The 57,449-nt window shown below is 44.9% G+C and overlaps 3 protein-coding genes and 2 long non-coding RNA genes across 7 annotated transcripts; 2 read left to right on the top strand and 3 right to left on the bottom strand.

Annotated features, from left to right (window-relative positions):
* Positions 1–727: 727 nt before the first annotated feature.
* LOC112939075 (uncharacterized) lies at positions 728–1,823 on the bottom strand. Of its 2 annotated transcripts, none has more exons than XR_003242518.2 (2): positions 1,468–1,823; positions 728–1,232 (listed from the first exon to the last, which is right to left on the bottom strand). It is a non-coding gene; the product is annotated as an uncharacterized lncRNA (long non-coding RNA). The 2 variants fall into 2 exon arrangements; XR_010741573.1 differs by having other exon boundaries at positions 728–1,221.
* Positions 1,824–17,212: 15,389 nt separating this feature from the next.
* On the top strand, positions 17,213–19,907 carry LOC4338478 (CASP-like protein 4B4). Its single transcript, NM_001420373.1, has 3 exons — positions 17,213–17,561; positions 17,752–17,884; positions 19,393–19,907. The coding sequence occupies exons 1-3, from the start codon at positions 17,272–17,274 to the stop codon at positions 19,582–19,584; spliced, it is 615 nt and encodes a 204-aa protein (NP_001407302.1). The 5' UTR covers positions 17,213–17,271; the 3' UTR covers positions 19,585–19,907.
* A 4,444-nt stretch (positions 19,908–24,351) lies between these two features.
* On the top strand, positions 24,352–25,257 carry LOC4338477 (protein EARLY RESPONSIVE TO DEHYDRATION 15). Its single transcript, XM_015785086.3, has one exon. It carries the CDS (start codon positions 24,418–24,420, stop codon positions 24,937–24,939), a length of 522 nt encoding a protein of 173 aa, XP_015640572.1. The 5' UTR covers positions 24,352–24,417; the 3' UTR covers positions 24,940–25,257.
* Positions 25,258–39,027: 13,770 nt separating this feature from the next.
* LOC112938968 (uncharacterized) lies at positions 39,028–40,960 on the bottom strand. Of its 2 annotated transcripts, XR_010741274.1 has the most exons (3): positions 39,944–40,960; positions 39,765–39,887; positions 39,028–39,593 (listed from the first exon to the last, which is right to left on the bottom strand). It is a non-coding gene; the product is annotated as an uncharacterized lncRNA (long non-coding RNA). The 2 variants fall into 2 exon arrangements; XR_003242240.2 differs by lacking the exon at positions 39,944–40,960 and having other exon boundaries at positions 39,283–39,593; positions 39,765–39,915.
* A 10,321-nt stretch (positions 40,961–51,281) lies between these two features.
* Positions 51,282–53,760, bottom strand: LOC4338474 (probable WRKY transcription factor 26). The gene is made up of 5 exons (XM_015784892.3): positions 53,335–53,760; positions 53,057–53,221; positions 52,498–52,958; positions 52,222–52,398; positions 51,282–52,124 (listed from the first exon to the last, which is right to left on the bottom strand). Exons 1-5 carry the CDS (start codon positions 53,644–53,646, stop codon positions 51,776–51,778), a joined length of 1,464 nt encoding a protein of 487 aa, XP_015640378.1. The 5' UTR covers positions 53,647–53,760; the 3' UTR covers positions 51,282–51,775.
* Between the last annotated feature and the right edge of the window lie 3,689 nt (positions 53,761–57,449).

Raw genomic sequence — 57,449 nt, 5'->3', positions numbered from 1 at the left:
ATATTTTCTTTTGGATAAATTTTGTTCGGTTTCTTCACTATTCATCACAATAATAACCATATAGTTACTGGTCTTACCGTCGAGGGTATGGCAACACCTCTTTCTCCGATGAGATGTATCAATTCAGTATTCCAAATTGACCTCTAACCTGCAGCCCCAAGATTCGAGTGGTACAAGTCCTGATTAATCACTGGCTGGCAGCAGGGTTAGATCGACCCCGCTACCACTCGACGATAATTAAGTCCCTGATCATCCTGCATGCTACATGTAAGCGTTTTTTTTTTTTCTATTACACGTACGTGGCAACAATTTAACACGCCTTGTCTTTATTCTCGCGACTTGATCAATCAGTAGCCTTTTCTCGTTACATGGAAGCGCTTCTCATGATGATCGCCCAATGACATTTCCATTTCCTAAATCGAGGTAATTTTGTGTTATTACTTATCAGTAATTATACCAAGTACAGTTTAAAAAAGTTTACCGATTTGATCGGCATATGCCTGAGACTGAGAGGTATCGCGCTATGGCCCATACGTTAATTTGTACGCGCAGTGCACATATGCGGCCTGCTTAGAGAGATGGACCTGCAAATGCCCAGAGTCTGTAAGAGCACGTTAAAATTGGGATAAGTCTATTTTGTGTCCCTCATGCCTTGCCCTAGGTGGAATCGCATCCCTCAACCACAAAACCCAGTTTAACGCCTCCCTCATCTTCGAAAACCGGTGCAAATCAAATCATCGGGTGGTTTTTGTAAGCAGTTTTATTCTACATGATACTTATTAGGTGGCATTCCAGATTGAAAAAAAATTAAAAATGACAGTGGGCCCCACATGTCAGTCTCACTTTCTCCACCTCTATCCTTTTCTCTCTCTGGGGTCTCCCTCTTCTCCAAGGTCCAGGAACAGACCGATGCCCGCGAAGACGAGAGGGAGAGGTCGGTGGCAGCGGATCCGCCTTCCCGCGCCCCCACGCCTCTGCCTCCTATCCGCGGCGATGGAGCTCAGCCTCCGATTCCTATCCGGTTTTGCTCTAGCATTGGGCTCTGCCATGCTCCTCCTCGAGGCAGTCCTGTGTCGGCCATGCCTTCTGATGTGCCCGTGATGGTACTGCTCCCGTCGTGGCTACACCTCCGGTTTGTGTACGACGTCCTCACCGCTGCGGTCGTCACCGCGGACGCCGGGATGCTCCGAGCCGGAACCATGTCGACCGGGGCTTCCTCGCCTGAATCGTGGCTATCAGTGAAAACCCGGCAGCTTTAGCAAAAACCTGCAAGAGTTTGTATGCGAGAGAGATCGAACAAATAGGGGCACAAGTGTTTGATTCTACGCACATCAAAGCTCAACTTGCACAACTACACAAACGCAGCTGTGCACCCTAACTGAAAAATAGAAAGCAACGAAAAAACAGCGGAAGGAGATAAACTAAACATGCACAAGTTTATTAGCTAATAATAGTGGCGCTCTTCACCTCCGAGGACCAGCGCAAGCTCGACCGGCTCAGGACCGTCTACCGGCCACCAGCTCTACTCCAAGCTCATCAACGAGTGCGCCTTCATGCGCCGCACCATGGCCAACTGCCACTGCGGCGTCGGCTAGCTGCTTGAGGCGGAGGCCGAGCTCCACCACCGCAGATAGGAGGCGAAGGCCGAGGTGTGGGGGCGCAGGAAGGTGGATTAGCCGCCGCCGCCGCTGACCTCTCCCTCTCCTCCTCTTCGCGGGTATCGCCGGCCGACAGCCGTCAGTCTGTTCCTGGACCCCAGATAAGAAAGGGAGATGAGAGAGAGAGAGAAGGGCAGATGTGGAGAAAGTGAGACTACATGCGGGGCTCCTGTCATTTTTTTTCTATCTAAATGCCACCTAAGCGTCACGCAGGATAAAACTGCTTACAGAACCATCTGAGGAGTCGATTTGCACCGGATTTCGGAAATGGAGGTGGCGTTATACCCGATTTTGTGGTTAAAGGATGCGATTTGACCAAGGACAAGAGATGAGGAAGGTAAAATATACTATCCTTTTTTATTAGCCCAAAGCCCAAACTGCAAATAGTATTGCACTTTCGGCCCATGTTGAAAGCCTCGCTCATTTCCGTAATTCCGTTTGAATGCCAGGTCCTTGGATTGTTTCACCAAGAGGAACCCCAAGTTAATTTTGTGCAAGCTTGCCATGTACTTCCTTATCAGGTTATATTTATGGAAGAGTGTAAGCGGGCAGACACACAAATCCATTTATCTCTATCTCTGTCTTTACTATTATAAAAATTGAAGATGTTTTATCGTTATTTTAGTACGTCATCTGTATTTGAGTCAGTTTTTAAGTTCGTTCTCTTTTGGAAATACAGATCCGTGTTTGAGACGGATTTTAAGTCCGTTTGCTTTTGGAAATACAAAATAAGTAGTATAAGAAATTTCTTTTTAAAAAAAACTTGCATGCGAACTTGAGATGAAAGTTGGACTTCTAATTGCAGCTCATGATTTTCAAAAAAAAAAAAAATCCAAGCGAATTCCACAGTGAATTTCATCCTATCTAAGATTAAAATAGCATTTATCCATTGCAACACACGGGCATTATTTTTTAGTAATACAAATAAGCGGGGTAATTCAGTGGGTTACGTGTTTATTTGTATTATAAATGGGTTCGCGGGCCTTTCTGTTTGCGCCCTCATTTTTATGTATAAAATAAAATTGAATTATAGATATATATATGGGTCGGAGTGACACTAACGCAGGAATTTTACATAAATTATTAATTAAGCTTCCATCAAATTCGTTCAAAACTCCTCTGTTCAGTTAGGAAAGAAGGACAGAGCAAAGAAGCAAAGCTTCACCCGAATCAAATATCAATACGATCTAGTAAAAACTCAGAATAAAGTTCCAGCAAGTCTCATGTTTCAAAGAGGCAACTTTTCATAAGAAGTATAATACTTGAAAGTTATAGGCGAAACCCTCCTCCCCGTGTCGACCACACACAGGTGACTGGGGGCAAACCTTAGCCACCGTCTCCGCCACCCCCTTCATTCCTCTCTTCCGCCTCGCCGCCATCAGAACACTCCATTGGAAAACGAGTAGCGAGCTGGGATAGCGGCAGCGGGGCCAACCCCATCCCTCATGCGTCTAGGGGAGTCTGCATGGCAGTGCACAAAGCGAGGACGGTGTGACGTGACGGTGGTGGTGCAGCGACTAGATCTATGCACCCCCCTCTCCCGGGCGTATTTGGCCAGGAGTGGCGGGAGGCCCTCGCGTCTAGTAGCTTTGGGCAGGGGAGGCCTTCACGGCGATGGCAAGGAGGTGGCCATGGCTGGTGACGTGGGGAGGCTGTCGCGGGCGCCAGCAAGAAGGCTGCCATGGCCTGCGGCAGCGGGAGACTGACATGAGCGTCCGGTGCGGGGCGACGCAGTGAGGTTGGGGTGGTCAACGTGGGGGTTGACAGGTGACCAACGGTGGGATTGGCAACCAACAAGGGAGGCAGCTGTAGATGGCCAGCTGCACGACGACGACAAGTCTGTGTTACTTTCTTCGGGTGACGGCGTTGGCTGTGCTAGAAGGTGTGGGCTGGCCATTGGAGGGGTGCCAGTGCAGTAGAGCTACCGGCTGGTAGAGATTGTCTGGGGTTTGGAGCTCTAGAGTGGCGATGACGGGTACCGGAGTGCATGGGTGCTATAGGCGAAAGTCTAGGTCAAGGTTTCCTGAGCCGGCAATGACATCGGCTTCAGGTGCCTTGACCCTCCTTGGGGCGTTGTCTTGCAGTCACACTTCCCCTCCTTGGCAGAACTCTACAAGTGAAAATTCAGTCCAGTTGGATTGGCTACGGTGGCATCTAAGACGTCATGACCTCCCTGGAGGCATTGCCTAGGAGCAGGGGTGGAGCTAGAGTCATCATGGGGGTTCCCAGGGACCCGGTGAAAAATTTTTTGTAACTAAACATTACCAATTTTGACCATGTGTGCACCCCCTCAATATAAATTTAGGCACCAGTATCAAATTAAACTCGATATAAAGTAGAGTAAATTAAACAAGTGGCACCCCCTCTATTTTGTTCTAGCTCCGCCCCTACCTAGGAGGTCTCCGTTCCTCGTCGTTGCTGCCTTCTCTCAGTTTGGTCATCAGCAGTTCTAGGTTGCCCTCATCAGGTTGAAGTGAGGGATGAGTTAATCTCCATCTCTTTCGCCCTCTCTTTCTCCTCAACCCTTGTACGTGAGGATGATTCGAAGCCCATCGATGATCTTCTATGAGTCGTTGTTCGGCGGTGCGTTTGCAACTTCCTTTGTAGGTCTAGCGGTGACTGGTCACGCTTAGGAAGGGTTGGCTTGATGCTAGTTTCTTCTCCTGGGATATGCTAGGACCTAGGAGCTACTAGCTTGCGGTGGTGGTGTGCTTGTTTTTGTTTGTTTCCTAGCTACGATCTTCCATTCTACTGCTATGACATTTCGCACTGTTTTGCCCGGGTCGTTTAAAAAAAAAGTTGTAGGCAAGCTCCAAAAAATGATGCTTTGTTTGGAGCAAAACGAACCAACATCATATCAACCTAGCTAGCAAATAATGGGCGATAGCGCTAGCTAGGTTGTTCTTTTTTTCCTTTGCTTTTTTTATTTACCTAAGATTGGAATTATTCATTGCTTTTCGTGAGAGGCCTGTCAAAATAATACTATCTCCGATCCATGAAGTGATAAGTACAACCTAACCTAATCAGTACATGAGATTTGTTCTGCCTGATCAAAATAGTAAGGGTAGATGCTAGATGCTGGATGATCAACAGGACAATAGTAAGGTTAACTAAGGAATTAGCAGAGAAGCTAGGTGAGTATACCCAGCCTAACTAATGTGTGTTCGACTGTTTGTTGAACACCTTGTAAGGCACCTAGCAAGAGAGATGTTAGTAAAACAATATATTTAGATATTAAAATAATCCAAATCACTATCAAATCCAGATTATATTATCCTCATGTGACATTTTAACCGCTTTTGATAGTGGAGGGTGTGTAAAATACATATTTTCTTACTTGATGAAATGATGAGTGCTCTACGATCGAACCCTATAGTTGAGGGGGCGTAATATGGATAAATATCCAACACACTATAAAAAGAACGATTTTTTACTACACTTTGAATTTATTTTTACTGGCGGACGTAAAAACCTTGTTCATATAAATAAGAGTAAAGTGCACGGGTGATCCTTAAACTTAAACTTATAGAGAGTATCATTTAGGTCTCTAAACTCTCAAAATTCATATCTAAATCTCAGAACTTATCATAGTATCTAGGTCCCAAATCATCACAACCCCTTCAGATCCTATGTGGCACTGATGTGGCTTGCCACACGGACATGGCTTGGCATCATTTTGATTGACAAATGAGACCCATTTAAAAATTTTTCTTTTCTTTTTTTTTCTTCTCCTTCTTCTCTTTTTTTCCTCTCTTCTCCTTTCTCTGTGACCCGAGCAGAAGAAAGGAAAAAAAAAGAAGAATGAGAAGAAAAAGAAAAAGAAAAGAAGGAAAAAAGAGAAAAGGACACATCACATCCATGTGTCATGCCACATCAGCGCCACGTAGGATGCTAAAGGGGTTGTGTCAATTTGAGACCTAAATGATGCACTTTAACAAGTTTTAAGATCTGGATCTGTATTTTGAGAATTTGAGGACCTAGATGACAATACTCTAAAAATAATAAAAGTGCCTTAAGAAAACCACTTGCAAAAATACATCTATTTTTGCAAGCGATGCTTTTAAGATTTCGCTAGTAAAAATAAAAAAATTGACTTTTACTAGCGGGGTCTTAAGAGCCCGCTTGCAAAAATCGTGGGAGAGCATAAAATAGCATGCACGCACTCACCAACCAAGCTATGGAAATCATTTTTTTCCCTCCCTCTTCTTTTCCTCGGCTACCTCCCCCTCTCTCTCACCTAGATGAGATCTCGCCTCCCTAGATCCTACCCCTCCCTCACTTATATCTCTCTCTCGATTCGGCGGGCAGTGGTGAAGGGATGTAGCGGTGCTCAGCAGTGGGCGGTGCGGTGGAAGGGGTGACAACCTTAACGATGAGAATGACAGATGGTGCACGGGAGTAGCGGTAGAGCAGATCTGGCGCCAGCGGGCCTCGGGAGAGCGGATCCGCCACCATCGGGCCTCGGGAGCGGCGTTTCCATCACCGGCAGCCCTCGGGAGCTACGGTTCCTCCACTAGCCAGCCACGACCTTCCTCGCCGAGTCCGGCCTTCCTTCCTCGCCGACCTCCGCACGCCCTCCCGTCGGTGGGCCTCCGAATGGAGAATCCGTCAGTGATGAGTTGCATCGTGGTGGATTTGGCGCCAACAAGTCGCACAGACGTGCGAGCTCATTCACAGCGAGCAACGGGCAGATCCAGATGTCTGCTCAATAGTGGTGGTGAGGCCTTCGACCTGGCGGCGGCGAGCTGGTTCACGATGGATAGCGGGCAGATCCAGGCGGGATCTCTGAAAGTGCATTAATCCCTCTAGTGGGTTTTGGTGATTAATGACAAATGTGGTTAAGGGACTAATGAGTTCATTGAGTATCTTTCAGGTGCATTAGTCCAAGGTGTGGAAGATGGATGCTTGGAGACCCCCCAAAAGTATAAAATCAAAGCGAACCGGAACTCGAGAAGTGCATAGGATAGTTTATTTATTGCAATCGAGTTTTTAGGAAAAACCGTACTATTAAGAGGGGTTCCAGGTGATGCTCTGAGATATCTCAAGTGCTCTTAGTATGAACCAAGTGTCAAATTTCCCTAGGAGTCATTTTTGCAAATTTCCCTAGGAGTCATCAGGTCCGGAAGTTCCGGTCTGATGAAAGAAATTTTCCTAAGTGTTATCCAGAAGTTCCTGTCTTCCAGGTCCGGAACTTCCTGTCTAGTTTCTAGTTCAAAATTGTGAGTAACGGCTAGATGACGTCACCTAGCCGTTATACATATACAGCTCGTTTCCAGCTCGTTCCTTGGCCATTCCACTTTCACTTTTCAAACCTAGAGCTGTTGCTAGCTTCTCCCAAGTGTTTCTTGCCTCCTCCACTCAATCTAGAGTTTAATTCTTGTGAGAAAGAGAGATTGAGAGGGAGAGAAGAAGATTTGGAGATGTGTGAAGACTAGGATCTTGGGTGAGCACTTGGAATATCTCGTGGGCTGTCATCTCGGTGCTTATTACTCTTGGAGATGATCTCCTAGACGGTTAGGTGTCACCCGCGAGAATCCGTTGCATATTGTGGATGTCCCGGGTAAGTTTATGAAGGATCTCCTCTCCTCCGAAAGGGAACGAGGTAAGTGAATGAAGTTCTTGTGCTGAGATTCTAGAGGTTTTCCAAGTAGAGTAACCTACACTTGTGGCGGATTTCTAGAAGTAGGTTGAGTTGGATCTTGGTGGTCACTCAATTCTAGAAATTTGCCTAAGAGTGTTTGGGGTTGAAGGCTGTGGATTTCCTCTGGGGTTTTTGCACAAGTGAGGCAAGGGGTTAATCGAGACCCAACTCTTTGGAGCTCCTCAACGGAGAGTAGGATCGCAAGATCCGAACTTCGGGATAAAATCGCTCTTGTCTCTTTCTGTGATGTTTCTGTGGATGATTCTGTGATCTATCCTCTGCTTAGAATACCTGTGCACCTTCTTGTGAAGATTGGCTTAGTCTCCTGTTTCGAAATTTGAATTTCTTCTCTGTTCTGTTACCCGGAAGTTCCTGTCCTAGAACACCGGAAGTTCCGGGCCTGGAAGGCCAGAAGTTCCGGAGTTCCTTACCAGGAAGTTCCGGGTCTGTTTGAATTTTACCGCTGCGATTTGTTTTCAAGTTTTCATGGACAACCTATTCACCCCCCTCCCCCTTCTAGGCTTCATCAGCGCGTTCAATCTCCACGGCAGTGGCGAGGCCTTTGACCCAATGACGGTGATGCCGGCAAAGGCAAGGTCTTCAACGGCTGGCAGAGGAGACGCATTGGGAAAGCCATTTCTCTGGAAGTTTGTGCTAATTGATATGTTGATTTGTATTTTTGTGCTCATTGATATGTGGATTTGTATTGTGACATGTTCTTGTTCTTGGATTTGCTTTGCAATGTGGATTGGGAATGCAGGGCTGCTACATCTGAGTATTTTCATTTTTTTTCTTTCAAAACTTCTTTGCTGGCGGTCAGAGAGCAGATGCACTGCATATTTTCAACTCTTTTACCCAAAAATGAGCTTCACATGCGGCCGACTTAATACATACGGTAGCGAAAATTGATTGTCACTGCCGACCCACGTAACACAGCTGCCAGTGAAAATCGATTGTCTTTGGCGGCTAAATCTATCTATTACTCCATATACTAAAAGTCCATTAATCTTCCTAGAAACGCTCATAAGTCGCCATGTGGCACCCTACAAATGCTCCCACGCCTCTACATGGCTCTTTCATTTAATTGGTGGACCCAATATTTTTAATCATCAAATTATTATTTTTCACCATTATTAGAAGTATATCCAAGAAAACAAATATGTACATTCCCATCATCTTGGCACGTTTATACGAAACGTGCGCACCTATGTACGTACTTCCTCCCCATCCGATTCTCCCTGCTGTCCATCTCCTATTTTCTAGCTAACAATCAAATTATTAATTTTCACTGCTAGATTTATCTTGAGAAAATAAAATCTGTACATTCCTCTCGTCCTGACATGTTTACTACTTAAAAAAAATATGTACTCACCTCCCTCCCCATCCTACTCTCCCTTCTATTTTCAGGCTAACAACCAAATATATAGAAACAAATAATTAGATAGCTATATAATTCTCTTTTGATTTAAACCTTCCAAGTACCAGGCCCTGTGGTTGAGTAGGAATGATTTAGTTTTTAACAAATCACCATATACTTCATATATGCAGGTAATATTCAAGGTAACATATTGGCTCCGGTTTTGGACAAAGCTACAAAAGTGTGAAGAGGATGGTGAACTTATGAAGGATGCATGTCGCAAACTCGAGACGACGGTGATGCAACTCTTTGCAAACTATGGATGGAGATTCACGAATAGACTTGAATAAATGTGTACTCTTTATCTTGGTTTGCTTTTTATTTTGTTGAGTGTGTTTGATTACATTTGAACTACACTCTTTCTATGAATGATACTATGTAATAATTGTTTGTAGCTCTGTTGAGTCAAGGCCGGGATATAAATTCCATAATCTAAAAAAAGTACCTATCAACGTGAGTAAAAACTATGTTGTCATATTTTTCTATAAAAAACTATAATACATCACTTGGATATATATATATATATAATACCTAAGTAATTGAAAAAGTTTCATACTCATTTGAATTGGGTATATACTCAATTTCAACAATAGTGCCCGGGCACCATGGAGCACCAAACAAATTTACTATATATATAGTAAATTTACTATATATACAAATTTGTTTGGACACTCATATGGGGCACCATGGTGCCCGGGCACCATGGTATCTAATGCACAAAATTACTCAAATTTTTCAAAATTTTCAAATTGTGAGTATATACCTAGTTATAATAATTTGATTCATACCTATACTTATCAACAAAACAACTCAAATTTAACTTTATTTCACAATCCATGATTACATACCTAACTAATTATATGTATGGATGCTATATACCTAGAATCAAAATCTAACAAAAACAAGTTCAAATTCAGTTCAAACTTGCTTTAAACTAGTTAGTAAAGTAGTTAATGTTAATACCTAAGTAATTGAAAAAGTTTCATACTCATTTGAATTGGGTATATACTCAATTTCAACAATAGTGCCCGGGCACCATGGAGCACCAAACAAATTTACTATAGATATATATATATATATATATATATATATATATATATATATATATATATATATATATATATATAATTGTAGTGCCAAAACCATAGAAAAAAATATACATAGTAATTATCTAATTATTTACTGATATATTAATTAATATGATAATATAATATACATGAGATTATAATATATATAGCATTCTACAAGCGCTCTCATCTCCCCATGTGCCACTCTAGCGAATTATAGAAAATAACCAAACATCTAACTGTCGATTTTCACTAATATACGGTGGACCCATATTTTCTACCATCGGATTTACTTAAAAAAAAAAAGAGAAAGGCTCACACCGGATTTACTTAAAGAAACAGAAAGAAAGGCCCACACCACACCATATGTACGTAGTTACTTATGCACGTATAACGTATCATATATCGTCCCTACTCTCACCCTATAATACATGAGGGCGATGCCCTCCTATTTTCAAGCATTTTTCTTAATTAATATTGGAAAACATATTTTGTATTAAATTATTTTAAACAACTACACCATCTAAATAGATATTTTTTTGATCTGTGCACGACATGAGATTATTTGCAATAAAATTTAGAATTCAATACCCAAGTTAACTGCATTTAAGTAAAATAAATGTATTTCCTAGAGACTACCTATTGGTTCACTCGATACATTTTTAGAAAAATCACATAGATTTTTAAACTATATGATTGTCAACATTTAGCTTATATTGATAAATACAATACCCGACACATTTTCTAATAGATCTAAAATTATATCTATCTTTTAAAAATAGATAACTAAAGACTAGAACCTGTTGGAATATGTCTCAAGAAAAAAAAATCTCCGCCCCTCATCCTGCTGTACATATACCTCCTCTGACCCTCTCCCCTTCTATTTTTTAACTAACAACCTAATATTAAAAAAACATAGCTAAATGGTTTATAATTTCTAAATTTATATTTGATTTTTAATTTTTTTTGAACTATTGTTTTATTTACAAGTAATTAAATAATTCAATATCCATCATATTTTGTTTTTACTATATAAAAATTAAAATACTCCTTTGCGGGAAACTAAATGACAATGAAAAACTATAACAAATTAACAACATGTATTATTTCATATTAAATCAGTCTACAAAATAAAAACCAATTAAACACCCTTTAGAGCACACTTAAATCACCATATGTCACATTTTAAAATTATAAATATTTCTATTAAATCGATGTCCTGAAAATCAGAAATAATCTTAGAAATTTTGAGAAAAAAATTAAACCTATCATCATTGGTTTTAAGTTACATTATTTGGAGAAATTAGAAAAATAAATCGCATCTACCTCCTTGTCCCCCTCAAATGCGCGCAGACCACTTCCTATCCCATCCCTATTTTTGCGTAGGAGTAAACTAAAAGAGAAATAATCAATGTATTAAAATAACAATAATTTTTAAGCTGCACGTCTGATTTCTAAAAATATGGTTGCTCTGGTTATAATTAAACTAGGAATTTAAGATCGGTATCATTATAGTTTTCCTTTATACAAAATATGACATTCGACCACATTCAGTCCACGGCCCTATGCGCTTTGCATACCATCTAAATATGATTGAAATACCTTAAACAAATTGGCTGCATATATTACATCACTATACATCATTCTGCAAACATGTATAGCTAAATTAAATCAATAGTATCCAAACAAAAATTACAATGTGAATTATAAAACATTGTTTTATTGAGGAAGAACACCCTTGCCCTTTTACATGTCATTTGAATTGCTGTAAAAGAATTATGAAATAATCCAATACAGGTTGCATCATCATATGTTGTTTCTAAAACATGCATAGGTAAATTAGATATGCACTATCTAAGCAAATAGGACTAACTAGAATATGAAATCCAAACACCAATGCATAGAAAATCCAATGGCTTTAGTTAGAGAAAAAAAATCCAATTACTTCGTGAACTTTTGTAAAATGTGCTAAAATAATCTAAGCATGCTAAATGATCTTTCGTGTATCTGCTCTAAACTATGTTACCATCTAATTGACTTTAGATGGTGCTTAATGCACTTTTAGTGTATCATTGATGTATGTTCAAGCATGTTATAAGTTGTTCTGGCCTTCTAAGCATTCCGGGTAACTCCATTTATTTTCTTTGTGCATAGACCATTCAAAAGGTGAATCATCCCTATATATGAACATTAATCGTTTGCGAATATATTTTTGTTGTATATACATACTTGAATGATTAACTTTGGATATTTACGATATAACAAGACATGGAAATAGGACTAACTAAGCTTGACCAAAAATGTGATCACCACTATGATGAATCACAAGGCAACCTCCCTAGGTGCAATGACCACATCTCAACACGGTGACTAGGAGCTGCATGAAAACCGTTTGGCGGGGAAAAACGAACAGTGAATTTAACAATTCACTAGGTCTTACGTTTTCACCAACAGGGCCCAAAGCATTCAAAAAACAAAGAAAAAAACACCTTGCTTTTAATTTAATAATCATGTTTTCTTAACAAACTAGGTGTAGCTCCTTTTTAGATGATGACGAAGATTATAGATAATTGCTTATACATATTAATTAAATACGATATAGTATATAGCGTAGAGAAATTATCAAAATGATGCCAACGAAGAATATTTGTTGAGGAAATGTACTTCCAAAACATGGCAGAGGCTATCTAATAAATATGATATGTTTTCAAATGCAGCCCACGATACATGCCCGCGCAAATGCGCGGGCTACCTTACTAGTTATTGCTAGCGGTTTTCTCTGGCCTTCAGTCACATGAGGCTATTCTAGCCGCCAGCAAAGACTGATTTTAGCCACCAGAAAAAAAGATATTTTTTTAAGTAATCACAGCGCATAAACCATAACATTCGCCATGTGTGGTTACTCATCCTATCTTCCTATATAGTTAATACCCACTAAGAAGCATTTACTCCTATAAAACAAGACATGCAAGAAGCCACATCATCAACAATTTTAAGCCATTGAATCGCATTAGTATAGAGTTATCAGCCGTTGGATTAAGAAGTTATCTACTCATCCATCTAATTTAATCATTGATTACTCATCCATTCACCTCCCTTTAGCTCATAATCACGTGTGACATTTTTCTCCATTCTGCACATCCAAATCCTCAAAGATAATACTAATCTTTTTTTAAAATACAACTCCAATTATTACATAAGATGTGAGCTTTATTTTGTTATAAACAATTGGATAACATACAATAATTAGGTATCATTAATCCAAACTCATTTTTGAAACATGCTTGAGACAAAGCAGAGAAGTGCTACACTACCTAATTGTGTCGATATCCAGGCTGTGCATGAAAATAACTTTCATATATCATAACAATACACGATGATGTTTCAAAAAATAAAACATGAATTGTATTGTAATAACAGAAGCTATATATGAAGCCGCATTAGCATCTATTTTGTATATACAGAGAGTTGCATCTAATCATTTAAAACATTGATTTTATTCAATGATAAAACTAGCAAAACCTGCGGTATGGCGCGGGGTGCCAACTAGTTTTTCCCCGAGTGAAAGCCACTAGCTGTTCTCACCAACAAAAGGTACGACTTAAAAAGAAAATCAGTGACATGCCTGCGCTATCATGGAGCACAACATTGACAGTTACTTCAACATGTTTATCTCACGAGAGCGACGTGGTATGATCATTTAAACCATATCTATCTATACCTGTCAACTTTTGTTGTGATTGGAATTTGGAACATGCATGATTTATTAGGGATCAGCTGTCTTGCACGGTTTGTCTTCAGACCCGAATAAAGCCAGCAGCCTGTTAATGGAGGTAGCTTCAATATACTCATTCAAGTGGTTGCTTGGACGTCTTGACTTCAGCCAAAGACGTTTTTAGTGAAGAGCTGGAGCTTAGCATTAACAAGGCATTGATGATGATCTGGATCAGTTAGCTGGTGATGGTGGTGGCCGGTGGTCGTGGGTGAAAGCAATTGAGCAAAGAGCTGAAGAGCGGAGAGGAGAGCAGAGGTCTCACGGCCTCACAGGTGACATGGATCTTCTGTGGCCACTACGTTCCAGCTTGTCTATTTGGTGCGGGCATGCGGCTACACGAGAGAAAGAGAAAAAGCAAATGGCCACACATACAACTGGTGCTTACAAGCTTCGTCCGACTAGTTATTTAGTTGTTACTTGCCTAATCCTACATGGACAGAAGTTGGTCTGCATGGAGAGAAACTAGACGCACGATTGAAAGATGAGGCATGGTCGGATGCTGGTCGCCTAATAAAATAAAGTCGTACATATAATAGGAGACGAAGAAAAAACCTTCGACGTGAGGGATTCATTTGATTCCATTACTAGGAAGGTAGTCATTTATCGTTTGCTTATTGGTTTATCAATTACTTAAAGTTTGAATTTGAAGTCCTAATTAGGGTTTGAGATATATAGTACTTAATTTTCTCTTCCTACCTTTTTCTTGTTCATGTCTATTTTTGCCTAGTTTACCTAGTCGTATTTTTCCCCAAAAATTAAACTACTAAAAATAGGGATATAAAGGTTTACAAAAAATATTTTTGGTTAGCTAACTAGAGGCACTTGTTCTTTGTTGGCACTTGGGCTTTGGCTATATAGAAAAATTTTTGAAAATATACAATTTTTTTAACGAAATTGCAAGAATATACTAATTAGGGGAAGATTTGCGTAAATACACCGCCGTCGCACTTTGGTTAAGCGAGAGTGTGATATCGCATAATGGATTAGCAAAGGCGCCAGCGCTATCAGAGCGCTAATACATCGATCTCGCATTCCAAAAGTGCGAGAACGACTCGGTCTCGCACGATCGTAGAGCGATTTCGCGGCCGTTTGACGCGAACCCAGACCGGCGGGGCCCCAAGCAGTCTCGCGCTTTGACAGCGCGAGAGCGCGTCCCACCTGCTAATGGAATGCATGAGCCATGCACGTCCTGGCATATGTCCATCTATATGTGTGTTCAGCCATATATACATGCATGCTTGGCTAATGTGTATACGTGTACATGCATGAGCCAACAAGAAGATGATCTATTTGACGGCTATATATATATATGTGTGTATGCATATTCGTATATACGGCATGTTCACTTGTGGCCTTCATAGACACGATTCAGCGGCCGTATTCACTAACGATATGTACGTATTCGCCGGTATAGCCGGTATCCATTTTTGATTGAGCGATAGCAAAGCGCTCTCTCGCTTTGCCAGAGCGATACCGCGCGTCGGTCTCGCGCATTGGGACAGCGATACCGATATCGGTCTCGCGCTTTGCGCGTGCGAGACCGGCGGCCCACTTGCACCCGGTCGTTTCACCAATGTAGGTCCCACGACATGCTCGGTCTCGCGCGTTGGGATTATGAGACCGATTTCGCTCTTGCGCTTGCACACCGTGATACCGGCACGTTGTCGGTTCCTTCACATGGCGCTCTCGCTCTACGAAAGAGCGATATTCTAGCGGACTCGCTGTTTCCACAAGCGACGCCGCCAGCTCAAATGCACCCTCGCGAGTTAATAGTGTGATAGCGTGGCAGTATCGCATTTTGTTGTCGCGAACCTAGGTATCGCTCTTTCAAGCCACGATACCGACAGTATATTTGTGCAAATCATTCTCCATCTGGTATATTTTTGCAAAACAAATCCATAAACAGTATATTTTCAATTTTTGGTCTGGCTATATTCTCCATTCATCCTTGCCTTGGCAAACCATTTGCTTAGTTTACTTCATTTCGATGGCAAGGTATTGAAGGACGAGGCTAGCTATTTGTACTTTTGTAGGACCGTGACTATTTGGTTCTAGAGCCAAAGCTTGGTAACCAGTACTAAATGTTTAATTTGCTTTCATAATAAATATACCTTACATTTTAGAGTGACCCAACTAGAAAACAAGGTATAATTAACACGCCAACCTTGATACGTTAATTTTAAAATAATAATCAAATTGGAGGAACAAGCTTAATTGTTCAAAATTAAACAAATGAAGAAAATTGGCGTGGTTCGTGCCTTCTTTTTCCTGATACGAAACAAGAACAAGAATAAACAAATTTATTGAAAATCCTAGTAGAGATGATATCATAGAGGAGGACGCTATTCAAATTATCTATCATATATATTTCCATGCAAAAAATATTTATCATAGTTTTTAACTGATTTATCATATTATTAAGACAAGACTATATAAAATGAGCAGCCCCTTTTGCCTGGAGGACCTGGAAATTATCGTATAAACCAGAGAAAACAGGAAATAGTTTGCACCACTTAATCATGGCATATCTAGATTATATGTATTGTATTCCTGTAATGATAATAAAGATTTGAGTTTTGCAGATATCTTGCTCTCCTGAAGTGACCTAAATGGAGGACCTATGTTCATCTTTACTTATGTGAAACAATCTATTTTGTTTTCCGAGAATAACGTCGTCAAGCCACAATTTTATTTTGGCATATGTGATTATGTTAAGCTAATTTGAACACCCACAAGTTACGAAACAATGAGTGAACGGCCGACAACTCCATATTTGATATTTTCACAGTAAGTCCAAATTATGAAAACCTATCTTGTCGGCATAATTTGTATGACGTGTCCTATCACAACAAACTCATTTAAAAGAGAGACTTTTTCATCATATTTTCAAAAATAGCTACTTATATAAAAACGAATCGTCATTCGTCCTCCTCCACCATCCCTACTTTCCTAATGACGTAAAAAACCACCCAAATTAAAAAAAAATAGGTAAAACTAAACCCACAACCACAACCCATAAAACCATTTGTCCATATTTTTTTCAACCCGTCATGAAGCACAAGTGTATATAAAAGATATATTTTTTGAAAACATATATTCGAACGTGGAGCAGATACTACCTCCGTTGACGCCGTTAACTTTTAAATAAACGTTTGATAATTCGTCTTATTCATTTTTTTTACAAATATAAAAAATTTTAAGTCACGCTTAAAAAATATTTGACAATAAACCAAGTCACTCTAATATTTAAAAATATTAGTTATTTTTAATAACAAATAGTTTATACGTATCTTAAAAATCAATGACGTCATTTATTAAAAAACGAAGGGAGTAAATCACAGCAAAATATAATATGGGTGTGTTTAGTTCCTGAAAAAAGTTTGAAGTTTAAAGAAAGTTGGGAGTTTAGAAAAAAAAAGTTGAAAGTTTATATGTGTAGGAAAGTTTTTGATGTGATATGTTGTGATAGAAAGTTAGAAATAGGGGGAAAACTAAACACGGCCAGGTAAAGTAGCTAAAGAGAATGGCGTGATGGGTACTCCTCTTTCCACTTGGCACTTGGCAGGTGACCTGGCGCACACGCCGGCGTCGTAGAAGATCCCTCGGCCCTCGGCTCGCCTCATATAACTCTCGTGAGCTCCCCGGCAAGACGCCACCACCACCACAAAACCGATTCCCTACTCCGCGAATCCGTCCCCGAGAACGCGCGCGCCATGAGCGCCGCCGTAGCAGCCTCCTCGGGCGCCCCCGCCGCCGACGTCGAGAAGGGCGCCGCGGCCGCAGACGCCAACGTCGACGGCGGCGGCGCCCCGGCGGCGGCGGCGGCGTCGGGCGAGGGCGTGGTGAGCGCCGTGGTGCGGCGCTGGCGGCGGCAGGACCTCCTGGAGAAGTCCGGGTCGGCGCTCCGCGTCGCCGCGTGGGCCTTCTCCCTCCTCGCCTTCGTCGTCATGGGCGCCAACGACCACGGCGACTGGAGGCAGTTCGAGCACTACGAGGAGTACAGGTGAGCGAGCGAGCGAGCTCCCCTCTCCCGCCGCGCCATTGCCCCAAGTGCACTACCCATCCTTGATCCATTGATGGATGTCTCGCCGCCTCGGTCGTTGTGGTGCGGCGGCGGCGGCGACGGTGAATTGCTTGCGGCGGTGAACACATTTGACCGAACGGTTGGTGGGTGCTTTTTTCTCTTTGTGCAGGTACGTGGTCGCGATCGGGGTGCTCGCCTTCATCTACACGACGCTGCAGCTGGTGCGGCACGGCGTACGGCTCACCGGCGGCCAGGACCTGCAGGGCAAGGTCGCCGTACTCGTCGACTTCGCCGGAGATCAGGTCAGCGCCGCTCGCCGCACGCCTCGATTATGCGTTCCTCGGTTGCACTCTTCCTGCTGACCTCTGTTCAATTAATTGCCGTGACATCTATGCAATGCATCGAACATCTGTCGCATCATCTCGCCGTAGGAGATAAACTCAAATTTATTTAATCAATCAAAAGCATTAGCCACTTGCTTGTTTGCACAATAGGAAAACCGGATGGATACTTGGACACCGGAATGAAACTTAAATTTGTTTATCAATTATTCATCATTTGCAGAGTGTGGATTGCTCATTGGGATTCAGGTTTTATCTTTGGTGTTAAGTAAGGGAGCAATTCTTTAGTTAGGGTTTTGAGAATTAGCTCTGCTGTAGTGCTAATGCACAGCACGATCGTCCTGACAACTGTTCATGGGATGCAGTTGAGCAGAGAATTATAGCGCAAAGCTGTCATGTGCTGGCTGGAATTTTGATCCATTCCATAGGCTGATTGTTAATTAGTTGTCGTTGAAAGAGACATAATGAGTCCACATGGCATTTCCCGTAACAGTTCATTTCATACCTTACATACCTCTGCATAATAGAAGTTGTAGTACTAGGATTAGTAGTTCTCTTCCTACTAATGGTCTGATGAACATCAGCCAGCACAGATTTGTCTGGATCACAAATTGCACATTTCGATCCATATGGAAATGCAAGAAGCTGTTTGAGTCTGTTTCAAAAACCACTGACGAGCATTGAGATATTTAATTGCATGAGCCCTTGGTTTGATGATATGATATCAAGTCGATCTAAAATAATGTCAGAGTTTGTTTATGATTGATCTCATATGTTCGTGGTGACCACTGATCAGAGCTGTTTGCTTACGGAATTGAGGTTGTGGATAAAGACAAAATATGAAGTTGACAATGACCTGTATGTTATCCAAGTAGCTTCGCATCTAAGTTTCCTTCTGTCGAAATTCCAATTAAGCAAAATTAAAGACAAATGCTCTAGAGCCTTTGACTTGATAGCAGGCCGGCCATTTTAAACACTACCTGTAAGAATTAGATACGCTAAGCATGTGCATGATGGCAATACGAACCTCGGAGTATCTGAACATAATATACTATGTGCTTAATTAATTAATGTTGACAGTGACCTTTATACTATATTCGTATTTTAATAAATATTCCCTCAGTTTTAGATTCTAAAATGTTTTGCCTTTGGTCAAAGTCAAACTACTTAACTCTAAGTTTGACCAAGTTTATAGAAAAAAGTAACATAGTTAATTTTTAACACATGCTTAACCATTATCTTATTCAAAAGTTTTGAAAAAAATATATAATATATAAATTATGCTTAAAGTATTTTTAACGATAAAACAACCCACAACAAATGTATAATAATTAACTATTTTTGAAATAAAATAAATGATTAAACGTGTTGTGCATTATATATTAAAAAATGAAGCTAGTATATATACAATGCACGCTAAAACACTAATGTTTTATCGTGGTTTCGATACGCATATGGTGCTACTGCAGGTGACGGCGTACCTGCTGATGTCGGCGGTGTCGGCGGCGATCCCGATAACGAACAGGATGAGGGAAGGCGCGGACAACGTGTTCACCGACTCGTCGGCGGCGTCCATCAGCATGGCCTTCTTCGCCTTCCTCTGCCTCGCCCTCTCCGCCCTCGTCTCCGGCTTCAAGCTCGCCAAGCAGACCTACATCTGATCTGATGGGATCCATCCATGTCGATCGCCGTCGTCTGATCCTGTTATTTGTACAGCTAGTTGATTGTTGGTTTCTTCATAGTGGTGGTGATGATGTGGTATACTCGTGTGGTACATACGTACACGTACGGCTTTGTTTCTTGTTTATATTTGGGACTGGAATCGGCCGGTGGGGTTAATTTGCGTGTTTAGGGGAGGATATTGATCGATTCATTTCATTGGATGATTTGATTGTCTTGCATGTGTTTAATTAGGCGTATATATGTAATAGCAAACCGAATATTAAACTTGTACTTCATTATGTGATTATATACAACAAATTGGAGACGTCAGTGTGTGCGGTACTGTGGCCTGTGTGGGTCACACTCCCTCCCTCTCGCTCGCTCGCTGGTGCCAATTGAATATCTCTACATATGCAGATGCAGGTTACGCCACGTTTGGAATCCGGAAATGTTTTCATGTTTCCATGAACCGTTTACTATCAAATTTATGCGTATCATCCACACGGGCCTTTGTTTTTTTTTCTTTTAATCTCGTCCAGTGCCCTGTGTTAACAAAGGTGGGCCAAAAAACTATTTTTTTCCTCGCAAAAATAGTTTTTTTTCAATAAAGATATATAATGATGTCGACGTGGAAATGTGGAATTAACAACTTTTCTCATAGACGATGTAGGTCCCCGCTCTCGCCAAAATGGCCCGGCCCAAATGAGGATAGTTTGGGCCACACATTCAAGACTTTTCCTTGCTGGATTTTTTTTAACACATGCAGATAGGCAATCCAGAGAAGAAGAAAAAGAAAGTCCACCCCCAAACTATTTCACCAGATTACGTCATTTTGTTAGCGGAGAATAGGGATCTGGGTATGGGGATTGCTTGGTCCTATGCTAGCGGAGACAGGTAAGGGGCGCTATTTCAAGCTTTGGGTAGATGTGTCAGTCTGGTTCGAGAAGATCCGTCATTGTTTAAAGATAATACGAGTACATGTTTCAAGTGTAGAATTTGAATCCCGATGAATTGATTCCATAATAAGAAACATAGTAGTTGAACTACACTCATTTCACCTCTTTTTATTTCTTATTTTACACCGAGCTATTTAAAATTGGTTCGATTTACTCTGTGACAGTAATTATCTTTTTTAATCTATACATCATAGTTTGCAATAAAATTTGATAGAATTGATATATGCGTTACAATATATCTGTCAAACATTATTTTGAATTTTTTTTCCAATATTTCCTTTGATAATGATATCATCTATAATAAAAATCCCGCTTAAACCCAACTTGTATAAAGAGAAACGAGTGAACCTGTTAATAGTTTTGGTGCTTCTTTGCTACGTATAAAAATCATAATATAACTATTTTAAAATAAGCATTAAACGTGCTACTCATCTGTTTTTTTAGGGGGGGAGGATATTCTTACACATGGCTATTCATTTTGGTGTAGTTTATTTCTTAGTTTCGACATTCATGAACAACAATATGACCAAATCAGGTTAATAAAATGGTTTTGCAACCGTCACAGTATATATGGCCATTTAATTGTCGATACGGTCATTTTCCACGACACTTATATAAACCCGTACTGGTTACAGTAAACAATTTTACAATATTTGAGAAAGTAGCACTATATCATGTATCATGAGGTACCACTCACATCCAACCGTTTATTTGTTAGGGGCACAATTGGTATCAAGGCTGTAAGCAGTGCATGACTAGCCATCCTATTCATCTTTCCTCTACGTTAGCGCCACCCTCAAATCAACAGTTTCGGCGACATGCGCTAGCAGGGCCACCAACGTCGTCGACCTACTTCACTTATGCGAGCTCAAACTAAGTAATAACAACATACTCTATTTGATTAAGGGGCTCCTTTCACGCCCATGAGCGTCAGGAGGGGAAGTCACCCACACTTCCCCTGACTCTCCACATGTCCTTCCCGTCCACTCCCCCTGATTCCATTATGCACTCATCCTTTCCTCACATCCCCTCTCTATCAGTGCACGTGAGCGAGCAACGACGATGGCCTCTTGGCAAACCTCTTCCTCCTCCCCTGGCGTCCGGCGAACTGTTCCAATGGAGAAGAGGGGATGCCATCAAGCTACGGTGACGACGACACAAGTGGAGTGGGCGACGGTGATGACGACCGAACGGAGCGGGCAACGGCGACGGCCCTCCGGTAAGACCCTCCTCCTCCCTCCAGTAATAGATTAGCTCTTTCTCCACCGCCGCCACCAACCGTGCCACCGCTTGAAAGGCATCAACGTGCTGGTGTGGCCTTGTCCCGCTCACCTCCTCCCCTTCCGTGTCATCTTCACCTCGCTTTGCCTCGCTACCAACCCCATGGCTCCACCCGCCCCTTGTCCGCCATCCACTGCCGATCTGTCGCCGCCTAGGCCATCCCTCTAAATCCGATCACCCACTTCTCTCTCCCAGCACTGTCCTTCCCATCCCACCTCAAAACCCTAACCGTAACTCTAGCTTGTCACTACGCAATCCGAAACCACATGTGACTTCTCTTCCTAGCGCATGCTCTAATTAGGAATCTTGCTTGATCACTGGCTACGCAAAAAATAATTAGGAGCATTTCTACCTGGATAATAACACACTTATCATGTTGTTGCCGTCCATGGAGAATAAGCACATGAGTCAGCAGACTGCAGCCTTCGGAGTCTATAGCCATCATAGTCCAGACATGAGTGGGGGCAGAGGAGATGGTAGCTAGCGATGCTCGTGCACGAGAACGAGTGGAGGAGACGACAGGCAGCGACAGGTGGTGCTCAAGCGAAGCGGATGCAGCTATCGTGTCCATGTGCGCGTCGGAGAGGAGGAGATGGTAGCCAACGATGGCCGCTTGTGAGAAAAGTGGAGGAAACAACGGCAAGCGCCGGTGGCACTTAAGCGAAAGTGGATAAGGCAGCGGCAACTGTTGCATCCACGCTCTAGCGCGAGCAAAGGAGAAATAGTTATTGCAAAATTATAGATTTATCTTCTCACCATCAGAAATCAATCGGTACCTGCTCTTAGGGCACTCACAGTGCAGGACACTCATATGAGAGTTTCCGAGGTGCCACATAGGCTAAGACTACGGGTTTAAAATATGGGTTCTTCACAATTCAAGTGGTTCTAGGAGTAGCTTTAATTTTAGGGTAAATTGGAACCATGCCATTATAATTTTGCAAAGTTTGAGATATGTCATCGGTATCTCAATGACATGTAGGACCCACATGAGTCAATGACATGTGGGTCAGGATGGCATATCTTAAATTTTACAAAATTATAATGGCATGGTTCCAATTTTCCCTTAATTATTTTAAATTTCAGCCCCGGATACTTTTTGTTCCAATTCTTATTTTTTTTCCAATTTATTTAAAATTTACATTGGACACCCTGAAATACAGAAAACATATGAAATCCCCCTCCCCCCTCTCTCTCCCTTATCCCCTTCCTCACTCTCGGTTCCCACCATTCCATGGCGACGACCCTGCTTCTCTCCATCCACTCGCTGTTGGTGCACCACCCCTCCTCTCCTCCTCCCATGGTTGGCGGTCATCCTTCCTTGGCCGGCATGCTGACGAGCTCAGTAGCATGGAACGCAAGGACTATGAGCGAGAGACAACAAGGTCAGCGACGCGAGAGCAAGGGATGACTAGAGTTCGGTGACATGGATCTGGCGGTGGGACGAGGTCGAGGTCCTCTCCCTCTCCGGACCATATTGCTGCCGCCTCTCCCCTCTCTTAGGTGAAGACAAGGAAAAGAACAACGACAAATCGAGGCAAGTGATGGCTATCAGGAGGCGTGGGCCACGCGAGGTCCCCGGTGAGAACACTGTCGGTAGATTGGCAAGCTTCAGATCCGCCTTCAGGGTCGTCGCCGCTTCACTACCTCATCAGCATCCAATCTTTGCTTGGGTCGACGAGGTCTGCAGCGGCGTATAGCGCCCCGTCGACAACAACGGGCTCAGACAACTGCGACAGTGTAGGGGTGAAACAGTGTATATATATATATATATATAGAGAGAGAGAGAGATGATTACTCCCTCTGTCCCAAAATAAACACAGTGATGAGTTTTCATGTCTAACTTTAATAGTTTGTCTTATTTATTTTTTTAAAAAAAGCATAAGTCATGGATAAAGTAATATTCATGTTTTACAATTTAATAACAATAAAAATACTAACTATAGAATAATTTAAATAAGACGGATGATTAAAGTTTAATAGAGAAACTTATGATTGTGCTTATTTTGGGACAGATTGTGTGTTTAGTTCCTGAAAAAAATTGGAAGTTTGAAGAAAGTTGGAAGTTTGGAAAAAAAGTTAGAAGTTTATATGTGTAGGAAAGTTTTTGGATATGATGTGATGAAAAGTTGAAAGTTTGGAGTAGTTAGGGGTGAACTAAAAACAGCCGAAGTATCTTGTATAATTTGGTTGCTTGAATTTGCATCAAACACTTGCAAATGCGACTGCTACTGCTACAGCACCGCGGACCCAAATCCCAAAGTGTCAGGTCGGCCAGGGTGAGGCGTGAAGCCGCCACGCCAACGACTAGATAGACCGATAGGGATCTTTTGGAAAAGAAGGAAAACGTTAAAACAGCACACAATACCGTGGGCCTCTGCCCCTCGATCCATCCCCCCATCCACCCCGCCGCAACGGATAAGACCGACCGAAAAGACGACAGACACGTCACCCCCCCCTTCCCCTTCATCACCGGCGCACCGTACTAGTACTGCTCAGCTATATTACCATCTCTGTCATATCTCCTCCTCTATCCATATCCATATTTTCCCCTTTTCCATCCGCGAGCGAGGGAGTGAGTGAGCAATCGAGATCGAGATGGAGGTGGCGAGAGGCGGCGGGAAGCTGAACCCGTGGGCGGAGCCCTTCGTGCCGGCGGGCTGGTCGGCCACCTACTGGCGCTGCGGCGGCGTCGCTGCCGTGGAGCCGGCTGTGGCCGAGGTGGAGGACTTCTCCCCGGAGTGGTGGCGCCTCGTCGGCTCCTCCCCGGCCTTCCGCGACCGCTGGCTCCGGGACTACTCCGCGCTGGGCCTCCTCGACGACAACGACAACGGCGACGGCTACGACCTCGAGGGGTTCCTCCTCCCCGACGACCTCTTCTCCTCCACCCCTCATCTGGTGGGAGAACCGGCGGATGAGAAGGAGGGCAAGGGTTTCGGCGGCGCCGGGGGGAAGAAGGTGAAGGGCGGGTCCGCCGAGGTGGTGGCGTGGGGCATCGACAAGTGGTGGCGCGCGCACTCCTCGCCGCCGGAGGTGCCCAGGTACGCCGACAAGGCGCCCAGGAGGGTCGCCGCCGCCGCCGCTAGGGTCAACCCCCGCCCCATCCAGCAGCCGCGCTGAGCGTCCGTCTCCGCCGCCGCCCGCGTAATCATCCATCCATCCACCCATCTTGACAAACAAGCAGAAAAAAATTAGGGAAAAAAAGGTTTTGTTTTGTTATTTTCGATCTACTCCTAGCTTTTTTGCTAATCTCGTCGCGTCGTCATCGTCGTCAAGATCTGGGTTTTGGTCAGGATCTATGGAGCTGCGAGAGATCTCCCCTGTGTTGTGTACAGAATCATGTAAAAAAAATGCTGATGTAATAAAGATTGCAGCGAGAGATTTCGCAGCTGCTGCCTTGTAATTTCCGAGATATGGATACAGTTCCCCTTTCGTGTCTGAGCTGTGATTTTTCATTATCCGTTTGCCTTTCTGATTAGCACTAGCTTTGGTGCGATTTGCCACCCTCAGATAAGGAAGAGAGACTGAACTCTGAACAAGTGCAGCCTAGGGGGTATGACGGACAGAAGCCCAGACATTGTTCCTGTAAGGAAAAATTATACTTTTGACTCTACTCCTTTAACCATTAAAACCGATGCAAATTATATTCTTGGGCGGTTTTAAAAGCGGTTTTGGCAGAGGTGGTGTTGTTGACCAGTTTTCGTCCCGCGTGTCGTCGATGTGTCGCTTATCTGGCACTTTTAATAAAAAAAATTGTAGGACCGACATGTCATTAAAAAAAAGAAAATAGTGGGACCCACGGACATGTGGGCCGTCATCCTCACCTCTCCCCCGGTCCCCCCTCTCTCTCTTTCATCTTTTCCACTCCTCTCACCTTCCATCAGTAGAAGCGGGGCGGCACGACGTCAACGACACACGGGGGAGCTCGCCGGCCGTCCACGCTCGGGGGAGGAGCCCGCCGGCAGTCCCGCGAGCTCGCCGGCCGTCCGTGCGCAGGGGGAGGAGCTCACCGGCGTCCGCGCACGGGGGAGGAGCCCGCCGGCCGTCCGCCTGCCGGGTGAGGAGCTCACGGGCGTCCGTGCGCGGGGGAGGAGCTCGCTGGCCGTCCGCCTGCCGGGTGAGGAGCTCGTCGGCCGTCCATGCGCGGGGGAGGATGTTGGAAATATAGTCATTAATCGGCATATTTTAATCCAAGAAAATGAAACAATGATCATGGCATAAGCAGTGTAGCGTGATCTTAACATAACCAGTAGCATACTATGCGCATCATGAATGCCAGGAACAGGAACATACCAGTAACACGATAACATGCTAGAGGCATCATGTAGAACAGGAACAAAACATAGCGCACATAGTATAGCGCTAACAATGGGAACAGTAATAGCGCTAACAGCAGTAGCAGGAGGAGAAGATTATACCCCAAGAATGGCCCTCCGCTGGATGGTGAGGCAGAATTGCCTCCGTTGTTGTAGTCATTCACGGCACCTCCTCCTGGCGCACCAGCTCCGGATCCAGATCCAGCTCCTGTCGGCGACGGCGTACCACCTCTGCCAGCAGTGGCGGCAGCAACTCCAGACATGGCGATGAGCAGTCGTGCGGGAGGCACTCCCCAAAAACCTGATCACCCGCCTACCCGGTGCAGATCTCAGGCGAAGGTGTGGTTTCGGAGGCACTACTCCTTCCAATCTCTCGTGCGCGCAAGAGATCAGAAGCGGAGAAGCGAGAGCAACTCAGGCGCGGAGAAGGAGAAACTAACACCGGGAAAGAAGCGAAGAAGTCGGATCGGACTCGCGGCCTCCTTATCTATCAGGAGAAAGAACGTGGACGCGCTGTTGCGGAGGGAATCGTGGGAACGTGGGTTAGTGGCTGCAAAAGGATAGCGACGTGACGTACGCACGCCGCCAGCCACGCCTCGCCCTCGCCCACGGCCACGGCCCGGCCCGGCCCGGCGCGCGCGCGCGCGTGTGGCATTCCGACCCCCACCTCAACTGGTCAACAGGGAGCCTCTAATAACTCCCTATTTAGGTTGAGATATTTCTCGTTTAAATCCTGAGGTGGTATTATTATCCTCAACATTTATTATGGGCCTTTGAGATTTAATATTATAAATTGGGCCTAGCCCAATTATTCTAACAATCCCCACCAAATTTCAAGGCTCATAAGAAATGTTCCCAATGTTGTGCCTGTTTGATATACCAGGGTTTTGGTGGAGACTGTTAAGTTGAACTTCCACCTAGAAAATGAGCTACATCAGACCACAACTGAACAATGGACTATGCCTTGAATTGTAAGTTTTGTGTGATCAGGTTTCACTCAGAACCTTGACTGGTACTGGGCTGCCGTTCGCATCCCCTCTGTTTGGAGCATGTAAGTCAAACTCCAGGCCTTTCATGAGTATCTAGAGATTGCCCAAACCTCATAGACTGTGACTAGCAGTCGAACTCATATAGGTGTGTTCCTTCTGAGATGTTCTGCAGGTCAACATCTCTGCTTGGAAAAGCCACTCGAATCACATTAAGACATAAGCCATCCTACCATGCAGGAAAGAAGAGAAGCACATCATGAAAATGAGCCCTTTTCAAGGGTCTCTTCTCTCAGTCACACAATAGTTTGTTTCACCATCCAAATTCACGGGATCTCCGATCACAATGGACAGGTTTCCACTATTATGCAACCTTAGGTGGGTATCAAGCCCATTTCCCTCGATGCACTGTCTATCACATTACGTGGTAGCCCCTTGGTAAACTGATCTGCCAGATTTCTAGCCGTTTGGACATAGTCCAATGCTATCACTCCGGAGTTTTTCTGCTTTCTGACAGATTTCAGTCTTCTCTTGATGTGTCTAGATGACTTCATGTTGTCCTTTGAACTGTTCACTTTAATAATCACTGTTTGATTATCGCAGTTCATTAGGATAGCTGGCACTACTTTTTCAACCACCGGCAAATCCATCAGGAGTTCACGAAGCCACTCGGCCTCAACTGTCGCAGTATCTAGTGCTGTAAGTTCTGCTTCCATTGTTGACCTCGTTAAGATGGTCTGCTTGCAAGACTTCCAGGAAACAGCGCCACCTCCAAGTGTGAATGCATATTCACTTGTGGCTTTTATCTCATCAGCATCAGATATCCAGTTTGAGTCACTATACCCTTCTAATACTTTTGGATACCCGGTATAGTGAATTCCATAGCTCATAGTGCCCTTTAGATAGCGCATTACTCTTTTCAGAGCCTGCCAATGATCATCTTCCGGATTTGAGACAAACCGGCTCAGCTTGCTTACAGCAAATGAGATGTCAGGCCTCGTTGCGCTAGCCAAGTACATCAATGAACCAATGATTTGAGAGTATCTCAGTTGATCCCTTGCTATTCTTTGGTTTTTCCTTAATAGCACGCTGGGATCATAAGGAGTAGGAACTGGCTTGCAGTCACTATATCCAAAGCGACTCAAAACCTTGTCCACATAGTGGGATTACACAAGTGTAATCCCACCCTCATCTCCTCTTTGTAGTTTGATGTTAAGAATAACATCAGCCTCTCCCAAATCCTTCATTTCAAAACTCTTGGACAGATAGTCTTTGACCTCCTCAATCACATTAAGGCTGGTCCCAAAGATCAGTATGTCATCGACATATAAGCACAAGATCACCCCTTCTCCCCCACCATAGCGATAGTATACACATTTGTCAGCTTCGTTCACAACAAAGCCTGCAGATGTAAGCGTGGTGTCAAACTTCTCATGCCATTGCTTAGGTGCTTGCTTGAGGCCATACAAGGATTTCAATAGTTTACACATCATTCCCTCCTGACCTTCTAGTACATACCCGTCTGGTTGATCCATATAGATCTCCTCCTCCAGCTCTCCGTTTAGGAAAGCTGTCTTAACGTCCATCTGATGGACGAGAAGACCATGAGAGGCTGCCAGAGCAAGTAGTACTCGAATCGTGGTCAAGCGAGCAACTGGTGAGTATGTGTCGAAGAAGTCCTCGCCTTCCTTTTGGGTATAACCCTTGGCTACAAGCCTTACCTTGTACTTTTCGATTGTACCATCAGGCCTAAGCTTTTTCTTGAAAACCCATTTGCATCCTACGGGCTTGCACCCATATGGACACTCAACGACTTCCCAAGTACCATTAGACATAATCGAGTCCATTTCACTGCGTACTGCTTCCTTCCAGTAGTCAGCGTCAGGAGATGAATATGCCTCTTCTATGGTTCTTGGGGTGTCATCCACGAGGTATACAATGTAGTCATCTCCAAAGGATTTTGCAACCCTTTGTCTCTTACTCTTGCGAGTATCTACAATGTTGTCCTCCTCAGGATTTTCCTCAGGCGTTTGATCATCGTGTTCTATCGGTGCAAAGTGCTCATGGGGCATGACAGTTTCTTTACTAGAAGTGCTAGGTGTATATTTCATAGGAAATTCATTCTCAAAGAATGTAGCATCTCTGGACTCAAGAATTGTACCAGCATGCATGTCGGGTACTCCAGAGTTTACTATTAAGAATCTATAACCCACACTGTGGATAGCATAACCAAGAAACACACAATCAACAGTTTTTGGTCCAAGTTTCCGCTTTTTGGCTATAGGTACATTTACCTTGGCCAAACAGCCCCATGTTCGTAGGTATGAGAGATTTAATTTCTTCCTTTCCCATTCCTCGAATGGTGTTACTTCCTTATGCTTCATTGGAATTTTATTCAGGACATGACACGCAGTCAAAACTGCCTCACCCCACCATTCCTTGGAAAGCCCCGCAGTATCTAACATGGCATTCACCATCTCAGTTAGAGTACGGTTCTTTCTTTCGGCCACCCCATTTGATTGGGGTGAATAGGGAGGCGTCATCTCATGAATAATTCCAAACTCTTCGCAAAAGGATGCAAACTCATTGGAAAAATACTCCCCACCTCTATCAGACCTCAACCGTTTGATTTTCCTTTCAAGTTGGTTTTCTACCTCAGCTTTATAGATTTTAAAGTAATGCAATGCCTCATCCTTTGTTTTCAATAGATACACATAGCAAAATCTAGTGCAATCATCTATCAGTGTCATGAAATATTTCTTTCCCCCTTTAGTCAACACGCCGTTCATTTCGCACAAATCGGAATAAACAAGTTCTAGAGGTGCCAAATTCCTCGCCTCAGATGCCTTGTGAGGCTTGCGAGGTTGTTTCGATTGAACACAAGTATGGCACTTGGAACCTTTGACCAAAGTGAATTTTGGAATTAAACTCATGTTAGCTAAGCGCGTCATACAACCGAAATTCACATGACAGAGTCGCGAATGCCACATATTAGACTCATCATTCTCGCTAATATGGTTCACAGCATTATGATTATTACACATGTCATTCAAAGAAAAGCGGAACAAGCCTCCGCTGTCATAACCTTTTCCAACAAAAGTCCCATATTTAGATACGACAGATTTATTGGACTCAAACACAAGTCTAAAACCTTCTCTACACAATAGAGAGCCGCTAACTAGATTCTTCTTTATTGAAGGGACATGCTGCACGTTCTTCAGCTGCACGGTCTTTCCCGAAGTAAACTTCAGATCGACCGTACCAACACCATGAACAGCCGCAAGCGACCCGTTTCCCATCAACAAGGAGGAACCTCTCCCGACCTGATAAGAAGAAAACAGAGAAATGTCAGCACATACATGAATATTAGCACCAGTATCCACCCACCAATCAGGTGAATGAAAAACAGAGAGAACTGTAGGTAATATTTTACCATACCCCGATGTTCCTCCGCCCTCGCTAATGATCATGTTGGCAGACTTCCTGTCTTTGCGCTCAGGACAGTCCTTGGCCCAATGCCCAGACTTGCCACACACAAAGCAGTCTCCCTTTGCCTTTCCCTTGCCTTTCTTCTTAAAATTGGTTGCAGCCTTGGGTTTGACATCAGGCTTGACTTTCTTGTTGTTGTGGGATGCATGAGGGTTCTTCTGTACCATATTGGCACTAGAACCTCCCTCAACCTTTTTGCCCCGGACATCCTTTGCCCTCGCCTTCTCCTCAACACCCAAAGAGCCAATGAGATCAGGAACACTGAACTCTTGTCTCTTGTGCTTTAGAGAAGTGGCAAAGTCCGACTAAGAAGGTGGTAGTTTGGCAATAATACCACCCGCCACAAACTTGTCCGGCAACTCACAGTTGTTGTTCTCAAGTTCCTTAGCCAGCATCTGAATCTCATGAGCTTGTTCTACTACAGAACGGTCATCGACCATCTTGTAGTCATAGAACTGCTTCATGACATACAGCTCACTGCCGGCGTCAGAAACTCCGAACTTGGCCTCAAGTGCATCCCACATATCCTTCCCAGAAGGCATGTGCATGTACACGTCCACTATGTTGTCAGCGAGTACACTGATCAATGCTCCACGGAACAGGCAATCCGAAGCCTCGAACTTAGCCTCTTCCTCAGGAGAAAGAGGTGGTTCACTTCGTTTGCCCCGTGAAACATAGAAGCACTGCATCGCTGTCAACCACAATAGTGCACGTGCTTTCCATCTCTTATAGTTTGAACCATCAAAAGCATGTGGTTTCAGTGCAGCAGCAAAGCCAACTACCGAAAATGACCTATCAGGTTTTTGGATTGTTGGAAATATAGTCATTAATCGGCATATTTTAATCCAAGAAAATGAAACAATGATCATGGCATAAGCAGTGTAGGGCGATCTTAACATAACCAGTAGCATACTATGCGCATCATGAATGTCAGAAACAGGAACATACCAGTAACGCGATAACATGCTAGAGGCATCATGTAGAACAGGAACAAGAACATAGCGCACATAGTATAGCGCTAACAATGGGAACAGGAATAGCGCTAACAGCAGTAGCAGGAGGAGAAGATTATACCCCGAGAATGGCCCTCCGCTGGATGGTGAGGCAGAATTGCCTCCGTTGTTGTAGTCGTTCACGGCACCTCCTCCTGGCGCACCAGCTCTGGATCCAGATCCAGCTCCTGTCGGCGACGGCGTACCACCTCCGCCAGCAGTGGCGGCAGCAACTCCAGACATGGCGATGAGCAGTCGTGCGGGAGGCACTCCCCAAAAACCTGATCACCCGCCTACCCGGTGCAGATCTCAGGCGAAGGTGTGGTTTCGGAGGCACTACTCCTTCCAATCTCTCGTGCGCGCAAGAGATCAGAAGCGGGGAAGCGAGAGCAACTCAGGCGCGGAGAAGGAGAAACTAACACCGGGAAAGAAGCGAAGAAGTCGGATCGGACTCACGGCCTCCTTATCTATCAGGAGAAAGAACGTGGACGCGCTGTTGCGGAGGGAATCGTGGGAACGTGGGTTAGTGGCTGCAAAAGGATAGCGACGTGACGAACGCACGCCGCCCTCGCTCACGGCCACGGCCCGGCCCGGCGCGCGCGCGCGCGTGTGGCATTCCGACCCCCACCTCAACTGGTCAACAGGGAGCCTCTAATAACTCCCTATTTAGGTTGAGATATTTCTCGCTTAAATCCTGAGGTGGTATTATTATCCTCAACATTTATTATGGGCCTTTGAGATTTAATATTATAAATTGGGCCTAGCCCAATTATTCTAACAGAGGAGCCCGGTGGCCGTCCCGCGAGCTCGCCGGCGTCCGCGCGCGGGGGAGGAGCTCGCCTGCTGTCCGCGCGCCGGGGAGGAGCTCGCCAGCGTCGGTGCGCGGGTCTCGCCTGCCGTCCGCACGCCGAGGGAGGAGCTCGCCGGCCGTCCACACGCCTGGGGAGGAGCTCGCCGACCGTTCCGCGCGCGGGGGTGGAGCTCGTCGGCGTCTGCTCGCGGGGGTGGAGCTCGCCGGCCGTTCGCCTACCGGGGCAGGAGCTAGCCGTGCTTTAATTTGGGCATACGTATATTTCAATCGATCGATGCATATGCATGCTTGCATATGCTTTCACTGTTCTGGATATGGTTTCAGTCTTTCAGATAAGATAAGTCCTCCTCCCTCCCCTGCCTGTGGCTTCGGGGAGGAGCTCGTGCTTCGTGCTTCCGCCGGCTGATGGAAGGTGAGAGAGGAAAAAATGTGAGAGAGGGAGGGAGGGAGGGGGGAGATGATGATGAAATGTGGGGCCCACATGTGGTCCAACAATTTTTTTTTACGCTAATGCCACGTAAGCGACACGTCGACGACACGCGGGACAAAGATCGGGTCGACACCGTCACGTGGACACCATGTCAGTCAAAACCGCTTCCAAAACCACCCAGGGATATAGTTTGCATGGTTTTGATAGTTGGAGGAGAGATATACCCGGTTTTGTGGTTGGAGATCATGAATCATACTCGGGTCATAGTTGAGGGAGAAAGTATACTTTTTCCTTCCTGTAAAAGGGTGGAAGCCCAACATAGGCCATCATTGCTGATATGCTCGGTAGTTGTGGCCCAACCTGGCACTGCCCAACTGACAGAGCCCTTTGTTGATTCATGTTGGGTCGGCTGCAGGATGGAGCCCATTTATTTGTTAAGCCTCGATCATTTTAATTAAGCCGTGTTCTTCCCTTAGCAAGCTGAAGAACACAGCCGATCGGATCGCTAGTTGGCGCGTATGCACGCTGTCCATGGCGAGGCGCCTTAATGCCCCGCCGGGATGAAAACGGAGCGGTTTCCGTCCGCTCCGGAGAAAATCAAATACGGATAACTTTCGAAGCGAATATTTTAGATACGAGAAAAATAAATACGGATAGCTTCGAAGCGGATATTTTGGATACATATATTTTTTTCTGGATACAAATACGAATATAATATTGGGAGTAACGACGGATACGAATATCTGGTGAATCTGCTCCTTGGATTTCAGGAAACCCGTCTACTTAAACGCTTAAACGCTTCCAGTTATCTTGGTAAGAATATTATATCTGTACTTCCATAGCCAATAAGAAGGGAATCGAAAGTAGATAGGGACTCCCAGGATAGCCTGAGATCAAAACCTAAATGTGCCAGGGGTTGATCCCGCAACTCAGGGATGCAATCTGATTGATACGCTATTCGGATATTTACTGAATCTATAAGTCATACCCCATTTCTTTTCAACTTCGCGATCTTTTATATCGATTAGATTTAAATAGTAGTATATTTTTTAACACTAGTCTATACTGTTAATATTATTTAAAATTTTAAAATATTTTATAAATCATATCATATTTTATATAAAATGAGCTAATTATATATGATGATATTTGTTTGTGGTTTTTGTGTTTTAAGAAAAAAAATTGTTTTCATATTTGTGTCTGATCATATTCGATGCTTATTCGTATTTGTTTTCGTATCCAAGCTATTTGTATTCATTTTCGCATCCGACGAAAGATATGAAAATGAATATGGTAGTGAGCATTATCCGTCCGTATCTGCTCCATTTTCATCCCTACGCCACTACGCGCAACTCTAGCCGTCGTATCTCACTGTGTTGTCGGACTCCGATTTAGAAATTGCTTCGGGTCTTTAAGGCAGCTGAAATGTAAGCACTGATCACTGTAGCAATAAGAATAGGGGGCTTGGCATCATGATCAATTCCACCTCCATGTTTCAACTCCACTTCCATCTTGATCAGTTGCATCTTTGAATGAGATGCGCTTAATAGTGTAGTGCTCAATCTCCAGCACGCTCACCATTTCTTCTTAAAAAATATTTGGAGAGACTTATCTCCCTTCAAATCTCAAAAAACAGTTGCACCTTCGAAAAAAGAATTTCTAACCATAAATTTCAGAATTTAGAACAAGTACTAAAGTTTCAAATTTGAGAACAAATGCTAGTATGATTTTAGAATTTAGAACAAGCACTAGTACAGTCTCAGCTTTCAGAACAAGGGCAGGGAGGAAATCAATGTTGGAGGACAAATGTACTCTAGATAAATCGTCTCTACTAGGAAAGCAAAACTACTGAGTCAACAAATCATAGTTTTCAGTATTGCATTAGGGAGGTAAACATCAATTCTGAATTTTTGAGACATTGAATCCCCACATGTTCAAACTTCAAAGCATGGCACTTTTGGGTATTTTGTCTGCTCTTTTCCACAGTGAGGGAGCTAAAGCAAAGAATGGGAACCAGATAGAGAGATGCATAGGACAATGCTTGAATAATCTTAGATAATTGGAAGCCAGCTGAACTAGTGAGTTAACAATTTTAAGATATTCAGTGCTGCAACAGGAGGTAAAACCAAGTCTGAACATTCAGAGATCCAGCTCTCTGTGCATATTTATCTGAACTCTGTTCTTTCTGTTTCTGGGGTTTGATACCAAAGTTAATACTATGAATTTGGCACAATATATTCATTTTTGTCTCTTTTTCATGCTATATGTGTTTTTTGTATTCATGTTGGACTGCTCGGCATTATCCAGCCTAGCCCAGTACGTCAGCCAGACCTACCAAGCAACGCAGTGACTCGCGTGAACGATGCAGCCGCGAATGACCCCGGGCGCCACCCGGCCGTCTCACCGTCGACCACAGTAAGGTGAGCTGCTTCGCCAGCTACTCCCTTTCGCTTTGGCCCAAAGCCCCAAAGAGAGCCCGATTGCAACGCCAGCGCCGCCCTAATCAGTGCGCCGCGCGCGCTGTGTATGTGCACGATTGCAAGTGCCAAGGGCAGGCAGACCACCCCGGCATCTCTGGCCGCCGCAGCCAGGCAACACGCTATTGCTGGCGAGTTCTCGCTTGCTTTGACCCGACAACAGCCACGACCCGACGACCGCAACGGCGCAACCACACGCTCCGTCCCGACGCAGAAATCACAACAGAACACAACACACAAGACAAACGGTTTCTTTATCGGAATCAAGTATTGCAAGTTCAAGAACAAAGCAATGCTAATCTTTTTATCATTAGATAATAATGATTGAATGAATACATCAATGCCAATGATAAATAACATCTACGTCTACAACTAACAGGACCAACTAATTAGCTTCAGTTACATGTTCAACTACAACAATCACAAAGCCAAGCCGATCGATTTGAACAAAAATATTCGACTCGCTTAATCGCTTTGGCGCCCGCATCGATCGCGTCCACCCTTCTTCATGCCGATGGCGTCACTTGTTCTTCTTGCACAGGCGCTCGTGCAGCACCCCGCGACAATCCTCGTCGATCTTCTCCCGGACGGCGCCTGGCATCGGCACTCTCTCCGTCCACAATCCAGGGCCCTGGTACGCCTGCCGGCACAGCGTGTGGGCCACCGAGTTCCCCTCTCGATATATGTGCCGCACCTCGAACTCGGTGAAGCGGCGGAGCAGGGAGAGGATCTCGTCGTGCATGGCCGCCGGGATCCTCGTCTGCGTCTCCTCGCCGCGCAGCAGCTGGACCAGCACCAGGTCGTCGCCCTCCACGACGATCCGCTCCACGAAGCACTTCAACGCAAGCTTCAGTCCCTTGATCAGCGCGCGGGCCTCCACCACCCCGACGGTCCAGTGCTCCGTGGTCTCGGCGAAGGCCAGCACGACGCCGCCGTCGCAGCCGCGGATGACGCCGCCGATGCTCGCTCGCCGGGAGCCATCGTTAAACACGCTGCCGTCGAAGTTGAGTTTGCACCACCCAACCGGCGGCGGCGCCCACCTGATGCGCAGCCGGGTCGGATGGAACAGCGGCGAGGACGGGGACAGCGCCGTGGAGCAGCGGGGAGCAGCCGGCGGCGGCGGGAGAAAGAACGGAGGCGACGGGAGCAGGAGGGATGGAGGCGTGCAGTGGAGGAAAGCCATGGCACAGAATGCAGCGAGCGAACAGAGAGAATGATTTGCCGCCGACGAGCCGAGCGAGACGCTAGTTATCGTCGGCCGGTGGGTCGGGTTCGAAGCGGAGTCCGAGTCCGAGTTGGAGTCGACGATACCGCAGTGCGACTTCGAATCGAATTCGGAGACGACGCGACAGGGCGCGCGCTTTGTCGAATCGTCGTATGGGCCAAGTCACAGTCACGATCCGGCCCAGATAAAATAGACCCGCAAGTTGGACAAAATACAGATCGGCCCATGTAAAATAGGCAAGTCTGGCCCAAAAACAATGGAGCCCGCTCGTATCAGAAACAGGCCGGCCTAACACCTTTCTGGGCATCTGGCCCAAGGTACGAAGCGGCCTGGAGCCCGGGAGCGAACGTTGTTAGTAGGAATAAGTTCACCTGCTATCCCTCAACTTTACACTGAGTTTTTTTTTTACATCTCTTATCCTCACTACTAGAAATCTTCACCTATAAAGTATACAGCACCGTCTAATTTAGGTCCCATGGCAGTATAGATGTCTGGTTTCGCTAACGTCGTATCCTAGTCAGCACAAATAAAATAAAATAAAAATGTGGGGAGGCGACCGGCGGAGCATTCAAAAAATAAAATTACTTCTGACATGCTGACACATTCAAAAATCCAAAAATTACGGTCGAGTTTAGTTCCAAACTTTTTCTTCAAACTTCCAACTTTTCTATCACATCAAAACTTTCCTACACACACAAACTTCCAACTTTTCCGTCACATCCTTCCAATTTCAACCAAACTTCTAATTTTGACGTGAACTAAACACACTCTACTACTCTTTCTCACATGAGCATCTTTGGCTGTATTTAGTTTCCTTCAAACTTCCAAAAATTCCGTCACATCAAATGTTTGGACACATGCATGTAGCATTAAATGTGGACAAAAAGAAAAAATCAATTGCACAATTTGCATATAAATTACGAGATGAATCTTTTGAGCCTAATTACGCCATGATTTGACAATGTGGTGCTACGGTAAACATTTGCTAATGACGGATTAATTAGGCTTAATAAATTCGTCTCGCAGTTTACAGGCAGAATATGTAATTTGTTTTGTTATTAGTCTACGTTTAATACTTTAAATGTGTGTCCGTATATTTCAAAAAAAAAATTAGCTGTGGAACTAAACATGGTCTTTAATAGACAAGACATGGTAAAGAACATAAAAAAATAAACCATCAATTGAAATACAGTGCTAGACCAAAATCAGAACTAGAGCAAGTTCAGAATAGACAACTTAACTTCAGTCACTTGCCAATTTAAATTCAGTAAAATTAACTAGGGACAAATCAATTGTATTCAGGTTATACTTATAACTCGAAAAAGTTGAGAAATTGAACTATAGTACTCCATCTGAAAAAAAAATGTAATGATTCATGGACTGTTACTCTGAACCTGCTTGCCTGTCTCTGTAATCCAAGATAAACAAGGTAGCATGCCTGCTACTCTGAACTTTGTTGAGTCAGCTAGCATCAGGAACATTGGCAACTAACGATGACAACTTAACAACAGTAATATCAACTAGAGCAACAAATTATACTCAGATTATATTCATAACTTCAATCGCTCAGAACTTGAACAACATTACTCCTAAAAGTTAAGTACTCATTCTAACTAGAGTTTCAGCTTAACTTATGCACAAAATCTGTAACCACTGTAGCAACCAGACAATAACTCTAGCCTCATCCCGATCAGTTGCACCTTCTAGAAAACAAAATGGTTAATAATCAATTTCAGAACAAGTGCTAGTACAATTTCAGAATTTAGAACAAACTTTCAAATTTCAGAACAAGCACTGGTGCAGTCTCAGATTTCAGATTTAAGAATAGAGTTGCCATGATCAAATGACCAAAATTATGATAATTATCTCTAGAACCATGGAATCTATGACTTTGACTTTCAACACACCTTGTCATCGCTGAAAGGGCTAGTGTACGATGAGGATAAACAACAGCAAGATAATATAAAATTAGAGGCTTATAAGGTGACGGGCAAATGAAACTTGATTTGTAGGGCATCTCCATCCATGCAATATTACACTGATGCATCTTTGCTTTTGAAAAGAACAGCTGAGGGAACCATCTGCACACGATGCCAAACACTGTGCTTTCTATTTAGAAAAAAAATTGAACTTCAATTTCCTGGAGGACGAATTGTTGTTCCTCTGAATAAATCAATAAGCTTACACAAATCTTTTTGCATTAGCATCATAGATAAATTATAAAAAAAATCAAAAAATTAAGAGATCAAGAGGTGAATCTCTATCGCCTTGTCCCTTAAAAATTGATCGAAGTTGTGGTCTCTTGATACTACTGTACATACCAAATTTTGGATTCTACCACTTCTGCCAAATTTATTCATCAGTCAAACACTAGAAGAGATCACTTTTTACTCTTCCTGATGGGGCAGATTCTCACATGAACAATTCAGAACTGGACAACTTAACTTCAGTTACTTGCCAATTTCAATTCAATAAAATCAACTAGTGAAAACCAATTATATTCAGATTACATTCATAACTTGAAAGTTAAGAACTGGAACTACATTACTCCATCTGAAACTAAAGTGCTCAAACTGAATTATACAAATTCTTAAGTACTGTAGCAATTAGACAAAATTTGGTTAATTCATGTACTTGTAAAACTATCTATCTTTTAGGGAAAAGTATCTGTCTGAATATTCATTCATGTACTCCTTGTATAACTTTGTTTTGGAGAAAAATATCTGACCATTCATGGACTGGTACTATAAATTGCCAGCTTGCCTGCCTCTGTAAACCAAGATAAACAAGATAGGTAGCATGACTGCTACTCTGAAGTAGGGACAGTTTATTGGAAACAAACGGTGACAACTTCCTAGAACAGTAAAATCAAATAGAGAAAAACCAAATTATACTAATATATCCATAACTCCAAAAGTTGAGAACTTGAACTAACAATACTGCAGTACTCATTTTGAACTAGAGTTTCAGCTTAACTTCTGCACAAAATCTGTAACCACTGTAGCAATCAGACAATACCTCTAGCCTCATCTTGATCAGTTGCACCTTCTAGAAAACAAAATGGCTAACCATCAATTTCAGAACAAGTGCTAGTAAAATTTCATATTTTAGAACAAGCACTTGTACAGTCTCAGATTTCAGATTTAAGAATAAAAGATTCAGATTTCAGAACAAGTGCTAATACAATTTCATATTTCAAAACAAGGATCTAAGATATACCGTGTTCAAGAACAATGGAACCAGAAGAATTAGCAATTCCTCCCTCTCCTTGTTCATCTCCATGGGTTACTTCCACTGGCGCATCACCTTGTTCATCTCCAGCTATGACAGCAAAAAAGAAAACTAGAAAAGCAAGGTGGATTCAAATTCACTGCATAATCTATGCAACCCATGCTTACCTTCATTTCGATGGAGGAATAGTGGCACCATTGATGGTAAAACCAGCATGAAACTACAAGTATCTGCTCTAGTGCTGATCCAGTGCCCGTCTTGCTGTGCGCCACAGTGTCAGTTTGAGCAAACCTCTTTGCCACACCACGTTGAGTCTGGACGGCACCGAGCACGCTACCGCTGCAACCAGAGATCCCTCTGAGATGCTTCGACAGCTGATCCCTCTGCGCTCCCTTTAGCTTTTCGCCTTAGTAGCGCTATTGCAAAGCCAGCACCACCGTAATTGGCGCCCCTCGCTTTGTGTGAACGACTGCCAAGGGCAGACAAACCTAGCGCTGCGGCCTGACTTCACCGTAATCGCCGCACACTGAGTCGAGCCCCACTACGACACTGGAAGGCCGTTCATTCATAGGTCCCAAAACAGTGTCAAATGAATGAATAAGCACAGTATACTCGCTTAGGCAATACAGCAAACACCTCCCGTGCACCCAAACTCAATGGAGATGAGGACGCATCCCTAGATGGCAAGATGGTGCATGGGCAGAGAGGAGCAGAATGCGGCGACAGATAATTGGCCGGCGGCAAGAGCAGGAGCACGATCAAGGAAGAGATCGACGCAATAAACCAAGAAACAGAAGAGAGGAAAACCGCCGTGGTGGCATCTTTGCACGCCGCAGAGCCAACGCGCGGTCGCCACAAAATCCAATCCCCAACTGCTCTCACCTGACAACACCAAACACGACCGCATCCACGACAACCGCAACTCACACGCACAGCTCACAACACAGCACACCCCAAGGATGAAGGAGGAGGGAGACGAGTGTTCTGTTCTTGATCGATCCCCCCCTTGGTGTATGCGCTGCAGCCGAGCCGAGTGGGCCTAGGGCCAGCCCAGTAATCCGCATACAGGCCCAACTTCCATGGCAGCAAGATCCGAGAGAGCACACCACTGCATTGACAACGTCGACGACCACAAGCTCGCAGTCGCAGCTCACACGCACAAGTCACAGCAAGGAAAAGACCACACATTAAAAAAAAAAACTTGATTCTTTTATTTATTGTAAAATAAATGATTAAATACATCAGTGTTATAAATTAACAATTATCTATTCCTACAATGAATAATTAGCTTTACATCTATAATAATTACACTAATAATCGTACGACTACAAATCTATACAATAAACACAGAGGAGAGGACAAGTCTTCGACTTGATCAGCATCTCTGACTCGAATTGGCGCCCTTCTTGCTCTTCACTTCTACTTGTTCTTGCGGATGCGCTCGTGCACCACCCCTCGCCTATCATCATCCACCTTGTCCCAGACGGCCGCCGGCATCCCTCCTCCCCTCTGCGACCATATGCCCGGACACACGTACGCCTGCCGGCACAGTGTGTGGGCCACCGAGTTTCCCTCCCGGTAGATGTGCCGCACATCCACCTCGGCGAAGCATCGCAGAAGGTTGAGGATCTCCTCCTGCATCGCCGCCGGGATCCTCGTCTGCGTCTCCTCGCCGCGGATGAGCTGGACCAGCACCAGGTCGTCGCCCTCCACCACGAGCCGCTCGATGAAGCACGCCAGCGCGAACCTCAGGCCTCTGATCATAGCACGGGCCTCCACCACGCCGACGGTCCAGTGCTCCGTTGTCTCCGCGAAGGCGAGCACCACGCCGGCGTCGCTGTCGCGGATGACGCCGCCGATGCTCGCTCGCGGGGAGCCGTCGTTGAACACCGAGCCGTCAAAGTTCAGTTTGCACCACCCAGGCGGCGGCCGCGCCCACCGAACGATCACCCTGGACGGCCGGAACGGCGGCGAGGACGGGGAGAGCGGCGTGGAGCAGCGGGGAGCCGGCAGCAGCGACGGAAGGATCGACGGCGGCAAGAAAGCCGAACCGCCGCCGCCGTCATCAGCGACGCGGAGCCTCTCGCCGTCCACGAGCATCCCCTGCCCCTGCCAGAGCCCTCCGCCCTCGACGGTGCTCCTCTGCTTCTGCCGCTTGCCGTTCTTGGCCCACGCGTCCGCGAAGAAGGCGGCCTCGTCGCCCCGGCCGTGATCCGCGAGAAGCTTCGGCGGGGACAGCGGCGTGGAGGTGGAGCAGCGGGGAGACGGTGCTGGCGAGGGAACGATCGACGGCGACAGCGGCAAGAAGTGCGAGAAAGCCAATCCGCCGCCGCCGCGACCGTCATCAGGGACGCGGAGCCTCCCGCCGTCCACGCACATGCTCTGCCCCTCGACGGTGCTCCTCTGCCGCTTTCCCTTCGCGTTCTTGGCCTGCGCCTCCGCCAAGAAGAAGGCCTCGTCGCCGCGGCCGTGATCCGCGGCAAGATTCCGCGGCCGCGCGCTCAGGGGATCCGCCTCGAGCGGGAGGGGCTGGCCCTGGAGGCGCCGGAGCAGGTAGCCGCCGACGAGCTCGTCGTCGCTAGGATCAAGCTTGGGACCCGGGAGGAGCCCATCCGCGCCAGCCGCAGCCGCCGCCATCGCCATCCGATCGCCTGAGGATTTCTAGGGTTTAGGAGGAAAGGAAGCGAGGGCGCGTGGGTGAGAGGCTGAGAGGAGACGAGGGAAGTGTGCGTGTGGATCGTCTCAGCAATGCGGGATTTGAATTTATAGAGGCGATGACGTCAGCGCGACACAGCGTTGTCTGCACGCGTGCCCCGCGCGAGCTTCGGAGCAACGGTTGAGGGTTTAACGAAATGGGACTTAGATTTTGGAACTTGATTGGATTAGTTTCCAAATTCGACCAGAAATTTGAACTATAACTGATGCTATGTATTCTTGTTGCTCGTGGAGTCGTGGTGATTTTGAAAATGAAATGTGCAGCCTCGAGGTGCCAATTCATGAACTTCGGAAGGATTTTTACCCATATTCTGTTTGCTTCTGATTTCTGACGGCATTCAAACTGAAGGGGGAAAAGCAGATAGTATAGTTGATGGTTTTTTCCGTTTACAGGGTATGTCTGAAGAACATATAGATTTGATGATGAGAGGCACTTCATTTAGTTCAAAAATATGTTGAGATGTTGTGTATGATGAGAATAAGTTTCTTGCTCTCAGCATTGTGAGCAGCCTTCCGGTGTTTTACCCTTGTCCGGACCCTAATTTCACAGATGGAAATCATTCAGGGTCATCAGTATTCAGAGCAGTTCAGAAACTTTTTTGAAATATAGAGGGAAGCATATGCAGGCAATTTGCCGGTTCAGCTATTTCACTGCAAGGACATCTGACGGCCAAAAGGATAAGGAACTTCTGAAGTGCTATCCTAAAGTTCTGAAGGATTTTATCCACGGTGAGTAAACTTAGGTAGACTGAGGTAACTGAATGGGACGAAAACAGATTATTGCTTACCTCTGAAGATAATGAAATTGAAGGGTAATATATAGTTTCAAGAATATGTGTCGACATACGATAAAAATAGTTTTTCTTTTATGTTCTCAACATTGTCGGTAGCCTTCTGATATTATACCCTTGTCAGGACCCAAAATTCAGAATTGGAAAATGCTATGTGGAGCCTCGAGGTGCCAATTCATGAACTTCTGAAGGATTTTTACCTATGTCATGTTTACTTCAGAAGACAATCAGACTGAAGGGGAAAAGCAGAGTACATTTGGTTTAAATTTTTAACAGAGTATCTCATCAAGAATATATAGATTTGATCTTGACCATGTGTTCATTCAGTTTCATTAATATGTTGGGATGTTGTGTTCGATGAGAATAGGTTTCTCTTATCGATGGGGAATAATCCTGAAGGACACAGCATTAGTTCTGGAGGGAAAACAGAGTATTGTTTACTACTGAAAATCATGTAACTGAAGGTGAAAAACAGAGTACTGCATGTAGTATATGATTTTAATGAAACAGAGTACTTCTTAGAGAATATATAGATTTGATGTTAAGCATGTGTTCCTTCAATTTCGGAACATGTCAAGATTTTGTATTTGATAAGGATAGGTTTTCTTATTGTATTTGATAATGGCGATCAATGCACCGAAGTGGGTAATAAAAGGAATCGATAAGATCCGCCGTGGCTTCCTATGGGCGGGCAAGGCCTCAGTAAGCGGCAGTGCCTGCCGGGTTGCTTGGGCCTGGGTATGCTCTCCGAAGGAATATGGTGGGTTGGGCTTCTCCGACCTCGAGAGGATGGGGTTGGCACTGCGGTCGCGTTGGCTCTGGCAGCAGCTAACTTCTCCGGGAAAGCCCTGGCAGGGACTTAATATCCCAATCTCGCAAAAGGAACGCAACCTTGTCTCAATCTCTTTGGTGTGCTCGGTGGGAGACGGACACTCGGTGTTGTTCTAGGAAGATTGCTGGCTGAATGGCGCTTCCATTCGGTCGCTAGCACCGGCAGTCTTGGCGGCTGTCCCAAGCCGACTACGGAGCAAGCGCACGGTAGCGGATGCGCTGCAAGACAGGAGATGGATCCGAGATATCTCCATGGCGCTGGGGGTACAGGCGATCCTTGAGTACTTCAATCTATGGGACCTCCTTCGACCTGTGCAGCTGACGGAGGAGCCAGACAAGCTATCTTGGCGGTGGGAGAACTCGTGACAGTACTCCTCCCGTTCGGCCTATCGTGTCCTCTTCTTTGGAAGAACTCGCTTCCAACACGCGCCAATTTGGAAGTCCTTCGCGCCCCATTGATGCCGTTACTTCCTTTGGCTGGTCGCGTTGAACCGATGCTGGACGGTGGACCGCCCCCAAAGTCGCGGTTTGCCTCACCCAGACCGCTGCCCACTCTGTGATCAATGTGTCGAAACAATTGATCATCTCTTGGTCGCTTGCCCGGAATCGCAGCAACTTTGGTGGATCGCTCTTAGTGCTATCGGCCATGCCGAATGCCTTCCACTCAATGAGCATTCCTTCCATGTCTAGATGTGTGACAGCCGCAAGAAGATGATCAAGGATCATCGCCGAGGGTTCGACACCATCGCCACGCTGGTAGCTTGGACAATTTGGAAGAAAGAAACAATCGGGTCTTTAACCAAGAGAGCAGGACCTGGCCGGAGATTGCCAGGGCTATGTCAGGGGAAGCGGACCTTTGGCGGATGGCTAGGGCAGCCATATCGGCCATGGTAGTTCCTTCTTTGGTTGACATGTCGCCAAAATTTCTTAGGAGATTAGGATTTCTGTTTTTATTCCCCCTCCTGTACCATGTCCCCTTCTCTTTTAAACTGTTTGGCCCTCCTGTAAATACATTTATTCCTTCTTAATACAAAAATGCGCGTCTCGCGTATTCCAAAAAAAAAAGAAAAGGTTTTCTTGTTCTTAACCTTGTCAGGAGCCTTCGGAAAACAATGAAAACAGTGTGTTTACTGAAAGCAGGAGGAGAGGAAGGATTTGGCGCCGACACGATGGGGGAGCCTATTTATCGCCGGCAGGTCAGGTCAGGTTAGGTCTGATGCGGAGTCCGACTCCGACTTGAAGTTGTTGACCCAAAACCCTTGGGCCCACCCCAATCCAGCTAGACAGGCGAGCTACAGTATCGTGGCATACAACTGGGCCCACTATGTTCGGCCATAATTCACAACCAGCCCAACTAAAACGGGTGTGCTACCGTATCACGGCTTATTGATTGGACCGACCGTATATTCGGCCGGAATTCATGGCCAGCCCGACTAGAATGGGCCGCATAATTCACGGTCACGATCTGGCCCAGCGTAAGTAGAACGATACGTCAAGACAAAATACCGACCTAGCCCAACTAAATGAGCCCGCTCGTGGGCCGCCATTCGTTCTGACCCAAATAAGGTGGGCGAGCAATCCATGTTACTGTTTGGTATAAGTTCACTGAAGACCTCTCATCTTGATGTCAAGTTTGAATCACATCCCTAAATAGCAATATCAAAAATCTTGAGCCCTCAACTTCCACAACTGGGTTAAATTATGTCCTTCAGCAGTATAGATATCTGGTTTCACTGATGTGGTATGTTAACCTGGTCCAGTCATGCTGACTGTGCGCTTACACGACAAAAACAAAAGTGGGCCACACATGTCATCCTCCCTCTCCCCGTTCTTTTCTCCCTCCTCTCTCTCTCATCTTTCCCTTTTTCTCTACATCTCTCCAGCGAGAATTCGAGATAGTCCTCGCCTCACAGCTTGACGTCCCCGTCAACATTTAGCCGCCACCACCGCCACGTGGCTTCTCCTGTCCACCTCGACGCGAATCAAGAGCTCGACGACGGCGACATAGGTGGGGAAGTTGTGGCCTCGGGGGGGAGGGGGGCAAAAAGATTGCAACCACATACGAGATGAGCGAGGGGTACCAGGAGTTTGTCTCAACGGAGCCAGCGGCTATGGTGGAGGCGCGCGAGCAATCGAGGGGCGAGGAGACGGCGGCCAGCGTGCCCAACAACAGCGACAGAGGAGGCCCAGTAGTCAGTAGAGGCACACTTCGTCACCTACAAGGCGCCCACATGTCAAGCTCGCAGTAGTGGTGCCCTTCTCCCCGCCCAACTTGTCTCTCACCGACCACCACCCTTCTGCTCGTCGCTCGTAACGGATGGTGCCCGGCGAGGAGGGCAGCAAGCGACGTGCGACGCATCCTCCTTCCATGGTTGCCTCCCCTCTGAGGCGGAGATCAAGAGGGAGACCTTCCGGGAGAACCCACACCCCTCCATCATGTTCTAGAAGTTGTTCTCCAAGACACTAGCATCGTTAGGATCATCATCAATGGTGCCCGGACCACATGCGCCATGCTACTTGGTTCAGAGCATAAGCTAGTGATGCTTTCGGCTACTGGACCCCCAAGCAGCTTGGGTCTTCCTCCTCCCCGATGAATCGCTCCCACCCCGACAAGTACAAGTCTAGTTTGCCAACTACGTGTTAGAGTCACTTGTCACTATGAGGTCCGTACGAGCTTCCTCTATCCTATCTACGCTCTCGAGTCTTCTTTCTCCTCCCCTCTCTAGAGTTGCCGCTCTCTCTCCCTTGTCTCCCGGCCCCTCTTCCTCCTTGATTCCGGCAGTTTGCCGCCAGCGAGGGTTGGAGGAGGGGTCCGGCCACCTCCCCCTACTAGTATAGTGTGGTTAGGTCTGTTATTAGATCGTCAGGTGCTTCCTGTTGTCAGGGTTTGTCCCTAGTTGGTGCTTTTGCCGGCAAGTCTCCATGGGTGTCGGTGTGGTCGGCGGCAGCGATGGTTGGTGGCGGTGGAGGTGCGAGATCCGAAGATCAGTGGAAGAATCGACGGATGGAGATGGCTCCTTGTGGCGGCGTCGGCTGCAACTCCGTCTTCGGCCAGGAGGTCGCCGATCTGCTCCTAGCAACGACTGCAACAGCTTCTCGTGGCCTTCGTCGGCTGGATCTGTTGTCACTCGGAGCTCCCAGCTCATGGTGCATGATGATAGCCCGTCGGCGATGTGGCGGCGGTTTCTCTGGTGCCTGGACGAGAGCTTCCAATGCCAAGGTTCCATCAGTCAAGATTCATAGGATTTCACTTCCCCATCCATGTACGTCGATCCAAAAAGATAGCAGTTCGTTTGCCACCATTCGAGTTCTTCAGTGGGTTTGGGGACCTGGATTTGGGTTCCATCTTCCTATATGTTTCCGACTAGCTTGTTCCATGCAGGGTTTGTTGTTCGGCTTGAGCTCACGCTCCTCAGATTTAATGGCGAACTCCGTGGACATCTCTTGCTGAGCCTAGGGATGCTTACTCCAAAATCCACGGCTTAGTAGCAGACCTCTATTTTGTGCCGTCATCGTGGAGGCAACATGATGGGGATTACCGGTTTATCAAGCGTTGTGCACGCTGAAGGAGGCCCAAGGTCGCAATCGTCGCGACATTGCCACAGCTCCCTGTCGATGAGCACCTTCCCTGCTGCGTGGTTTCATTACGAAGATTGTGGCCTTAGTGCAGTTTCTTTGATAACGGATGGTTGTATGCTTTCTCTTTATCTGTTTGGCAATGTACTGGGATTTATTCCCATGAACTCTATTGTTTTATATTAATGAATGTTTAAGTTTCAAAAAAAAAACTATGAGGTCCGTACCAAGATGTACAACACTAACCCGAATGGATCCAAGGACTATCTCCAGGTCCTCCCTGATGGCCACCGCCGTGCGCCGCCTCCTACCCCTCCTCGCCAAGCACCATCTGCTACGGGTGATGAGGAGAAGGGCGGTGGTGGTGGAGACAGGAGGAACCACGCGACACTGACAAACTAGATGTCGGTAGGACGGCTCGAGAACCTCATGCTACCAGGCCGCGTTGAGCCTCCACCTCTAGCCCCTCATGGCCTCACCGCCCAACCGACATAAAGGATGGGAAGAGAGAGGGATAAGGAATGAATCATGTTATTTGAATGACATGTGGGTCCCACATTGGTTTTTGTTTTTTATTTTTTTCTATTGCCATGTCAGCCAAAACCATCCTTAATACTAGCTTGGGATTCAATTTAACCTGGTTTTATAAGATTAGGGATGCCTTATATCTAGTATCATGGTTTAGGCTGCGTTCGGAACGCTGTGTTCTCAACACAGGTTGTGCGCACGGAAAACGGAGCGGTCCATTAGCGCATGATTAATTAAGTATTTGCTATTTTTTTAAATAAATGGATCAATATGGTGTTTTTAAGCAACTTTCGTATAATTATTTTAAAAGAAACATACCATTTAGTAATTTGAAAAGTATGTGCGCGGAAAACGAGAATGTGTAGTTGGGAACTTAGGGTTCCGAACGCAGTGCGTTTCAAACTCGCCCTCAAAGTAAGGACTGTGAAGTGAACTTATTTACCGTTCAGGCCTAACAGAAACAGGCCGGCCTATTCACATTTCTGGGCTGCTAGCCCAATCTACGAACACCCTTTGCGGCCCAACTAGATCGAGATCTTGATTGGATCTGACCACGCGGTGGTCCGGAATTAGTTCTGGCCCATTATCTGATTGGGCCAGCCCAATAAGGCCTAAAAAAAGTGAGCGGGGACAATTAGGAAAGAGAGCCTCTAATATTATTATTACTCCATCCATTTCTAAATATTTGACGCCGTTGACCTTTTTAAATATGTTTGATCGTCCATCTTATTAAAAAATTTAAATAATTATTAATTATTTTCCTATCATTTGATTTATTGTTAAATATACTTATATGTATACATATAGTTTTACATATTTCACAAAAATTTGTAAATAAGATGAACAGTTAAACATGTACTTAAAAAATTAAATATTTAAAAACAGAGGAAGTATTATTTATTGAAAACAAAAAAAAAAGAAAGAGAGCAACTTGACCAACTCACTCACCAAAGTCCAAGTCCATTTTGCTTCTAGAAGTCAGAATTGACACAACGCTAATGGCCAGAAGGAAACCGGAACTTCTCTCTAGATCTCCTGTCCCATCAACGTGATATCTTTTTCAAAAAAACAAAATTATCTAAATTGCCTTTCTATGCTTACTGGCTATTGGAGTAGTACGTACTTTGCTGGATACTATTTTTTTTTCTTCTAGAAGAGGGTTAACGAACTAGGCGTAGCAGCTTCTCTTTTTGACCGGCCATTGCCAGCACAGGGGAGAAGAAAAATAGAAGTCTCAGGGTATGTAAAGTTTTTGAAGTATACGGACGCATATTTAAAGTATTAAACATAGATTAATAACAAAATAAATTATAGATTCCGTCTGTAAACTGAGAGACGAATTTATTAAGCCTAATTAATCCATTATTAGCAAATGTTTACTGTAGCATCATATTGTCAAATCATGGCGTAATTAGGCTCAAAATATTCGTCTCGCAATTTACATGCAAATTATGTAATTGTTTTTCTCATATTTAATACCACATACATGTATCTAAACATTTGATACGATGTTTTTAGCCAAAAAAAAAATTTTTTGGCCAAAACTATAGTAGTGCTAGTACTAGTCTACTGCTATCATCATCATCTCAAACTCAAAGACGACGCATTGACTTGCTGCTAGTAAATTTAAAAAGAAATTTAGTCTTGGAGATGAAGCAATGACAGGTCGAACACCCCACTGACCCCAATTACTACTGTGTATATCCTGTCAGTTTATTGGTCAGGATATAACGTACTCCAGCCGTTCAGTGCACGGTCATGCCGTTAGTCATCCCTGACGTCATAAAAATATTACGTACCCAAGCGACGTCTGAACGAACTAAACGTTTAATCAAATCGGCTGTTTCTTACGTGGAAACAGTGATCCAATAACCCCAATAATATACTTCCATAGTTTTGGAGCTAATCGCAAAAACAATCGCTCGAATTAATCTGAAAGCTACGCTGGCAACTGTGGCAGGTCAGTCCAGATCGAACTCTGTTTAGGCAGAAACTCAGGCTGCCCTTAAAAACTCCAAGGATCAGTTCAGTGCCCTTAATGGATAAATCAACGTCTGATTTCACTGTGAGACTTATATATACATGGATCGGTTCAACTTCCATAAAAGCTTTAAAAAGTCCCAAATTTCAAATGAGATCCATATGGTTTGGGAAAGATGGGCCTTTTTTTCCTGACCACTAAGACTAAAAAGTGTAAATGCTTAATCTAAAATTATTTCACCTGTTTTATAATACAAACCGGAAGACACTAGAGGTGCTCTCTTCAAATAGACATATAATATCACAGTTTACCTTTCGAATCGACACCTGAATCCTAACCCCTTAAAGTACAACTGTTTTTGCCAAAAAATTTTGAATAACTGATAATATTTTGTTCTAAATTACTATTTTAAAATAGAATTTTTGGAAACTCATTTAAAATTGCCTCAAAATATGATCATGTCAAAACCTCAAAATTCCACGGGTTTCGATCGCTTATCGTTAGAAACGTGAACCCTCTTAGTACTCACAAACACGTTAATATCTTCTTTTTCTCTTATAAAAAAAATGTTCTTTTCAGTGCAACGTACAGCTAGGTCGGCAAGCATCATCATCGTGGGTAGCTAGGACGCAATTTCGCACTCACAACTCAACTCAACTCAACTCATGCCTAATGTTTATCGCGTGCGTGTTCCCACTTGACCCCAGCCACCTTGCCACTTGGTCTTTTCATCCACTGAGCCATCTGATGTAGCTAGGGGACATTTTAATTAGTTAGGCGGCAATTAGCCAACTAATGTACGAACCCGCCCAGATTACTCGTTGTTGGATTAGCACGCATCACTGTCATCATCTCCTGCCCAACGCCTCAATAAACTAACTGATTAATATATTAATATAATTAATTATACTGGGTGAGAAACGAAGAAGATGCTACTACGCAACACGTCAACTTGGACGACGCGATAAGGTTTCCAGCAGGAGTAGTAGCAGAAGCTGCTCAACTACCACACCCCCATAATAATAAAAACAAAAATCGCAGCGTCACGTCACATAAATGAGAGCCACATGCCAAGACACTAAAAAAAAATCTCTCTCTTTTTTTTCCTCTTTCTCAGTTCGGTACAGATTGTAAAAACATCATGTATAGATATTTATACTACTAGTAATTCACACGAGTGGAATTTTAAGAAATGAAAAATTCATCAGTCTTATTTGACCTGTCTCTCAGCAGTTACAAAGGCACAAAACTACGTGTACATGTGCGTACGTACGCGTATCCCAAGTGTGGTGTATACGCGTGTACTGTTTCCGGTGTGGCCCACGTGGCAGTGGCCTGCAACGAATCAACAAATTGGATCTCACTCCCTAGCTAGCTACCACTACCACCTACTATACTGTATATGTATGCTACTACGTGTGTACGAGAGTATGTATGTGTGTATTGCCGTGTTGGGCAGGGCGTGCGAGCGTGTATACGTACGCTATACGGCCGTACGTATACGGCGAGGCGAAAATACGCCACGTGGCGAGCAGGGGGATGTGGGGCCCAGCTCAGCTCGGCTCGGCTCGGCTCGACTAGCAGAGGAGCGACTCGACGAACAGGTCGTCCCGCCGCTCGTCCTTGGTGCGCGGGAACGCGGCGCCGCCGGCGCCGGCGCCGTAGCCGCCGTAGAGGCCGGCGGGGTTGGGGAGCATCTCGAGGGTGTAGGGCCCCTGCTGGGCGGCGGCGACGGCCGACGGCCGGATCGCCCCCGACGTCGGCGGCGCCGGCGCCGGGGCGCGTCCGCCGCCGCCGCCGCGGCCGACCGGGACGTCGTGGTTGTGCTTGCCCTCGTAGGTGGTGATCACGGCGCGCGTGTCGTGCGACGCCCGCTCCACGTGCTTCCGCACCGGGCAGCCCACCGTCGTGCACTTGTAGTAGCTCCTGCGATTCAAGAACAGATTTGATTATTAGAGACGCAAGAACAGATATGATTAATCGACTAATCGACGGATTTTGATCAGCTTGATTGATTGATTACCTTGGGTTGGGGTTGCCCTTGACGACCTTCTGGCCGTACTTCCTCCACCGGAAGCCGTCGTCGAGGATGTCGATGTCGCTCAGCGTCTGCACCACAAGCCTCGGCTCGCGCACCGGCTTGCCGCCGGCGCCGCCGCCCATGCCGCCGGAGCTGCCCTCGTTGTCAGCATCCTCCTTCCTGAAAACCATGACATCCATGAGACCCAAGAAGAACACACGCACACGCATGGAGATATTACGCTTCGATTGCTGATTTGAGTGATGATGTGAGGCTTACCAGCGCTTGGCTTCGGGCTCGTCGCCCTCGCTGCGGTGCGATGCGTTGTCGGCCTCGTCGTCGCCGAACGTGACGGAGGAGTTCTCGGGCGTCGCGGCGGAGTACTGGTCCGCGCCCGCGCCGGGCGCCGCGAGGTCGTCGGCGCAGGCGGCGGCGGTGGCGCAGGAGGAGGCGTTGCGGCGGGTGGAGAGCGGCTTGGGGTGGTTGTGTGCGCCCTTGTAGACGATCTGGGTGATGCGGCCGTCGGCGAGCGAGCGCTCCACCTTCTTCTTCATGGAGCAGCCGTTGTAGGTGCACTTGTAGTAGCTCCTCGGGTTCTCGCTCCCCTTCACCTGCTTCTGCCCGTACTTCCTCCAGTTGTACCCGTCCTCCAGCTTGTTGTTCCCGCCGCCGCCGCTCTTGTTGCTCGACGCGGCGGCGGCGCCGTTCTTGCTCGACTCGACCACTTGCTGCTCTTGCTCCTGCTCCAGCACAAGCGTACATGAACCAAGGTGAGCTAGACTGTCAACAGTTTATTCAGCTTGGGTTGAGCTAGATGAGCTGAAGCATTTGTACGTACCTTGAAGGAAGGGAAAGAGGCCGGTTGCGCGGCCATGGCGTCGGAGTTGGTGTGGAAGGAGAAGTCGCCGCGGCTGTCATCTTGCTGAGAAGCGATGAGATCGGCGCTGGCCTTCCAGTCGTACCTCTGAGCCGGGATTGCACCGGTGGTCGGGGACGCCAAGATCTGAAAAGCACAAACACGCACAAACGCCATGGATCATCATCAGCACCACACTACACAGCAATTGCGCACTAAAGGTAGAAGAAGAAGATGAAGGTGTGTCACGCGGAACGCACATGGGAGGAGCTGAGGAGGACGGGGGAGTCGAGCAGCTCGGTGGGGCTGAGCCCCGGCGGGATGGCGAAGTAGGACGACGGCGACACCGGCGGCGGCGAGAGCGGCAGGCTCGGCGGCTGCGCGGACTTGAACTTGGGCACCCCGCCGCCCACCCTCGCTCCGCCTCTGGAGAACCCCCTCGGCGAGCGCTCCTCACCGCCGGCGCCGAGCAGGTCCCCACCGCCCCCCGACAGCAGCTCGGTGAACGACGTGATGAACGGCGGCGGCGTGAACGTGAACCCGTGGTCCAACCCCCCCGTCGAGGACGCCATGGCGAGCGTACCACAGCTCAGCCAGCAAGCAAGCGAGCTAGCGAAGCGAGGAGACCGTGACGAAGATGAGGAGGAGAGTGATCGGAGACGAGAACGAGACGACGAGACGGGAGTGGTGGATAGGCTCGTGTCGCGGCGGCTTAAGTAGCGGCTGCTCCGGTCAGTGGGGGCAGAAGCGTAAAGGCGAGGCACGTGTCTCTGACAGGTGGGGCGGAGTAGGTTGGGGTCCGGGTGTCAGTGGGAGAGGGAGGCTAATGTGAACGTGATGGTTTGGGGATGCTTCGGCGAAGGGGGTGAGGTCAAAGCTCGTGCGGTTTGACCGGTCAGACGAGGCGGCTGAGGCTCGCGCCGGGAGGTGAGAGGAGAGGGAGGGAGGCGACGACGTGTGGTTTCGGGGAAGGAGACGCCGGGGTGTGGGGCCCACCCGAGAGCGTCGCGTGTTCCCACGGCTTTCGAGTTTCAACTCGTACGTGTAGCTTGGGGTTTGGGTTTGGGTTGAGGGCGGACTAGTGGGCGTGTCGCTTCGAATGGACGGACGGATTGGGGATGGGGATTTGGGGGGGACAAAGACAAAAATGTGATTTTTTTTTGCTTTTTCCTTTTTATTGTTCGGTTTTTCATATGAAATATCCTTGTATTAATAAAATGGTTAACACTTCCCGTTCATTACGCTGTATATATACAGTGCTTCAACAACAGCACATCTTTGGAATTGTTGTGCGATAGGTATCGGAGCAATTATTCGAGAAGAAATCAGGAGAAATTTTAAAATCAAAAACTATAATTACTGGATGTATTTTCCATTACACGGAAGATATAGAACAATCTTCCACACTTCTACTTATGCGCACCACACTCTCATATAATATCTATCTATTATTTTCTTTGTTTTAAAGTATAACAATTTATAGGTTCTTCTTAAGGGTTTGTTTAGTTGGCAAAATTTTTTTGCCCTTGCGAGTTACATTAGATATACGGATACACATTTGTATTAAACGTAGTCTAATAACAAAACAAATTACAGATTTCGCTAGGAAACTGCAAAACAAATTTGTTAAGTCTAATTAATCTGTCATTAGCAAATGTTTACTGTAGCACCATATTGGTAAATCTTGGCGCAATTAGGTTTAAAAGATTCGTCTCGCAATTTACATGCAAACTGTGTAATTGATTTTTTTTTCACATTAATACTCCATGCATGTGTCCAAACATTCGATGTGATGGGTGAAAAGTTTTTGTTTTGGGAATTAAACAGCCCCTAAGTAGTAAGGTTGGATCAAAAGATTATTTTTGTTACTTCAGTTGTCAATTTTTGAATTTTGAATTGCTTACATTTCCTTTCTAGCATTTGATTGGATGTTAAATCATTGAAATGATGGGAATTAGTGCAGGAATATTTATATTGTTACATATATATTTAGTTGAAAAACAAGTATAGACGCTCATAACACGCGTACACCCTACCCTATAAGCGCTTTTGAAAGACTGGATCATCATATATTGATATTTGAATCTTGGAAATGCTTATATTTTAGAACAGATGAAATATATTATAAAAGATAGCTCGAAAATGGGCTTAGAAATTCTCACATTGAAGAAAAAAATATTGACGGTTTTAACGGTACAGATTGACTGATATTGTTCTATACCAGGTACAATATATATCTCTCAAAACAGAAGATAAGAGCTTTATACTGAATTCAATACTCCTTTTAGAATATATTGTATACAAATTACAATTGCATGCACAAGAGTTGTACAAGAAATTCAATTCCATTTTCAGTTTCTTATAGAAATCATACTTATATTTATAGAAATAAAATATAAGAGTTGCACATCAAATTCAATTCCACATTCATCTATGTAAAATTGCACGGGAAACCTTGTACTTAGGATATTTTTGCACGGGAATTTTTCAGTGTGCGGTAACTCGAAACATTTGAACAGAGTAGTTTTTTATGAACTGAAGTTGTGGTCTTTCTTTTGTTATGTGTGATGAATTTGTGTGATGTGGTGCAATGTGCCGATGTGGTTATGGAAAATGACATGCAACTCGGCGATCTTCGCTGCCGTACTGATCAGGCAATATGGACGGAATGCAAATGTGCCAAACTCCAAATTCGATCAGATTTGCATATATCAAATATTTCCTTTTTTTTTTATTCCTAACCGTAGTACAGTGTTTCTTCATTCTATCAGTTTTCTAGAGCTTGGTTTTTGTTGCTTTGCGGGTAACCGACGGATTTGGTCAAGTGATCTGGAGGACTATCATTTTTTAATTTCATCCTTTTGGTGGATCCTACGTGACTGATTAACGACTTAACAGCCTAACAGGCGGCTAACTATAAACTAGAGTAGCCGTACATATCATACGCAAAACAATTTAAACTCTGAATGTCTGACAGTGATGGACATCCCAACGCACTAGTACCAATTATATATTAATATCTATAATTACGTTGTCCACTCCTTATATAAATTTTTATTTTGAAAAAGATTATTATATTGTTTATTTGGAAAAAAAGTTTTCAAGACCACAACCTGATAAATTTCTCATAATATTTTTTTTCTGAAATCTATAAGAAACAATATTTTTATGAAAATACTTCAAAAAACTTCGAATTATAAATTTTATACACTAAATATAAATAATATTTTGACTAATTATTGATCAAATTTTACAATTAGTCTGGATTTTAAATCACAGCACACCTTAATGAAAACCTAGGGATTGAGTATAGCAAAAGAAAAGTTCGTTTTTAAGGTAATGAAAACTTTATTTCGAGATGAAAACTTGGCAAAAATCTAAATAGGAGAAAATATTTCGTGCAAAACAATATTCAGGGCTTGTTTAGTTCCCAAACAAAAATTTCACGCTGTCAAATCGAATGTTTTCACATGCATAGAGTATTAAATGTAGAAAAAAAACTAATTACACAGTTTGCCGGGAAATTGCGAGATGAATCTTTTAAGTCTATTTGCGCCATGATTTGATAATATGGTGCTACAGTAAACATTTACTAATGATAGATTAATTATGCTTAATAAATTCGTCTCGCAGTTTCCTGACGGAATTTATAATTTATTTTGTTATTAGACTATGTTTAATACTTTAAATATGTATGTATATCTGCGATGTGACATGCAAGGGTAAATTTTTTTTTGCCAACTAAACAAGCCCTCAATCGCAGGACGGAAGTATAATGTACAAGAGGAGGGTACATATCGACTATGCGTCAAGGACATTATATCGGTACTAATTTTAGGTGTTATAGTACTATCAACATAAGTATATGACAAACAATGTAAATAAGAGTGTCGTCGTTCGTTAAGCATGTGCAACGCCAAAGTACGGCCCTAAGTTTTCTAGAAGGAATATGGTACGGTGGTGCCATTTGTCATAATACATTATCTCATCACTTAAAAAATTGATCAACTCGCGTCCAATTAAAAGTTTACCGATTAATAAGCTCATAATCTTACTTGAAGAAGCTAGGCATACACATGTTATCATGTAAACATAATTAATACTGTCTTACTATATCTTACTTGGAAAAGATAGACAGGTCACTTCTTTTCGTTTCATATATATGCATGCTTCATGCGTGTATCTCCAATCTGCTGAGAAAATTGCCATGCAAAAACCTTAATTTGTCCGTTCATAAAAGCTAGAATACAAAACAGTTTATGCATATATGGCTAAAATATTCCCATTCTACTGGGGAGGAATGCGCGATATATATAGCCTAATCCTTATTAAATATTATTGATTCTTTTCTTAACTAAAAAAGTTACTGTGCAAA

Source organism: Oryza sativa, chromosome 5, assembly GCF_034140825.1.
Source record: "Oryza sativa Japonica Group chromosome 5, ASM3414082v1".
In the NCBI taxonomy this organism is placed as follows: Eukaryota; Viridiplantae; Streptophyta; class Magnoliopsida; order Poales; family Poaceae; genus Oryza; species Oryza sativa.
Note: the sequence above shows the minus strand (reverse complement) of the source record. Positions and strands in the feature narration are given on the sequence as shown.

Bases quoted from the DNA above. Each gene is read 5' to 3' on its own strand.
- LOC4338477 (XM_015785086.3), top strand. From the start codon at position 24,418: ATGGAGGTGGCGAGAGGCGGCGGGAAGCTGAACCCGTGGGCGGAGCCC.
- LOC4338474 (XM_015784892.3), bottom strand. From the start codon at position 53,646: ATGGCGTCCTCGACGGGGGGGTTGGACCACGGGTTCACGTTCACGCCG. The intron at 53,222-53,334 runs GTGCGTTCCGCG...TGTGCTTTTCAG, and splicing joins TCCTCCTCAGCTCCTCCCAT to ATCTTGGCGTCCCCGACCAC. The intron at 52,959-53,056 runs GTACGTACAAAT...GTGCTGGAGCAG, and splicing joins CCTCTTTCCCTTCCTTCAAG to GAGCAAGAGCAGCAAGTGGT.
- LOC4338478 (NM_001420373.1), top strand. From the start codon at position 17,272: ATGAGCGCCGCCGTAGCAGCCTCCTCGGGCGCCCCCGCCGCCGACGTC. The intron at 17,562-17,751 runs GTGAGCGAGCGA...CTCTTTGTGCAG, and splicing joins GAGCACTACGAGGAGTACAG to GTACGTGGTCGCGATCGGGG. The intron at 17,885-19,392 runs GTCAGCGCCGCT...GTGCTACTGCAG, and splicing joins TCGACTTCGCCGGAGATCAG to GTGACGGCGTACCTGCTGAT.